This window comes from Amblyomma americanum, chromosome 5 (assembly GCF_052857255.1).
Source record: "Amblyomma americanum isolate KBUSLIRL-KWMA chromosome 5, ASM5285725v1, whole genome shotgun sequence".
Classification (NCBI taxonomy): domain Eukaryota; kingdom Metazoa; phylum Arthropoda; class Arachnida; order Ixodida; family Ixodidae; genus Amblyomma; species Amblyomma americanum.
The window spans coordinates 51,699,579-51,761,648 of record NC_135501.1 but is presented as its reverse complement, the minus strand read 5'-3'; the positions used below and the strand labels follow the sequence as shown (position 1 = coordinate 51,761,648).

The 62,070-nt window shown below is 46.0% G+C and overlaps 1 protein-coding gene across 1 annotated transcript; it reads left to right on the top strand.

Annotated features, from left to right (window-relative positions):
* The first annotated feature begins 8,967 nt into the window (after positions 1 to 8,967).
* LOC144133872 (neprilysin-1-like) lies at positions 8,968 to 46,947 on the top strand. Its single transcript, XM_077666940.1, has 6 exons — positions 8,968 to 9,045; positions 19,538 to 20,493; positions 22,365 to 22,876; positions 25,742 to 25,813; positions 27,099 to 27,381; positions 46,363 to 46,947. Exons 1-6 carry the CDS (start codon positions 9,009 to 9,011, stop codon positions 46,945 to 46,947), a joined length of 2,445 nt encoding a protein of 814 aa, XP_077523066.1. The 5' UTR covers positions 8,968 to 9,008.
* The last annotated feature ends 15,123 nt before the right edge of the window (positions 46,948 to 62,070 follow it).

Here is a 62,070-nt window from a genome sequence, read left to right as displayed (position 1 = left end):
AAGTCACCCGTTAAAAAAGGTAAGCATCAAACTGGACGGAACTTCATCAGTCCGTACCATTTCCGCAGCGTAGCTCGCTACCAGCCGCCATCTTTAATATTTAGGCGATATCAGGTTTCAGATTAAGAGGCCTCAGGAAGCTTCCTGATCAAAGCTATGCAAGATTGCCGCATACCTTTTTAAACAGCTTATATTAAGGTACCTAAAACCGCGAAGCATTTTCGATATCTATCCGTGTTACGGCGCTATACAGTTTGAAAGTATGGAAACATGGCAAAATTTGGCCCCCTCCCGTTGGTAGCATAATAAAATATTCAAACGCGCTGGGAAGCTCATGAATTAATAGCACAAAACTGAAACTTCGGCACATTCCTCAGCTAAGTGCATATTATACAAATCCTGGCAGCACTTTTGTAGGTGCCTTTGTTCACGTTTTACGATTTTTTTGTACCCCAGCCCATTCAGTTACGCGCCCTGGCGCCGCCACTGCCGGTAGATGGCGCAAGTAGTTGGTGTCCCGGAAAGCTGGTCATGGGAGGAGCGTCGAGTAATCTGCAGCCATTCTGAGGAAGGGCAGGATAGTTCAGAGGAGCGTCGCGCAGCCTGCAGCCTTCTGACGAAGGTCGGGATAGTTCGGAGGAGCGTCGCGTAACCTGCAGCCATTCTGAGGAAGGGCGAGATAGTTCAGAGGAGCGTTGCGCAGCCTGCAGCCTTTCAGACGAAGGTCGGGATAGTTCGGAGGAGCGTTGCGCTAACTGCAGCGATTCTGAGGAAGGTCGAAGTAGTTCGGATGAGCGTCGCGCAAGCTGCAGCTATTCTGAGGAAGTTCGGCATAGTTCGGAGGAGCGTCGCGCAACCTGCAGCGATTCTGAGGAAGGTCGGGATAGTTCGAAGGAACTTCGCGCAACCTGCAGCCATTCTGAGGAAGGTCGGGATAGTTTGCAGTAGTGTCGCGCAACCTGCAGCCATTTTGACGAAGGTCGGGACAGTTCGGAGGAGAGTTGCGTTACCTTCAGGCATTTTTTGGAAGGTCGGGATAGTTCGGAGGAGCTTCGCGCAAGCTGCAGCCATTCTGAGGAAAGTCGGGATAGTTCGGAGGAGCATCGCGCTAGCCGCAGCCATTCAGAGGATTGCCGGGATAGTTCGGAGGAGCGTCGCGCATGCTGCACACATTCTGAGGACGGTCGGGATAGTTCGAAGGAGCGTCGCGCAAGCTGCAGCCATTCTGATGAAGGTCGGGATAGTTCGAAGGAGCGTCGTGCAATCTGCAGCCATTCTGAGGAAGGTTGGGATAGTTCGGAGGAGCTTCGCTCAAGCTGCAGCCATTCTGAGGAAAGTCTAGATAGTTCGGAGGAGCGTCGCGCTAGCTGCAGCCATTCTGATGATGGTCGCGATAGTTCGGAGAAGCGTCGCGCAATCTGCAGCCATTCTTAGGAAGGTCGGGATAGCTTGGAGGAGCGTCGCACAAGCTGCAGCCATTCTGAGGAATGTCGGTATATTTCGGAGGAGCGTCGCGCAAGCTGCAGCCATTCTGAAGAAATTCGGGAAAGTTCGGAGGAGCGTCGCGCTACCTGCAGTCATTCGAGGAAGGTCGGGAAAGTTCGGAGGAGCGTCGCGCTACCTGCAGCCATTCTAGGAAGGTCGGGATAGTTTGGAGGAGCGTCGCGCAAAGTGCAGCCATTATGACGAAGGCCGGGATAGTTCGGAGGTGCGTCGCGCCAGCTGTAGCCAATAGAGGAGGGCATCGCGCCACCTGCAGCCAAGTGGAGAGCGGGTGTGACGATGAAGAGCGAGAAACACGGCTGCGTGCACATGCAGATGCCAGAAAGAAGATGCGAAGAAGGAACACATGCTTTTGCACGTCCACTTGGTTTAACTATGCAAAAGCCTGCCATTTCTTTGTCATCTCCATTGGCTTGCATCCACCATTTAAACAAAGCATGCACGGCAGGAGTTCACGCCCAAGTACTTACATTTAACTTGACCAGCGGCTTCGCCGGACAGTTCCACTAGTGTAATAACTCAGACTTTGGAGCGTGTACAGTAGTGCACACATTTGACTATAGCGTTCAAGCCGCGAACTCTTTTCTGCATTTATGATAATCACCGCTGCATGTTTGTCCCGATACTGCTTTTAAAGACATCAGGAGTTAAAACAGTCTAATGGAATGCGCATTCGTGATAATTTCAGGCTTCAAGCTTGAGGCCCTTCTTAGATGACAAAAGCGTTCCCCGCGGTGGGCCGTTCGAGCGCTCCAGATAGTGATTATGATGACTGTGAATTTGTAAGGCGCATGGATATCAGTGGCCAAAGAGCGCCATGACACAAGATGTTTTCGACTTCTACATGTGGGTTCGAAGACCCATTTGCCAAGAATTGTTTCCTAAAGAAGCCATCTCCACACCAGGGTACTGCTTGTACCCATTGTTTCACCAGTGGGTACCGGGCGACCCTAGGGATTGAACCTCGCACCTCCCGCATGGGAGGCAGATGCTCAAACCGCTAAGCCACCGCTGGGGTCTCTAGACAGGGGTGTGGACGACTGTAGTAGTTTTGTGGTCCGTATGCGTGCGAAAGACTAAGGTTGGCTTCTTCATTGAAGCGTTTCGACAGCAGGCCATTCACGGAGGACTTGCTGCAATGCTCTTGTCAAGACAATTCTAATGCCTTCCAGGCAATGCGGGTGTTTTCACGCATTTTGAGTGACAGGGATCTCGTATCACGACTGAGATGCTAATAAAATCAAATGTGTCTATATATATCATGGAGCGTTTAGCCTAAATATTTGAGTGTGGTGGGGTCGTGCGGGGATTCAGGGGCCCTGGAGGCCCGAATTTCTCGCGACAATTCAGTTTTCTCTCTCGCTCTCTCTGTATATATTTCCATCTCTCTTCTGAGCACATCCGAACCCATCATGACTCTCTTTCTTCTCTTAACATTCCCCTGTGCAGAGTAGGAGGCCAAACATTTACCTTTCCGGTCGACCTCTTTCCTGTTCCAGTCAATCGTTTATTTACATCGGGCAGGAGATTTCAGCCACTGGTATTATCAGAGAATTGCGCAAGTCACACGGAATGGTAGGCGATTTCAACCAGCGCTGCAGGGTAGCAAGTAACTGAAAATGTCAATGGCGTGAGCTAGTTGAGTTGGTCACCACAAAGCACTCACGAATCCTTAGTTAACATTCTAACGCATTTCTCACGCACCAATCACATTGATCGCTGTGAAGTTTTTCTGAAAGTTTATTTCATTTCGTTCCATTTATTGCTTCCTTAAAGGCCCGAAGCCATTAATTAAGTGGGCATATTAGTTTGCAACGGCGAAAGTGACGTGAGCATCCACACCAGAAAATCAAACGTACAAACAAACATAACAAGGGCTGTAATCATGTCAGGGTTCAACATCAGGTGATACACCAGTCTTCAAAGACTTATTAAACAGTATTTGCTACAAAGTGCTCAGAAGAAATCAAAAACTATACGAGATCAATTTTTAATTTCTCGCGGGTTGTTTTGTGATCAGTGCATGAAGCGATGTCGTTATGCAGTGAATTCCAGAGTGCTATTGCGCTGGGAAAGAATCGGTAGTTGTAAGAAGACGTGTGGCCACTGATGTGTGCTATCTGGTTACCGTGACTGAGCCGTGAGGGTGCTCGTAGTGGGGCTGTTTATAAAGGGTGTCGTGATCATCTGTTATGATAAAATGAATGAGTAAGCATAGGAGGGAAGCGACACGGCTTGATTTGAGTGTTGAGATACGGAGGAACTGCTTCAAGGCGGTGACACTGGTTTCTATTGAGTAACATGAAGTGATGAACCGAGCTGCACGATTTTGGGTCGATTCCATTTCACTGGTGAGATACGATTGCCACGGGTACCAGATGGATGATGCATACTCTAATGTTGGGCGTACAAATGCTTCGTACACGAGACGTTTTATGTTAGGGGATGCAACTTTCAGATTACTTCTCAGGTAACAAAGTGTGCGTGAAGCGTCGGATGGTGTGGTGATGGTGTGAGATGTACACCCAGATATTTACAGGATTTTGCAACAGCGATAGGGATTGATGAATTGCTGTAACTGTGATGCGTCAAGGCGCTGTTTTTGAGTTAAATACAACGATTTGCACTTAGTAAGACTAAAGGGCATCTAAAATTTTTCACACCATGAAGAAGTAACGTCGTCTTCTTCCAAGACAAGCTTTTCAGTTGGGCTATTTATTGCATTATAAATATCACAATCATCCGCAAAGTGTTGTAATTGGTAATGAATTTGATTTGATTTTAATGCTAGAGAGCAGGTCGTTAATGTATAATAAGAAAAATATTGATGATAGGCCCCCCTCTTGAGAGCCACCCGATGTTACATCTGCTAAGGGTGACCGGATGTTATTGGCGGATGTGAACTGGAAGAGCCTTTTTATAAAATGTTTGAGCCAGCATATTATATTAGTAGGAATACCGAGGCAAGAAAGTTTCCCAAGCAGATGATTATGAGATACGCGATCGAATGCTTTTTTGAAAAGCATTCAGGCGGTAGTTGAGGGCTGGTAATCCGCGGATGGGCACGCACTGGAAGACAGCCAGCACGTCAGCGTCTGGAACAGGAGGATGGCCGTAAACATGGTGCGGCGAATGGCGTCGCCCCCCCCCCCCTTCTGGAATGTATAGGCCAAGTGGGCAAATGCCCCCAATTTCGCCTTTCCTCTCTCCCAATGAAATCATTGGCCCTCCCTCACCCCCATTTTGTTAAATTCCCCGGCTTTCCCTCGCCCTCACCTTCATTTCGTGAAATTATCTGGCTCACCCTCACAACCTCCTCATTGCGTCAACCGTCCCTCACCCTCGCCCTCACAATCAGGACTGCTAACATTTGAGCTATTTCTCCTTATTACAGGTATATGCCGATGTTACTGCGTCGCACTAGGAGCAAATCATAGTTAACCGCCTCCACTTTCCACTGTGTCGAGGCGCGTGGATCTTGCTTAGCACTTCGCAGTCCTTAGTAGCCGAGAAAGGCCGAAACAAATAGCTAAAGGACTGTGGTCATGTCGTAGCCGATCACTGGTAAGGGCCGAGTCAGTGGGGTACTTCTGGCAACGCCTAAAATGAACTCTGACGGTTGAATCGGTTCCATGAAAAGCGCAATAAAGGTAACAACACCATATGTATCAAATTAGAGGAGAGTGCTGGCCGAATTTAAGCCAGGAAATTCTCCCGGTTGTAGGAGAACAGACAGTGCCAGAATTAAAAGGGGCGACCTGTCCTCCGCTTCACACTCACTAAGTTTTTTAGGGGCGTAGCGACAAACTATCGCGCCACACTTCCGTAAGAAGAGAGCTTTCGACTGGTGGCAAGAGTAACGCCTCATTAGCCGCTGACGGGATGCCGGGGACACACGGAAGATTGAACAACAAAAAAACAAATTGCAACAAAAACCATCACGCACAGAGCTTAACAGTAACAACGTGATTTCGAAATGTCAAGACAATGAAGCGTACACGACCAATGAATTACAGTCACATAGATAAGACAAAATGTAGGGCATGGTGTAATAAACGACTTTTTTTTTGCACGGCTTATACCGGCATAATGGCGAAAAAAGGATGATGCGTGAAGTGTTGAACGCGATTGAACGGTACTAAACGAAAGTGAATAACGAGATACGGAGACCGAACAACGCGGACAAAGAAAGGTTACGGGAGAGCTGGGGAGAGGGTGGGGAATGGTGGTTTATATGTTTTGTTTTTAGTGTGACAGTGTGCCTGCAGAGGCCCATCTTGCGAACTTGTGCACGAGGCATTGCATCTATGTGAGCCAGATCTAGGGCGCGAGTCCAGAACAGAAACAAAACGGGTTCTATTCCAAAAACTTCAAACAGGCTGCTCGCTAGACGACGAGCAATAATAAAGTAGAAGCAGTAACGTCCTCACCGTCGTGCACACCCTATGCTTCAGCGGCGGCCAAGAGCTTCTAGCAGGAACGCGGCTGCGCAATGTCGCCTTCACTCCGTATACCCGATGGCGGTTCCAATGGTGCGGCTACACTTTCTACATTGTTCCCTGGAATATTCAAGACAAACGCCCTTGAATATCTGGAGAAGGGGAAATCATCGCACCTGAAGTTGTACTCCGTTGCCACTCCGGCGACGTTAGCAATAACAATTTAATGGCTTCAGATCTTGTCACCAAAAGTAGATGACCGAAACTAATGTACAACCTTTGTGTAAAGTTTAGATCGTCGGGGGTTCTCTTATAAGCCATGTAGTGGGGCTTCTGTAGCGCTCATGAAACTTCTACCGTTCGGATGGGGCAGGACCAAAAATATTCTTACCTTCAGGAGATTTGGAATGCTGAAGATCCCTTGCGAGCCACACGGTGAGGCTCGGAAGCAAACCTCGTGGGTACTAAACTTTTGACAAAGGGTGTGCATCGGCTTTGCTTCTTTCCTGTCAGTAAAAGCACGGACGGTCTAGAGAAGAGCTCGCGCTCTTTCGTACGGCCTACGCACTAGCACGCGGACGATAAGGGCTCGTGAATGCGAGTCGCGCTCTCCGTCGCAGCTAGGCGCGCGGAGACACTACCGTTCGCGGGTCGCTCGCATCTGTGGCAGCTGCGGGTGCGCGCCCAGTTTCGCACTGCCGGGCGCTGATTAACGACAATCGGCGTCTCGAAAAAACAAGCCGAGGGAAACACGTGCATTTACGTTATGGATTTACAATTGTAGAGGTTAGTTGTTCAAAAAGCGTAGGGTGTTAAAATATACTGTCAATTAACCCTCTCATTTCAGGAATCAAAACGATTACAGGGCAGGTATTGCGGGGATCAGTGCACGATTTATACAGTGATCCATTTCGTTCTCGGGGTAATCACTTGTCGCGCATACTCAGTAGTAGCTGACCACAAGTGATGGTTCGAGCCAAAGTAAACAAGCTTTGGAAGTACGCACGCAATATAGGTGGTTGTTCACTCAGATTGGTACAAATCATGGGCTCTTAGTGAATTGTATATGTATATCATCTTTTCAAAACAGTACGTAGCGTCGATATCTTCAAATACTACCGGCGGATGCCTAAGCAAAGTAAATTCGCTGCAAAACGTACCTATTTGGTGTAGCAGATCGGCCAGTAAATAATTTCTTAAAGCGGGCGTGTTCCATAGGCTGAAAATGTCAGGTCAGTGATGTCACATTCACGTTTCAGAAAAGAAAGCGAGTACAGTGCAAATATTGCATGGATAAATTGGTTAAACCCACGATTCGCACGCTGGTAAATTATTTTTGCACTGCGATCACATGCAGATGGTTCATGTAGATGGTTCATAACGGAGCGGTAGCAAGGACGCGATAATTGGGCGATGGAAACTCATCATGGAGAAATTGGTTTCCTCTCCAGGTGAATCACGTGTACGACCTTTCACAAAATCTATGCGGCGGCGGAAACAAGCTATAAAACGAAAGAGGTAGAAAGCAATGAATTCAACTTGCATATGTGGCGAAGGTGAGGCTGGCGCGTGATATGTATGTAGATAAATGCTACAAACAACCAAGGATTTAAGCGAACTTGAACTTTCGTCCTCTTCTTCGTGTGTACATTCAGTCTGCAGTCCATTTTCAACCTATTCGGTTAAATCGGCGATTACCTAAACGCGATACTGATTGTTTACAGCTTTTTATGCAAGTTTCCTGTTGACACTATACAACAGCAGTCTATATATCCGTACTTTTTCGTAATTTCTTGAGCAGCGCCTTCGATATTTCCTCGCCTTCAATATTGACATAATATAGTACCTTACCATTTTCCAATATTCAAAATTTTTTTTCGAGAATGTTGGACATAGATATTCGTACATAATGTTAACCGGCACAATTTCATATTCAAGGAAGAAAAGACGGGTGTGGGCTGTGAAACTGGTTCCCCGTATATATGGCGTATTGTGTTTTTCTGTAACGCAAATAATTTATTGAAGTATGTTTTATATGATGTTCTCAAAACCAGATGGCAGTAGGTTCAGTAGGAGTGAAATAACACATGATAAATGGCTAGTTATAAGCTAAAATTGCCTATGACGAGGTCGCTCAAGTGCACGCGAAGCTACAACACTTGGGAATGCGTATTTGCATCATCCCAGAGTCTCTTCGCCAATATACGTGTATGATAAAAGAGCTTCTTGTTTGAGTCGTGTCCACGGCTGCATCTCACTCTGGCAGCTAGCTTCAATTAGCAGTCGAACGTACAGGTACACCCTTTGTGACGTGATCTGTTGCGACCGTAAAAAGGGGTATAGTTGAGATACGTGGCAGAATATTACTATACGGTACAAATTCACATCACCTTTGGTCATAAACAATATGAAACTCAAACTCATCAATGCACAAGGCATATGCAAGCCTGCGGATTGAGTATATGCTAGCCTGAATATATTGCAAAGTCTTGGTCAGCGAGCGAAAGTGCCAACGTGCCGCCGCACTTCACATGCGAGCGGCCAGTCCGCCGGCTGAGGAGCGGTACGGTCGCAGCGCCACGATCGCGCAGCGGAGGCAGACAGAAAGCAACCCCGCTGAGCAGGCCGTAAAAACGCTCTTCCAGCCCGGCCGGGGTAAAAGGAAGAACTAGAAGTATTAGCCGAACATAAGACAAAATAATCAATTAGAAGGCGATAAAGGCATTCACGATGCAAAAGCTAGGATGGCGATGCATTTATCGTTGTTTTCATTAATCGTTGTGTGGCCTTTGTCTTCTTCTCGAAACTAGTGATCACGAGCGCAACACGAAGCAGATGACGCCGATGCAAGAGGAAATATTCTTCTCTCATTTTTTATTGATACATTTTCACGCTCGGTGCTAAAATATTGTCGTAATCTCCTATGGAAATTTTTTTGTTTATGCCACTACGCCTTGGCCCCCATGTGGGTATGTGCTATGTTTTAAGAGGTAGAAGAAGAGGAAGAAGAAGGAAGAAGCTGCGCCTTCTGACAACAACAACTACAGCTGTCGCAAGGTGCCGAGAATGAAACCAGAAGACCGCTTGAGAGCCCTTCACGCAGGTAAGCAAACGCATCCTACGCTATGGGTCGAATCCTTCGCTTCCGTTCGCCCAACTGTGCCGTCATCACGGCAAACCCTATTGTTTTGGGCGCTTTCCGGATGCTGATAGAGACCGGCCAAACGGTCCCAAGGTGATCGAAACTGCTATAGCTTATTGAATGTGCTCTACAAGAGCAGCTGGGGAGGCGAATGCTGCCAACGTTGCGGAACTTACAAGCGGCGATGGCATCGGTTTTAATGCGAAACAGTTATATTGCTCATTGGCAACGAAATCAGGCGTTGTTGTACAGGAGAAACTGTCCACAACTCCAATGAAGCCACCATGGCCACGCATGACGTCAGCAGTAGAGCGTAAGATAGTAGCGGATGATCACAGGTAACGGAGCAAAGAAAAACGAGAGTATAGTAATTAATAATAGTGAGATAGTAACAGTTAGTGATAATGGTAGTTTTGCAATTATAAAGAACGTTACTAAATATTGATGCCTGTTATTAGTGACAAGGGCAACGACAAATGCCTTTAGGTCAAAGGAAGCTTTCGCATGCACAACATATAGGAATCTTAAGAGTCCACCGCCACTTTTTTGGGAAGGTTAGAATTTTTATACGCTCACTCTCCTTTCAACTGGGCGCGGTTCCGCACAGACTGAGCGCAGCTGCGGTCTGAACATGGCTCGAAAATCTTCCGCAGCGTGCGTTTGTTTCCTGCGGAGAACAGCAGAGCGCTGGCCCGCCCCTGGGGCGAAAAAGATGCGGAGAGAGCTGCACCACAACTCATATCCTCCCCACATCCCACTTGTATCGCGTGACCTAAGGTGGCACTCATTCCAGAGCGGCAGTCTCCGGCCTCCCTTCACTTTACGGCTCCAAGTCCGCCTGGGGATCTTCGTCATGAGGCATCGAATCAAATATGCAGTTTTCCGTCACCACATTCCATGAAGCTGACGCTAGTACCGCTTAAGGGTAAGAAAGTCTCTCGTACGGTGGTGGTCTTAAACTGACGTCTTGAGGAAAACTCTCAGAACGCTTCGTTTTTAGCTACCCGGAACGCCTGTATACGAAGGTCGACATTGTCTCCTGAAAATATTCACGCTTTCACGACGCTGCTGTCAAACCTTCTATTCCTGTGACCGATCAGGAATAGCATGCTCACTGGTGCTGCATTGGCGCACTTCAGTTGTGACATTTGTGAGACTCGCAAAGCGTTCCATAGAGCTCATCATCACCTAGAAATTTTGTTTCTACTCCCTGTCACTGACGGTACGGGTTGCTTTTTTATCACCCGCTATAAGTGGAAGAATCGAGACAGACAGCATTCTTGAAATGCTTTCAGTATTTGCTAATGTAATGTGAAACGTATCAGTATCAGCCTAACAGCAGAAATACTGAAAAGTAAATATTTAGACAGAATTACATGTCTGGTTGGGCTTGATAACTTATAGAAAACTTTGAGAAATCTCCAACTAAAACTTTGTAATTTAGAAATTTTCACCTTTCGGAGCCAGCTCGCATCATTCATCAAGTCTGACAGGATATCGGTGGCTTGATGCTTTTAGTACATAGTTGGGATGAAAGAAGGGCTGCGGCCTTGTGACTGGTTCGAAAGCGATGGGAAGTAAGTGAACGGGGTCGGCGTCGACTTGGCGTATGCTGCTGTCAATCACGTTACCGGGCTGTGTGCGTACGGGTGCTGGCGCATTTCTTTCGTTTGTGAACTGCGGAGCGAAATCTCTGCGCATACGCAGGGGGGAGGTTGCCCCGCGTGCAGTAGACATTGTTTAGAGACGTTTGGATGTGCCAAGATATGAGTGAGAGTCTTTTTCGGTAAATAGTTTCGGCTCTGAGGACAGTGGTTTCTTGGTAGCTGTCTTTATTTACCTGCATGCTCGGAATACTCGGGTGCAGGTATTTAGAACTGCTTCATTCATCTCCTCTTTCCGTAAAACTTCTTCCTTTCGTGACTGCTTAGTGGACACTCATCGAAACACGAAGGCTGAAGACAGCCCGACGGTAATGACACTGCAGTGCAGGAGGCTGAAGCTGCGAAACGCGATTAGGAAGTGGACACGGCGGTTGGGCCAGCGTGCAGTAATCGTCGCCGCAACTGCAGACGCCGTCCGCGTTGAGGCAATCGTATTATTATTTCCGCTGATCATATCGCGAGCCAAAGTGTGGGAAAAAATACTAAGAACTGAACATTTCGACAGAATTGCTTCTGCTCCTGGTTGACATCTCTCCGGTTCGAATCAAGTTCTCCTCCGGCTGAAACCGGTTTATACCGTTTTTAAAGAAAAAAAACTTATGTGGGCTAAGCTGTTGTTAAACGCGAACAATTAAGCGGAAACTCTTCCTGCGGCGGCTTTCCCGCTGCTTTTCAACTTCGCAAGCACGGTGTACAAGTATTTATTACACAGCAATCTTTATTACAAACTCTGTTCTAGTCCTAATGCCTCAGGACAACACCCAGCCATGCAAATGCACTTCATAGAGGGCCTGCGGAGTAGCGGAGCCACGCAAGGGATGGGAAGACAATACGCGTGGCCGGTTGAGCGATGTGCGATCGCGGGCTGCACGACCGACGTAAATGTTAATTGGCGTGACACAGTTCGGAAGAGGTTCCCGTCTGGAGGGCGTAGGCGGCCCATGGATTTTTTTTTTCGCGTTGCCTCCAGTAATGTCGGGAAAGGACGAAAAATAGAGGGACGCTTAAGCTCCGCCTTAATGGTATGACTAGACAGCGTCAATAGTTATTTGCTATCTTTCATATATAGTACTTTCAGTTACACGCAGTAATCAGCACACATCAGTAGGCATACTTGATCACGTGATACCGCAAAAGACACGCAAGTTCTCTCTTTTGCCAAGTATAACGAAGGTGTCTCAGTGGTCTAGAGATAGCGTGTCTGAGTCGCAACTCAAGGTTCCTGGGTTAGAACTGATGCTTGGGCGAGTTGTTATGCCATTTCAAAATGGAACAGCACGACTGTTGACAGGGACGAAACGTAGGACACACGAGGATAGGCGCTCGTCTTCGATTTCCAACAAATTACTACAATTTCTTTTTCTACGAAATGGACTTACTTTCCATCCCGTATGTCATATTCATATTTGCATCATGCTATGACCTCGTAGCCAAAATTTAACTCGGTTTTTAATCATTTCCATTCCACAGCTTAAAGTCTGACTTCACAATGCTCTCGAACAATTCTGAATTAGGGGGACAACGCACACGTCTTTTTTCTCCGTCCGCCCGCTCTAACGCTGTCGCGTCAAAATCGTGCCATATCAGGCCCTCCCGCCCGTAGAGCGTCACTGCTGCAGGGGCTAGACAAAGAACCCCGTTCCGACTGTGACTCAGAAGACACACGATGCACAGAAGCACCGACCCCGACCGGGCAGGCGAAGGGCACCTGCCATTTTTCTATTGGGAGCATTGCTCACAATGCGACACTGAATACCGTCGTGATCAATTTCCATAATCTATTTGAAATGGCCGCTTCTATTCGCAGCCAATTTGTTAAACGCAGCGTGCGGCTAGTACCGAAGCTCATCGTCGACGTGAAAATCCGCTGCCTTGTGACTTGTGTGATTGGCTACTGACTGCATTCGTCCGATGCTGCCGTCATGCTGACGTCAATTCAAAAGAAATTATAACTGTATCATTAGAGAGAACCCGCCGCGATGGCTGAGTGGTTATGGCGCTCGGCTGCTGGCCTGAAAGACGCGGGTTCGATTCCGACAGCGGTGGTCGAATTTCGATGGAGGAGAAATACTAGAGGCCCGTGTACTGTGCGATGTCAAAGCACGTTAAAGAACCCCAGGTGGTCGAAATTTCCGGAGCCGTTCGCTACGGCGTCCCCATAGCCTGAGTCACTTTGCGACGTTTAACCCCCATAAACCAGAAACCGTACCTTGAAAATTAGAAGAGCAGCTAGGGTCTGCAAAGTAGCCACACAGGATAGATGAAGCCACAACTGATGGATCAGTTGTCGGTCAGGGCGTGTCAGTGTCATCTTCTTCTTGTCCGTGTTTTTGCGCAGTTTTCACCTTTTAAGATATGCATCAACTATCCCAAGACAAAGATTCATTACAGTTCATTACTGAGTCAAGAAATTGATATCTTTCCTGTGCGCACAGCGTGTCAAATTTCTTTTGTTTTCTCCGGCCAGCATCTTTGGCAGCCGCCTTGCACCGAACTTGTTTAACCCTAATTCTTCACCGAAGGCTTCGTGGTTCATGGTCTTCGACAGTCTGGGAGTAACTTCATACAATTCCTTTTTCGCCACACGCCTAATCTTAAGAATGTAATTGTCTATTTTGTGAAGATCATAAGCGACAACAGACAGCCTCCCGCGCCTTTTCTGTCAAGAACATCCGTTCTGCTCTGCGAATATTCAAGATTCACGTTCGCCCCATAATGCCAATTCATGGAATTACCATAAACAACAGAAACCTGTCTGAGAATGTTCGCTGGTGGCCCTAATCTTGCATGCAGAAAACGTATTGTAAAGAAGAAGGCGGACATGCATGCGAGCCGCAGGGCCATGGCCTAGTGCACGCTCCCGGCAGGGCTGGCTGGTCTCGGACTGCTGTTGGCCCTGCTCCCGTTCCGAAGCTTCTACAAGTAAACCTCACCTTTCAGTTGGCGGAGTTGCCGGGGTAACACGTAACAGGGGATAGCCGCACGCTATCCCCTCCCGCGATGCCTGCGGACGCCAACCACCAAGCCATACAAGTGGGCTCGGCAGTCGTTTGTACAGGTTCTCTCCGCCAGCGAGACCCCGCCATCTTCAGCGGCACCGGTGGCCATGATGCTCAGGATTGGCACACATCCTATGAGCGGGAGAGCGCATACAACAAATGAGACGCTGAAAGCACACTGAACTGATTTTCAACCTGATGGGCGTAGCGAATGTGTAGTACCCGAAGCACGAGGCGGGCATTAAATGATAGTCCGTTTTCAAAACAAGCTTCCCGGAAGTCTTCGGCCATTCGGCGGCCAGAAGACTACGCGCCGAACAGCGCTTGCGTGCGCGGCCTCACCAGGTCGGCGCGTACTTTACAAGTTACATCGAGGATGTCGTCGACCTGTGCAAGGGAGTGAACGCACAGATGTCAGAAGCCGACACGATCAAGGACATTCTAAAAGGCGTAAATGACGACGCATTTCAGATGTTGTTAGTGCGAGACCTGTGCAGCGTCAAAGATTTCGTCACTCTATGTCGGAGGTTCGAGGAACTATGCAAGCAGGGGGCTCTGACTCGCGAACACACCACGCACGTCGAGTCGTTTGCTGGTCTGACAGATACAGGCTACCAATCATCGCTCTTACCGCACATCAAGAGCTTCATCTGTGAAGAAGTTTCTCGACAGCTCTAACTTATTTGATGACAACAAAAGGCATCGCCAAACATGCCTCCGAATCAGCGCCAGTTTATTCAAGAACAGTTCGGTGAGGCTCTTCCGCAAGCCCCTCAGCCCACACCTTTCGAGGCGCCGCTGACGATCGCGATAGCCGCAGGGTCATCGTCTAGAGCACGCTCTTGGTCGGGCTGGCTGATCTCGGACTGCTGTTGGCCCTGCTTTCGTTCCGATGTTTCTCCAAATAAACTCCGACCTTACAATATTAGGACCGTACCTAGCATTTGACGGGAGCCTGCACCATGGCGGACATTTCTAAAGCATGTTACTCGGCCAATCAGTGACGGAGCACTGCAGACCGGAGGAGAGAGGAAAGTACAGGTCGACTAGCCTGCCACAAACAAGGCTTCCGAGAATTCAAGTCAGTCTAAGTCTTTAGTTACTTTCCATGGATGGAGGTAGCGGAGGCAATAGGTTGGCTTGCCTGACGAAGGCCTCTGCACCCATGCAGAGTCCGCAGGGCGTTATCAAAAAATGAATAAAAGAATCACATTTTTACATATCAGATTAATCAAAATACATGTTAAGGAATGATAGGACGTATATGTACTTTAAAACACAATGACGCACCTTAATGTGCGTCACTTCTCTACATATTCACTTCTCTACATATAGTCCACAGAGCATACAACACAGTGAAGATGTAACCAGAATACACAATCAACAAACAAAGCAGCAAGATTCCTAGAACACGCACAGAAATTGTAAGGAAATCGCAAGTGAAATGTTATAGAAATTAAATGTTACTCCTTTTGGAGCATTGCTAAATGTTTTCATTGCACCCCTTGTGGAAGAACTGAAGTGAATAGGGAGACGTAAATTATTTATGGCTCTCAAAAATTGGTAGCCTAGTGTCTCGTTGAAATCTAAGGTTTGACAAAATCTCGTCTGGTCGGGCTAATACACGTGCGAACATACAAAAGCGCCGACCAAAAAAGGTGTAGTCAAGGTGCTGTAGTCAAGACGTTTCGACTTCCACACGAAAGCCTTTTTCACTGAAGGCTTGGCTTGCCTTGGCTGCTTTCACGAACCATTTGAACAGCTTGGAAGATTCCATTCAGTTCACCATCGAGGAAGAAATTTCTGGCCGTCTTCCTTTTCTGGGCGTCATGGTGGAGCGACATGATGACCGCCATCATTCAAGGTGTGCAGAAAGCAGAGGCACAAAGGCCGGTACCTTCATTGTAATTCGGTCCATCCTACGTGCCACAATAAGCGCTGCGTCGTTTCTACCCTCATCCGACGCGCGGAAAGAAATATGCTCGGAACCCGAAGACGAAGCCTCTGACCTACACCAAGTGCGCCGCGAGCTCCACAAATGTGGCTACCCGAAGCACTTCGTGGACGCTGTAATACGACCGACAGCGAGACCACCTCAGCCCGTTGGCTTACCCTCCCGTGCCTGAACTGCAATACTTATGCGCCAGGCGTGAGGGAGTCATTGACCCGCGTTTTAAACACCAGCGATGTGCGTATATCTCAAGTTCCTGTGTACAAGCTCCGTCACGAGGTGGTGGCCGTAAAAGACAAGCTGAAAAGAGAAAAATTTCCCGGCGTAATTTATAAAATCCTCTGCTCAGACTGCGATCACTCCTACATAGAGGAAAGCGGAAACCTTGAAAGACGGCTGAAAGAGCACAAGAATGATGCCAGAAACAAGAAGGAAGCTTCTAACGCACTTGCTGAACACGTTGAAAACGCGAAGCACGATATCACTTGGGAGGAAGCGGCAGTTATCGGCCGTGACAAAAAATGAATGTCAAGCCAATATCTGGATTCCTTGATTATCCAGACCACCGATCACACGCTCAACCGTAACATCGGCAATCTACCTCCCTTGTGTGGTAGATGCCTGCGACGATTAGTGCAACGTACTTAAGCTTCGTGTGCGAAATATTTCCTTCAGTGAACGAGGATTCCGTGTGGAAGTTGAAACGTCTCTGTCATCTTGACCACACCTTTCTTGGTCGTCGCTTCTTTTTTCCTCACTAGTGTCTCGTTTACTGTGATCATTCCGGATTTTAAGTACCTGTTTTCTTTGCGTTCTGAAGTGCTACGTAATTGTATAATTGTCAGGAATAGAATATTGTAGCTGTTTTTTGTGAATATGTTGAAATATTCGAAACAAATATATCTGATCTGCCTTCAGGATACTGTGTTTGATGCAAACAATACAAACAAGCAGACAACCAAATAAACAAATAAAGGCTAAATGCTGGGAATTGCCATTATAAGCGCTAATGCACTTTATGAGAAAGACGAGGAATGAAGGCAAAGAAATTTTTCTGTCACTAACATAAAATCCCCTTACAAGCAGACAGCGAGTGTAAGTGGCAGTGGCGGGGTTTCATCTCTAGTGCTGCCAGGTGCCCGCCCGGTTTCCAAAGGTTAGAAGCTTTTCCCTGCCTTGATGGTGATCGGCTTTTCTGGGGTGAAATGCTTCAAGGATGGGTCTTTCGCACCACCTTGTTAGAAGAATGCGACCTTGTGCCATGGCACTTATTGGCCAAAGATGCCCTCGCGCCATAAAGTTCATCATCAGCATTATGATCCCCACAAGCATTAAGTGAAAAAGGAAAAGCGAATTAAAAGGTAGAGTACTAAAAGTAAAGATTGGTTTGTTTATGGGGGTTTAACGTCCCAAAGCGACTCAGGCTATGAGTGACGCCGTAGTGAAGGGTTTGGGAAATTTCGACCACCTGGGCTTCCTTAACGTGCACTGACAGCGTACAGTACACGGGCCTCTAGAATTTCGCCTCCATCGAAATGCAGCCACCGCGATCGCACCCGCGTCTTTCAGGTCAGGAGACGAGCGCCATAACCACTGAGCCACCGCGGCGGCTGTAAAGGTAACGGAGGAAATAAACAGGCCGTATGAGAAGATAATTGCCGTGTTTCCGGAAGAATATCTACAGAGTACGTGCCAGCTGTGGTGCTGTGACAGTAATGGCCCGGGCCGGGCCAGTGCCGGCGAGTGAGCGCCAGGCAGCGTACCTCCGCGGTCAAGTTAGCCAAGTGGACTCGGAATCACTCTCGTAGAAATGGTCGTACCGATACTTCTGTAATCTATATTGCTCAGTGGCAGGAGACACATGTCGTTTTTTTCAAAGCAGGTTAATCTAGTTCTGCGTGGAACATTATTGCGGCCCTTCGTTTTCAGGTATTATTTTTCCAATATTTTGAGGACAAAGTTGGGAGGACAAAACTGGTGCTCTACCTGGCTCATGAAGTTGAATGTGGCTAAATGTAAGTTTGTGCACGTGTCCCGGAAACGATCTAACTTGCTCTTCTCATATTATCTAAACTCGACCGTACTATCGCAAGTTGAATCTTACAGGTATCTTGGCATCGAAATAACGAGTAATCTGAACTGGTAAAAGCACATCAAGTCACTTGCTGCACGCGTTTCCAAATCACTAGGCTTCGTTAGACGATCTCTCACATTTTCTCCGCCCATGGTTAGACTAATCGCATAGAAATCATTTATCCGTACCAAAGTTGAATATGCATCGACTATTTGGAACCCCCATCAAGAATAAGCTAATCCAGGCGTTAGAAGCAGTCCAAAACCGAGCTGCTCGTTTCATAACATCCAAATATGATTCTCGGCTGAGCGTTACTAATATCAAATCTTGCATTGGTCTAACCCCCCTGTCATCACGACGTAAGATAGCATGACTTTGCCTTTTTCACAAACTTAATATAATTTCCCGCAATTACGTGAGAGCCTTATTCTGCCCCCCTTGAGATCCTCCCGACGTTTGTTTAATTGCAACAGTGTTCAGCGTATTCATGGTACCACTAAAGCTTTCAATAATTCATTTTTGCCAACTGTTATATCCGAGTGGAATGTACTCCCTGACGATGTAGTCAATGGAACCAACTCAGTAAAACTTAAACACTTATTGACTGCTTATTTTTCTCCTCAATTCCTGTAGAATGCCTTTTATTTACCTATTTATTGTCTTGGTAATTTCAATGCGTTTACTGTGTTTATTTGTGCTTGCCATTTATATTTGTGTTCTATCTTTGTGGCCCGTTATTACCATTTGTTTCCCCCCCCCCTTATGTAATGCCCCATTGGGGCCTTTAAGGGAAAATAAATGATGATGATGATGATGATGGTGATGATGATGATGATATAATGTGACTGATATTGAGAAACAAATCAGGTTATTTAGCAAATTGTTCAATATTTCAGTTTTTAGCCGGCAATATTTTGCAGGAGCAGGCGATACGCTACAGCCTATAAGCGCTAGTTTTTGTGAGGGGCGTAAAATGATATATTTTTGTGCACATATATTTATCAACAATATGGCAATAGGAGGTTGGATTGAATAGCGTCTATAAAATCAGACATTTCTTTGTTATCATCTATTTTATTTATTTCGTGGCATACATTATGGGCTGCCGTAGCGCTGCTTAGTCCTTGAAACAGCTTTCTTCCTTTGTAAACTGCGAGGACATTGATACAACGTCAATGGGATTATCTTAAACGCAGACAAGCCTTGCAGCAGGAAATCGCTAGCTTGGGTAGCGCTTGATACAACGATGCCAGTGATACGTCTGGTCAGTGCGCGTGCGTTTATTTCTTGCTTTCGAAATGCACTGTTCAAATTTGGCCTCAGATTAAGCTCTGTCATAATTAAAAAGCGCATTAGAATAAATTTAAAATGATCAGTTGACTGAAAACATCCCTTTGGATGTCCGCTCAAGATGCCCGCTAATTTTTTTGAAGTATCTTCTGCTTTGAAGTAACACGGTGGTTTGGGCTAGTTGGTTGCAGTTCATAATGGAGACAAGTTTCGCAACATGAATAAAACGCACACAGAAGACAAGGAACAAACAAGACAGGACTGTGCTCCATTATGAATCTCCTGCTTCGTCCGCAGGGAAAGAAAGCTTCCAAAAAAACTTATTTTGGGTTAGAAATCTTGTTTGACCTGATCCTTAAGAAACCTGCTTGGGTGCAAGAATCGGGTAAAGTCGGATAAAAACGAAGAGCGCTAAACATAATCAAATCTGGGCGTTCTGAAACTTAGAAACGCGACCACTGCCTTTCCTGCGCAGGCGAATCCAGAATGTCAATGAACTGCATCGTGGAGCAAACTCGAAGCGACGACTGCAAGCAGTACCCCGCGTGCTTTGCCGTAGTGGCGGCGATAGTAGCCCTTACGGCTGCGCTCAGCGTCTTCTGGGTACTGCTGCTGCACAGAGATTGGCAGGGTGGCCTCGCCTCGACCTTGCCTCCGGGACCCGTTTGCCAGAACAGCCAGTGCGCCAGCGCTGCGAAGGTGCTCAAGGCCGTCATGAAGCCAGAGGCGGACCCGTGCGGTGACTTCTACACCTACGTGTGCGGCAACTACAAGCACCCACTTGGCCTTTTTATTGGACAGCTGGATTATGAGATGTACCGGGCGCTAGCCCGAACACTAGACGCTGCCTCGTCACTTCCATCGGGGGGACAAACTGCTTCGCAGAAGGCCGTCGCCCTGTACAAGAACTGCGCAGAAGGTCGCGTGGACGAAACCGAGGAACTACGGAAATTCGTAGAGTCTGTAGGCCTCGGTTTGAGCACCTATGCGGATGCAGATGTCCTTGACAAGATCATCATGCTCTTCTTCAAGTACAACATCGCCATCCTACTGGAACTGTCCTTAGACGACGCCAAGCTCTCTCGCCACAAACGCCTCCTGGTGCTAGCGGTGAGCAGCTCTCAGCTGCGCTGGATGAGTGAGCGCAGCAAAACCGCGCCGCTGGACCTGTTTTACCTTAGTCACATGGCCGCCTTTGGGCTGCACGTTTTATCTGATGAGGCGCTCCACACTGCACAGAACATCATCCGCGCCGAAACCACAGCCATGGGCGTCTACCACTTCGACCGGTCTGTGAACGCGGCCCACATCACTAGATTTTTACTCGTGATACACTTAAATGCCCTGACACGCAACATACTGCCGGGCCGTTGGGCGTCCCTAATCTCCACCCACTCTGGTGGTGTTTATGGAGCTCAAGACGAAGTTCAGGTGAGAACGCGTGGCCACATCAGCCAACAAACTCTTGCAGGAGCAAGTTTATGGCTGGGTCCAATTTTTATGCATGTAGAATATCGCCAAATGCCGTATTAGAGGGAAAGCGATGAAAAATTGGAGTTGGCTTGTGTCGGTAGGATACCCTATTGTAATCACGAAGAGACCACTTTCACCGAGAACGGAGCTTTTATAAGGTAGAAAAAAATAAAAAAGAAACAAATTCAGTTGTCGCCATGAGCGACCGATTTTGGAAGTGAAATGCGTGCATCGACACTGATTTTTGTCGCCGATCCCAGAGGCTACGCTACACCGCCATTCACTTACCGCTCTTTTTGCTAATGACGTAACTACTTTGAATCAACTGGAGGGAAGAGCTTTTAAGCCTATATTACCGGGGACGCAATTAGTTTTTGCTGTCTAACAAACGTCAAGACAGACACATAGGCCCACAGAATATATTTTTATTAAAAAGAATATATGGATCGAGTTCTTCTTCTATCAATTTAACTCAAAGAAAACAAGACACGAATAGGCACGGACGCAAGGAAGTAGCCAACAGGACGAGACGACCGCACGAGTGAGAATTCCTTCCTTATAGCGAGCGCTTGGCTTGTATAATATATTCCATTTTGATCATATTATATATTTTTGTGGCTCTTTTGCAAGGGCACGCCGTAGGTTCGCTTTTGGTGAATGGATCTGACCCAGTAATGACAGGCATATGACGTCGCTTCAGGCAAACAAAAATATAAGTATGGAAGGAATTGAGACGGAGTCGCGAGATCATGTGCGCGCAGACGGTAAAGAGTTGTGCTGACCTTTGGTGTATACCCCTCTTTCATTGGCTGGCTAGAAAGTCGCAATAAAAATTGATTCCAACTTGCTCATCGTGGGTAACCGAATTCAACGGAAACTCCTACAACAGATTGGCGCTGTTTTTTGATGCCCTATCAAAGTTGTTTCTATCAAATCTTTCCTTTGAATGCGGTGATTCTGGATGTGAAAATGAGAGGAAATGGCGCAAAAGGCTCTAGATGGAGAACTTCAAGCCTCTATTTCCTCAAGTTTGTTCAGCTCTTAATGTTTTGCGCTGCTTTGTGGAATTTTAAGCGAATTTGTTTCGAAGACAGGTAGCGGCAGCAGCGAACTTGAATACAGAAATTCTCTAATTGACGGCAATGGACACCGGCTGTTCATTTATCAAGGTTATTCCCCTGTCGCACCCACGCTAGTCCTGCTAGTTGAATTTCTTTAAGAAATGGACCAGCTGTTTGCTACAGTACTTGAACAAAGTTTTTTTCTGGAACACTTTGGCTAGAACTGTCAACCCACTGATATGTCCCAAGCAGGAGGCTCATTGCCGTATTTGCCTTTTTATGTGCGTGCGAACGTGGGCACGCGAGGCCGGGGTCGAGACATATAACAATAAAGACGAGCCTCGACCTACAAAAAATATAATTGTTTTGTTGAAAGGCAAGTTTCGTCAATCCCAGTGAAAAACTTCCCCACTAAATTCATACAATTTAGTCACTTTCCGAGATATTATAATCAGATTCTGAATACGGCATTCTTCAGTGGCTATGGCAAGTCACCGTCGTTTACATTCATGCATATGGTGTAGTCCGTGGACAAAGGTTAGCGGTGACTCTAACCGTCGAGAAGCGTCTTGTTCACGGGACTGCGCTCTCGAACCACGCAATGCGTTATTGCACCTAGCTACCAGTCATGCAGTATGCTGTGTGCGCTATATCTTAAATGAAGCTGAGAATAACTTATCGTAGCATTCGGGCGAAGTTTGATTTGACTTTGACGTCTTCGGTCCATGGTTAAGCGAGATAACTTTTTCAACCTTGCATCTGGTGCAGGTGACGTTGTCCGCTCTGACTTACATCGACGCACTGCAGGCCTACTTGGGGCGACAACTAAACCTCCTCGCAGCATGGGAGCTGATTCGCAATCTAATGCCGCTCGCTTCTCGCAAATTGGCCGCCTCCATTTACCCGACAAAATTCAAATTTTATTGCCTGGATGCAGTCACGAGAGCCATGGAGGTTCCCCTCCTCTCTTGGTACCTCTTTAAACAGGTGCCACAGAGCACGGTGACAGCGGCGCGAGACATGGCGGATCACATTCGGAAGTCCGTATTGGAGGAGATCGACCGTGCCACTTGGCTGGACAACGCCACGAAGGTGACTGCGATGTACAAGGTCCATGCTATGGAACTGCACGTTGGTTACCCAACTTATTTCACCTCGGAGGAAGAACTGAACACCGCGTACCACTCGTACCCGGACGTCGGCAACAACTTTTTTGCGCCATGGCTGAAAGCCATGGGCAAGACAGTTGCCTGGCGAATCACCAACCATTCTAGTTTTTAGTGAGTACTGAAAATGGTAACGACTAATCCTGCAATACAGACGCGGTGCGAGCCGTCAACCTTTATGAGATGATTTTAAACTTAGCAGGGCGAAAGACAAAGGCATGAAGTAGAGACGGCAAGCGCTGATTCGGAACTGAGATTTATGAAAGTAAACAGGGATATGCAGCCACGCCAAGAAACACCCCAAAATGCGCAATCACCTGAAGGCATACAGTAAATCAAAATTCATGAACGGCCGTGAAAACCTCTCTGATCGAGATAGCCTAACTCACTACTCGTTAACGCAACGGACGGTTCACTCCCGCATTCGTTACTAGTCTCAGTATATGTCTAGCCTCGATTACCTCCCCGTTCGCCTGCAAACGATGAACTGCCAAAATGTTCGCAGCAGGAAAATATTTGTGGCAATCTTCATAGGATTTACAAAGCACAACCAAGTTTGAAACCCTGCCTGTTTCTGATGACCCATCAGGCTGCCGTAATCGTACAGTAATATTTCTGCAGTTTGGGCCACGTGCACCCTTTCGAAAAGTATCGGCGTTCGATAAAGCAGAAACATTTTGGCAGGTACGTGCACTATCCCACGTTTCACCTGACCCATGTTTATTTCTGGAACCATATTTGCTCCATATTTTTCTTAACAATGTTACAGATTGTTGACAACTTACTAGTGAGACGAGAAGTCATACCTTTTGGCCACACTTTTCAAATTACACCACAAACTATGGGCATAAGTTAACACTGCAGGTCTTCCGACACTTCGCTGTCGAGCCCCTCAAATCCCCACACAACGGTTTCACCTTTTCGTTTGCAAGACATGCGCTTTTAATATTGGCAAGGACCGAGTTAGACAACACGAACGAAATTATCGGACGCTCTTGCAAATAACGTGGCTGGGAAATCCTACTTTCGCCAGACTAGGAACCTGTTCCTGGAAACTGATCGCCATGCTGTGAGAACATTACTTCATCATGACTGAACTCAGGCCGGACACTGCAGCGCCATGTTTAACAAGCTTCGATTGGTTAGATTAGTAATCGAGTACCGCATTAGCAATCCTAGGTGAATGTCTCGAACACATGTGGTGAGTCATTCAACATTAATCCGGTAACTGAGCTCATAGTCTCTAAATGTCTGAAGGTTGCACTGTCGGTCAGAGAGGGTGTTTTGTCTTTCTTCTGAAGGATTCGACAATCACAAAGCGTTAGAGGCTCTGGACAAGATTTTTAGGCGAGTGACTAATTATACCAGGAAGGTCAAGCGGGAGGCTGTACGTCTGCTATGTGAAATGAACCCAGCTAAGCAGGTGAATGTTGTAAAAGATAGCGCAGGCGTTTTGACATTTTTTCGATGGAATCGCACAATTGAGCCATTTAGAGCGATCATCTCAGAGGAGGACTCGTGGAAAAAAAGCACTCTCGAGTTACCTGCGAAAGCATCTGTCTACTTGGCACCTGGAAGATCTTTATCTTGTACCGAGTTCTGAAAGCGTTGTTGGGTATCTAATAGCTGGTAATCCAGGTGATTGTTTTAGCGGTTAGTGTCTACCTGGAGGATTTATTTTATTCTTTTCCGCAAGAAGATCTCATGACAAATCTAGCAGAACAAAAGCACAAATCGAGCAGTAGAACAAATCTAGCTGAACTATAGCAGAACAAAATGACGAGCGTGCTTTTAGAAACTGTGGAATTCCAACAGAGTAAATTTTAGGATTATCGTCCTTTTATTTCAAGAGGTTGTTTGTGAAGCATGACGGTGTGCCCAAAAACATGCTCAAAAATATGGTGCATGTGGTGTTGAGTGATAATTTCCTAAGCTCGAGTAGACAGAATGGTTTGGTTTGGTTTTATGAGGGTTTAACGTCCCAAAGAAATGAGGGACGCTGCAGTGAAGGGCTCCGGAAATTTCGACCACCTGGGGTTTTTTAACGTGCAGTCTAAAATTTCGCCTCTATGGAAGTTCGACCACCGCAGCCGGGATCGTACCCGCGTCTTTAGTGTCAGTAGCCGAGTGCTATAGCCACTGAGCCACCGCGGTGGCTGAGTGGGCAGAATGATTGTCAAGAACTTACATGGGCGGGGGGGAAATCTTAAGGTACGTCCATGATTTTTTGGTTTTCTACAAAGGTTGTGAGCGCTTAGGAGCGGTCAATATGCTCAAGTTGGTTAAGAAACAATGCTTTGGTCTTAGGCTTACAATGTGTCAAATATCGCAAGAAAGAGAGCTGCGGTTTCTGGACCTCAAAATGATGTACCGCAAGCGCCATGTATGCTGGCGATATTGATCTATTCATCTGGGGGTGTTAGGCCGCTGCTTGATTACAGGCCTAACCATTCCAAACTTGTTAAAGATGGCATTGCGGTATACATCCTGGTGTTAGTCGTTAAGATGTCATGCTGACACATCATAAGAATGAGCTTCCAAGAGCTGGTTTCTAGGCTGACGAACTCAGGATTTCTCAGCGACGTCATTTCAAGAGCCTGCGCTCAGTTGGTGAAAAATGTGAAAACGTCGTGTGGTGATTTAGGGAAACAGGCTGGGGCTGTAGAGCGAAGTGCCAAAAGACCAGTAGTTCTTCCTAATGTACATTTCTTGTCGCGTAAATTGAAAAATGTGGGAGAAGCTATGACGCTCGAGTGATATTTAGGCGCGCGGGTTGCACACTGCCACCTGAGCGGCGTTCCCCTGCGCATTCAACAGTACATTTCTCTCTCTAATCCCCGAATGAGCACCTTTAATTACCTGAACCGTTATCATTTTCGGTTATTCTCTCTTTTACTAGTATGGGGGCGCTTTTGGGTGATTAATCCGGTGCGGCTGGTGAGGTTCCGTCGCCCGCCCATTTCATTTGTGCTGGTGCAGTTGTGGGGTGCAGGACTTGCCTCGTTTTGGGAGGGACCGTGGAAACCAACGTAAGGGCGACGGCGCGGGAAGGTGAGGCTTACCACAACTGGCTTTTCCGTCCGTCCATGCAGTCTTACGCTCTCGCCATTCGCCATGTGCATGAGAACCGCTGCCACGCGCGGACGATGCGAATACAGTGACGTTGGGTGTCAGGGGCTTCGTCGGCGGTCGGAGTCAGTGATTTTGTCCGTCATATGTATCGGCCTTATCACGTTATCAAGAATACGTAAAATTGCACAGATAAAGCAGGAGATATGGTTCCAAAAGAAACACGTATCGGTTGAGACATGAGAATATTATGTATACCTAGCAAAATTAATATGGTTTACAGAATACCGTTATCTTGCGAAAGGGTATACGTGGGCCGTACTGGCATATGTATTAATGTACGAGTACTGGAGCCCAAGGGCTCCTTAGAAAACGGTAGGGGCTCAAAGTTGCTCGTGCACTGTAAGGCGTTCGAAGTTTTCTACCCATATCTTCCGGCCGCGGATATTTTGGCTGTTCATTCTTTGCAGATTAACCATCACTGAGGCAAGACAGATCTTGCAACTAGGTAACGAATGTGTCAGCGAGCCGTCCCTTGCGTTAACCACCAACGACTTCGGCTGTCTTGATCGAAAGCGGTGTTCAGGGCCGCCCAAGAATTTTCGTTTTCTGTTTGCTTTTTGGTGATTGCGTGCTTTGGGTGCTGCTTGGAGTGGATATATAATCTCTGTTTGCTTCAGTAAACTTCAGGCGTGAGTGAGCGCTTGCCGTGTTTGCTTTATGTCCTTGTATTTGGCTCATGGAAATTTTAATTCGCACCCTACCAACTTGTCCAGATGTTTACTCTACTTTCTTGTGTGTTTCACCCCGCTTAATTATGTGTGCGAGTGGTTGTGACCTTCTACGCACAATTTAAATTGGTAATGCTCTTCCTGGGTCTCGAAGCTCTGAATGCGTATATCTTCTAAGCAGGACGAAGCCACCAATCGTGCTTAGGATAGACTTCCTTGCACTTTGCTTCATTGTGTCTTTGAGATGTCTAAAAACATGTGCCGTGTGTACGTAGCTTGCAGCCGAGTAAGTAGGCGTTCCAGCGTTGTCTCCCCTCAGCTCATTCTCCGCTCCGTACTGCAAGTAGCAGCAGTGGATGATATTCAAAATCATAATATGCCCATGTCGTCAGACAGCCTCCTTTCATGCCAGTTGATCAATAAGTGTTTGCTTCTTAGCTTCCTCCATCGCTTACTCTCATTGCAAATGAGGAAAGCAACGAGTGCTACGCAGACCAACCTATTCGAGTGAATGTGCTTCTGCTTGCATGCTGCAGCTTTTCGGTGTCTTGGACGAACGCGTTCTACGCTCTGTTCCGGAACAAGATGGTTCTTCCGGCGCCGATTCTGCGACCGCCTCTATTCTCGCCCGCATTGCCCAAGGCGATCAACTACGCCGCCCTGGGAGGAATCATCGGCCACGAGATCACGCACGCCTTCGATCTGCAAGGCCGCCTCATTGATGCAAAAGGACGCTTGGTCAACTGGTGGTCTAACTCATCCCGGAAACAGTACAGGGACCGTGTGGACTGCCTGCGTCGGTCGCACGGAGCCATGGATGTGAGTGTACGCTCGCGAAAACGAAAAACGCCAAAGTGGATAACTTCGGGAATGGAACGCATTATGACGTCCTCAGTTATTTATTGTAGGCCTCGCGGCTCAGATCAATGCTCGGATATATTCCAACCAACCAGGATTCCCAAGCTCGCGAGTAGATGTTAGGGACAAGCGTTCTTGATTTTTATCTCCGGCGGAATGCGACCTCCCCAGACGCTACTGAATATGTGATGCTCGCGACCAGAGCGCAGTAGCCTCTGATGTGCGCCAGAGGAGACTCCACCATGCTCCCAGGGCAACACAATACTGGAAGGAATGTCTTCAAAACAATATATGAGCAAATGAAACTGGGCCCGCCCTTGTAGTAAAGAGTTCCAGGCTACCTCCGTGTGTGCTTTCCGGAGTGAGAGAATGCATATGCGTTGAGGAGGGTTGACCGGAGTTCTCCAGATATAATAGCATTTGCCGTCTGTAGGGAAGCGGAACATGATTGTCGCACTTGCTTTAAGTGGCGGCAAAACGGTGCACCCTCATGCCATATTTTTGCGTGCTGCATACTACCGAAATAACAAACAAACCTTTCAGAAATTTATGTTTTGCTTATTGGCCTGCTTGGTTTTTGTGCGTTTTTATAAGCGCAGCGGTACAAATCCACGAAGCCAATTTGACGAAAAAGAAGTGCGAAACTCGTGCAGCTTTTGAGCCTTTTCTACCGGACAACTGCCTCTTAATACTTGTTCAAGCATTATTTATAATATAATGGAAATTGTCTAATAGGTTCCTCAGAAGGTGCGTATATGTATCACATTTGAGGTTTTTTCTTTGCTCACTCATTGGTAACTATGTGTACTCTTTTTTTCTTCTGAACCAATGGCCAAATGGGTTCAAAGGGATGTCATTTAATTCCTTTGGTCAGTCTGAGTGAAATTCTACCATTTGCATGCATGTCAGATATGCTTGCAGCCTATGACTTATATAGGGTTAATTCCCGCAGGTGGGGGGGGGGGGGCGTCTGCAGCTTGCAGGCGTTAGTGAGTGGCGACACCACGGGTTACCGATCATCCACAGGGACATCCCCGCAGGGGGTTAATGGTGAATAGTGCATCAGCACGGACCTCAGCACCCGCGCCTAGCCGTGCTTGGCATCGCCGTGTCCGGGGAAAAGGGGATCCTGGTGGTTGAGCCGATGCCGAGCGTTTGGACCATTAAGGCTCCTCGGCGGAGGCAAACACCACTTTGGCCCCAGCTTCCTGTAGACGACACCTCCGGCCTGACCCGACCGGGGGAAATCGGCAGTCGCCTTTTCCTATCCTCCCCTCCATCTTTCACTTTCCTATCTCTTCCTCACAACTCTCCTATCTCCTACTCACTTCTTGGTTTTTCTTTTTTCCTGGCGGCGAGGGTTAACCTTGTGTGACCAAATACTCTGAGTTGCGACATATTTGGTTATACTGAGGTGTACAGCTGGCGTGGGCAGGACTTGCTATCAAGTTCCTGTCCCGTCCCCTTGTTGGACTCCGGGTGGGTGGCTGGCACCGTGACCAAAAAACAAATTTTTTTTTGACTCCTCTATTTTCAAAACATGATCGCTGTCTCAAAAGAGGGCGGAACGAGGCAGACAACTTCTTTCAAAAAAGAAAAGTAACTTTCCTCAAATATCACGTGATCCACAGTCAAGAACAGGATAAACAGGCAAGAATAATATCCGCCTTCCTTGTGTCAAAGTGCTTGACTGAAACCTTAGGCATTGGCTATAAGCTCTCAAAAATGGCCAGCGGCGACGTATTGCTCGATCTGTGTGAAAATTTCGAACACTCTAACTCTGCAACCTAACGTCTATAGGGGAAATCCCGGTCTCCGTGACTTCTCATTGCTCACCTAACACTGTCCGAGGCGTAATATCCGAAAATGATGTCGTTCCCATAACTGAAAAAGAAATGCTCGAAGGGCTCACCGACCAAGACGTCATATATGTCCACCGAATCAAAATCCAGAAGGACAATAAGGAAATAGACACAAGACACATGATCCTCACGTTCAACACCAGCACCTTGCCCGACAAGATCGACGTGGGATATCTGAAAGTCAATGTAAGACCATACATACCTAACCCTCGCAGATGTTTCAATTGTCAAAGGTTCGGCCACGGCTCACAGAGGTGCTGCGGTCGCAAAACTTGCGCAAAATGTGCTTCGAATGATCACCAGTCTGATGTGTGTGACGCAGCCCCGCGCTGTGCAAACTGTGAAGGAGACTATGCTGCATACTCCTGGGCGTGTTCGTCCTAGAAAAAAGAAAAAGATGTAATCACCATGAAGACGAAGGAAAACATTTCATTTAAAGAAGCGAGAGGGCGTTTCGCGCTTACGAACACATTCTCATTCACAACAAAACAAAACTTCGCTGATGTGGTGCGCAGGGGCGTAGCACCACACAGCACTCCGGCAGCTGCCAAGGCCGCTTTCACACAGCCTCTGGCAGGGCCATCCACGACCCAGGTAGGGCCAGCGAAAGCTGCCCTGTCATTGACAAAGCAGGGAGCACCGGTCCATGGGTCGGCATCCCGCAGGACTTTCCCCGATCGGGAGAGGCCTGAAACTAACACAACCGCTGCTGCGCGGTCCTCCAGCACCTATGCCGAGGTGATCGATATAACGCCCAGTCCGCCCGCTTTACAGCGGCGGAACAGCTCTCTTGAGCGAAAAAAAGAACAGGCCCCTCATAACGGGCCCACCACATAAGTAAATCCTCTTTAATTCCCTCTGAAAAGCATAAACATGGCTTTTTAATTCACTGTAATTGTAGAGGACTTATGCGGAATTACACTGACATAGCACATATTTTAGGGTCAATGTTACCCATAGATTTATGTCTTCAGGAGGCCAATCTTGGTCCACAACATGTGCATATCCTGAAAAATTATAAAACGTTTAGACGCGATTGAGAGCAGGTGAATCGAGTCTCGGGAGGCGTCGCAATTGTCGTTCAAAGCGGCGTCTCTGCTCAAGAAATCTTCACTTCACTTCACTTTATTACCTTAAAGACCCCACTTTGGGGGTGTTACATAAGGGGTGGGAATACAAATATAGGTTGAATATGATTGCTTACATGATATTTATGAGATGCATATTTAAATGGTTCACCAAAGCTCAGTAGAAAACTTGAGGCGGTTGCAGTCAGCATCGTCAGCTCTAAAACACTTACAACCTTTTCCGTATACATTTCTTCACATTCTATATTAACAGTCCATGATCTACAACAACTAATAGATCAACTTCCAAAGCCATATCTGGTAGTTGGGGATTTTAACGCTCACTCCCCTTTTTGGGGAAGCGAGCGCTGCGACTCTGGGGGGCAAACAATCAAAAATTTTGTTCTCAGAAACAATATATGTCTTTTAAACACGGAAAAGGCCACATACTGCTCTCCAACCTAGGGCAATATGAGCTGTTTAGATTTCTGTTTTAATTCACCATCTGATTTTAACGATTTTAAATGGGACGTTATCGACCACCCATATGCCAGCGATCACCTTCCTGTATTAATAAGTTCTACATCTGCACCAGAAATCATCCCAACTAAACCGCGACGTTAGAAGCTGCATTTAGCAGACTGGGAAATATTTAGCGCAAAAGCCAATTTAGATGATATAGTTTTAGAAAACCTCAGCATCGATGAGATAAACGAAATGGTCACGAATTACTGCCGCACAATTAGCCATTCCTCAGTCTGCAGGAGTGGTGCGGCAAAAACACAAGGTGTGGTGGACAAAGGAGTGCAAGGAAGCAAAAAAAAACCCAACAAAATAGAGCTTGGGGCAAATTTTGCTGTTACCCTGCACATGAGAACCTCATACGTTTTAAAAAGGCAAGAGCGAAAGCTCGGTACGTCCGTCGCAGTGTCGAGAAAACTTCATGGCAGAGCTACATTTCATCTCTAAGCTGTCAAATAAAATCAAAGAAAATGTGAGAACAGGTTCGGCAATTAAATGTCAACTTCTCACTGTTCACGATTCCTATTTTGACAACACCTGGCGTACAAACAAGCACAGGGGAACACGCAGACATTTTGGGGGAACATTTCGCTGCAGTTTCTAGTTCATCCCACTATACGCAGTCATTCCTGAATTACAAAAGTTTTGCCAAACAAACAAAGACTTTCAACAAGCGGAGGTGCAAGCCAACATTACATAAATTTAATCACTCTCCAAGAAATCAATACTGTACTGTCTGCAGGGAAAAAACTGCTCCTGAGCCCGACCAGATACACTGTCAAATGCCTGCCCATCTTTCCCAGCCTGCCATAGAGGCACTCTTGAATTTCATTTAGAAAATATTCACAGAAGAAAAAATACCTAAAGGGTGGAAGAAATTCATAATAGTGCCATTGCTGAATCCTGGAAAACCACCAAAACACCGCAGATAACCCTCACTACCTGCCTCGCGAAATCTTTCCTTAAGTAAGATTAAGATGTAAGATTAACAATTGTCCTTGAATACCGCGAAGTTCTTGATGTCCATCAATGCGGTTATAAAAAGGGATGCTCAACAACAGACCATTTAGTTCGCCTCGAAAACACATTAAGAGAAGCTTTTATACACAAACACCACTGTCTTGCCGTTTTAATCGTTATGGAGAAAGCTTATGATACAACCTCGAGATTTGGGATCCTCCGCAACCTGGGAACCTAGGTATCCGCGGTAGGATGTTAAACTGCCTGACTGACTTCCTTTCCACCACACATTTCAAGTACGTCTTTGATCAACCCTGTCCAGGAGCTTCGTTCAAGAGAACGGGGTTCATCAGGGTGTATTTTAAGCACGACATTGTTTATTATAAAAATGCATTACATAAGTAAAATAATCCCAATGTCCATCCTGTATTCAGTGTACGTTGATGACCTTCAAATAGCCTGCACATGCTCAAATGTAGCAACATGCGAAAGACAAATATAGTTGACAATGAATAAACTAGTGACATAGGCAGATTAGAAAGGTCTCTAGTTTTCCACACAGGAAAGAGTAGCCATCTTTTTTTCGCTGAAACGAGGCATACAGGCCGACCCACTCGTACACTAGAACGGAACACAGATACCCGTCAAAATAGAGCACAAATTTCTAGAGATAACTTTTCACAAAAAAACTCAATTTTTTGCATCATATAAACGCACTGAGAAAGAAAGCCTCCAGATCCCGAAATATACTCAAAGTACTGTCACGTAAACGTTCGGGTGCTGACAGCACATGTCCTTTACAAATTCATCGCTCAGCGGTACGCTTCACTTAAGACTACGGATGTATAGTTTATGGGTAAGCGAGACCTTCGTACCTGAAACGAATAGATCCAATGCACAATTTAGGTTTTCCTCTTTCCTTTGGTGCTTACAGGACGTCGCCCATAAATAGCCTTTATGTAGGAATCAACGAACCGTCATTTACAGACAGAAGAACCTTGCTCAGATGCTGATACATTTTAAAAATCCGTTCACTGCCCAAACACGTATGTTACCCAATAGTCTCAAAGTGCCTAACTAGAACATTGTCTAACAATAAACCGCTCGCTATCAGGCCACTCCTCCTGCGTTTTGAAGACAAGTGCCAAAACCTCGGCGTACTAGATATATTACCTGACATTGCTCGGAGACGAAATCCACTACCTCCTTGGTACAATGTTCCCAAAATCTGTGATCTCACTCTTACTCAGTTCCATAAAAAACATACTGCGCAGACACATATACTGCAAGAAATTCTACCACTCGAAGAAAAATACAGTAGCTTTACGCAGTTTAATACAGATGGTTCAAAAACGAACGTTTACGTAGGAAGCGCAGAGGTCCGAGGGAAGTCAGAGAAAACTGTACGACTTCCACAGTGCTCATCCATCTGCACTGCAGAATGTTACGCAGTCTGTGTGGGCTTAGGAAAAATAGAAACCCACAGTATTATTTACACAAATTTCCTCAGTATACTTACAGCTCTGCACTCTAGAAATGCACTCACTCCGATTGTTGGCGACATCATACACCAGATAATAACAGCGACAACTTGAGGACAAAACAAAATTCTTATGAATTTCCAGTCATGTCGGAATAAGAGGCAACGAGAGGGCAGATTTCTGCGCTGCTAAAGCTCGTGGCGAGGAAATAATAAAGTAAATATACCTTTTAAGGATTCCATAAACTTAGAACAGCGTAAACTAAGAGAAAAATGGCAGTCCGCATGGAACGGCGAACTGAACAAAAAACTACACTTCGTAAAACCGGTTTTAGGTGAATTTAAATCATGTGTTCACCAGGAACGTTTTAAGGAAGTGATTTTATGCCGTCTTCGGATGGGCCTTACGCGCCTCACGCAAACTTTCCTGCTAACAAAACAAGAAAAACTTATTTGCGAGTACGGAGATGATCTTACTGTTAATCACATTTTATTTTCATGTGTGAAACACGAAACAATAAGAAACAAGTATTTTACTCAATTTTATAATGAATGCATTCCTTTTCATCCAGCACTGCTCTTAGATGATTAATGTCATTGGTAACATACCTTCCGTTTTTAGCTTTTTAAAAGAAGCAGGGGTACTTGAAAAACTAAATTCTGAACAACTGGTTGGTTTTATTGCATGGTAAACCTCAGCCAATTTCTCGTTCCTGAGAAGAAGGCTGAGGTTCTTTATTTGATTCGTCGGTAGCCTCTCTTCCTTGCCCAGCCAAGGATAGCCGCTGAAGCTACCTTGCCTTCTCTGGGGCTTTTACCATTAGCTATTTCCTCATTTCCTCTTCTCTGTTTTTTACCAGACACTTCATTATTTTTAGGCCATCTACACCATCGACGATTTTTCATATTCCTAAACATTTTACGGAAAACCATTTCTCTACCTTGAGCTTGGCGCATGATGGCCTTAGCTGCCTATATGCCATAAAACCCAACACAACACAACACACACACACCTGACACACAACTACTTACTTAAAAAAGAAGACAAACCTTTTTGTGAAAGATGCGGAGACCAGCGCACACTAACCATATCTTATTCACATGTTCAAACCCAGAAAAACTAAGGGAAAAGTATTTTAGTCTTTATAATCAATGTATTCCATTTCACCCAGCGCTATTGTTGAGTGATAATGTAATTGTTGACATTTCTGATGTTTTTAACATTTACGAGAGGCTGGTTGTCTTAATGACCCGTGAATGCCTCACTTTTATGTGATACACCTTAGCCACTTTCTCATTCCTGAGAAGAATGCTGAGGTGTGTATATCATTGGTTGGGGACCTCGACATCCTTCCTCTGCAAAGGATGGCCGCTGAGGATCCCTGACCTTTTTTAAAGCTTTTACCATTAGCCATTTCGAAAAATTCTGCCTTTTACCTTCACTAGAAGTATGAAATAACATTATAGGCCCTTAACACCACCGTTTCATTTTTGTCATATAAAATCAGGCAGAAGACAATTTTCTATGCCTTGCGTTTGGCACATGATGGCCTTAGCCGCCTATGTGCCATAAAACCGAACGCAACACACAAGGCTGAGGCTTTTTTATTGATTGGTTGGGAGCCTCGATATTCTTGCACAGCGAAGGAAAGCTACGGAGGTTACCCAGCCCTCTTTAAAGCATTTACTAGTAACCATTTCTAGAATTTGACTGTGTTCACAAGGCATTATTAACGTTTGAGGGCCACTATACCAGGGATGATTTTTACATTTCTATAATATTCAACAAAAGACTTTACCTATACCTTGTTCTTGGCGCATGAGTTGCCTATGTGCCATAAAACCCAACCCAACACAACATTTATATAGGGTTAAAGACAACTGCAGACAAAGCATCGATATCTCATCGTCAAGATCTCAAGCTAGAAATGCTGTAAACATCTGCTAGGTGTTGCATGTTTCAAAGCAGTCGATAGTTATTTGCAACGTTACATCAACTATTCATAGCGCATGCTGTTGTAAACCTGTAATAATTTTAGCGCTATATGTAATCAGGCGATTTTATATTGTGGGACCTCCATACGGTGTGCAACATAAATAGTCTTGAGAAAATTCAGAGGCGAGCAGTGCTTTTCACGTATTCCCAGCACGGTCGCACCGAATCGGTGCGACCGTGCTATAAGGAGCCAATGGAATCTATAGGAAGCCATTGGAATCTAATGGAACTGCAGCACAAGACTCGCAAGAACACAAACAGGCCAACACATAGGAAACAGCCTGAGTATCCGCTATGAGGGCCAAAGGAACGAGAAGACAGATAGACTGATAGAAATAATAAAAAGGTTAAAACCTTCGCAATTGCGAACAACTTGCATCCTGAATATCACAAGGATAGAAAACAAAGAGCTGAGGCCCTACAAAGCTCTATGGGGGTCGAAGGAATGTGTTCTACATCGACACCGCTGAGTATGAAGACTGCCGGTTTATGGTCACATTATTAGCAAATGAAAGACATGAGATCAAAGCTGGTTGCCCTGTCCGCACAAACTCTGCAGGAACGGCAGAAGAAACAGCCACAGCGCTTGCAATAATTGGAACTGAGGCTTTGATAAGCGACTGCAAATCCGAATTCAATAATTATGTCACAGGGAAAATTTAAAACGTAGCAAACATTATACTATATCTAAGAGATACGGAAAGAGATATTGAAATTATATAGTTACGGGCCCATTCCCTGCTGCAGGGAATTGAAGGGGCTCACGAGCTTGCCAGCCGTACAACCTTACGGCTGGGCCAAGGGTCCTCACGTGATAGCTGTTGTGACCGACTACTTAGACATTGGAGTCACACAACGCTGCAGACTAAGCCGAGCGGCGTACCCGCCTTCTGATCATTAAACAAAGAGCAAGAGAGTCCGCCCATCCATCCATCCAAGCCGCCGCGGTGGCTCTGGTTATGGCGCTCGGCTGCTGACCCGAAAGACGCGGATTCGATCCCGGCCGCGGCGGTCGAATTTCGATGGAGGCGAAATTCTAGAGGCCCGTGTGCGGTGCGATGTCTGCACGTTAGAGAACCCCAGGTGGTCTAAATTTCCTGAGCCCTTCACTACGGCGTCTCTCGTGGCCTGAATCGCTTTGTGACGTTAAACCCCCATAATCCAAACCAATCCAAACCAATCCATCCATCCATCCAACCAATGAATTTACAATTCCAATTTACCCAAATCTTCGCCGGTGGCCTGTGCTCCAGTGCCGCCTTTGATCAGCGTTGTTGTCAACGCCAAAGAATATTGCTTTTGTGCCCTGTTTCTGCCTCAACATTGTCCGCGCCAAAGCATGCAGCACACTTCTCTCTGTCACTGTTGCCACATAGCTGAAGGTGCGAAATTTAGTTTGATATTAGTATTAGTTGCAGAAGAAGACGAGGCGCCGTGCACAGCACGAGAGTGTTGCAGTGTAACACGAGGCGCAATCCGCTGCGGCTATAACCTAGTGCTCCGTGCAGTGGGCGACGAAGCTGATCTTTTCGCGCTACTGCGATTTTGAATCCCAGTCCGGGCAACGTTTATTCGTTTATTTAGTTTTATTTTTCTTTGGCTTGACGAAGGTTACCCTCAAGGTCAAGCCTCGCAGGAAATGGTGGTAAGCTCGATTAACCTCATGAAGCAGTGCTTTCTCAATAAAGTGGTAGCGAATTGTTACTGTTCGGCGATCGCTGTCTTTTATTGCGAAGCAATACTACTTTAGGTCGCACTTCAGCCCGTTTCGTGGCGAGGCGGTGGTAGGCACCATTGACCTTTAGCGTGACCTCGCTGCGTGACGTCACACCACGTGACCTAGAGTGACGTCACACCAGCTGTGTAAAAACGGGGCCCCATCTCACGCCGTCGCGAGGCGAGGCGGTAGCCACCAACGGCGGCCTAACTCCCGCTCCTCTCACCAGGGGCGCTACGGTCGGTGTCACGTCACGCCAGCTGTGTAAAAACGGGGCCCCATCTCACGCCGTCGCGAGGCGAGGCGGTAGCCACCAACGGCGGCCTGACTCCCACTCCTCTCACCAGGGGCGCTACGGTCAGAGTGATGTCACACCAGCTGTATAAAACAGCTCCGCTCCTCTCGCCAAGGCAGTCATACAGCCAGATGTTACGATGGTGCCTGCGAACAAGGCAGCTCGGCAGAATGCAAAGAGGAAGCATCAGCGAGCTACGGACACTATTGCTTCGCAATCACCAGGCTTAACCAAGCTAAGCCACGGCCGTTTTTTTCAACCATTAGAGAGAGTGCGTGTACTGCTAGGAATAGCGGTGTTTGCTATGATACACGAGGTCCTTGCAGTCCTGCTCGAGCTTGAAAGATGCAGAAACTGGAGATGTTTCAGACTGCGCTTAAGGTTCAGACCAAGCTTGCCCCGGCACGAATGTGGGGTTGACCAGTACCGCCTTACCGCAGGACGCGGCGATGTCCGAAAACATTGCTGACTTCTCCGGAACGGTGTCCGCTCACCAGGCTTTCTTGGGCCACGGCGACCGCACGACGCTTGGTGATCTCAAGTACGACGCCGAACAGCTATTCTTTGTCGCCTCATGCCTGAAATGGTGTAGCGAAGGGAGCGCCCTTCAGCCCAAGAAATACGCGTCCTGGGCGGACCGCTGCAATGTGCCTCTCAGGAACGTAGAGGCCTTCGCCGAAGCCTTCCAGTGCCCCGCTGGCGTTGAGATGCATCCAGAGTTGCGATGCACCTTCTGGTAGAATGCGCATGTAAACTAATAAAGCTCACTTATCACTACTTGCTTTCGTGCTTTATTCACACACGTACAGAACTCCAAAATGTTTAAAGAAAGCCGGAAGCGCGTTACCAAAGCCGCCATCACCACCGCGGGAAGGCCACCCGCGCGTTGCCGCCGAGCTTACGCTTATACTACGATCTAAACAGAAGGAAGTAAAAAGAGAGTAAGCGGTCCTCTACTGCACTCCCTTTTATAAAGGGGCAACTGCGAGAGTTCCAACGCTTTTGTTTTCTCCGAGTGTGGCATTTCACATAAGAGAAGATAGGAGGATCGGGAAATGTAAAGGAAGGGTGCCTGAAGGAATATAGTCCAGTTTTTAGGACCTAATCCGAGAGTTTTAATGCGTTTAACATATCAACAGGCTCAACTATTTGCCTTTATCGCCGAGAGGTACTGCTATAAAATTAGAGTTACATCCTTGTCTGCCGTTCATGGGCACCTGAGTTCGCGGCCAATGGGCTACGGCAGAATAGTACGGACTGAATTTAGGTCTCACAAAAGCAGACAATTGCGCAAATTTTTAACCAAATTCATAATTGATTAGCTGAAGACAACACGCACGACTCGTAATAGTGACACAAGAAGAGCTTGCAGAACTACCCCACGAGGCAAGTTTAAACTTTTCTTGAGCAGAGAACGAGCCAGATACCGGCTGTGCATAAGTGGCAGGAATGCTGTAAGTGTCGCTGCACTTTTCCGGAGAAATTAGGGCCACCTTTTTGAAACACATAGAGGACAGCCATTTTCGTCACTACAATCTAAAGCTACGCAGACCAAATGAAACAATCACCAGCCAGCCAGCCTAGCCAAGCCCACTCAAGCCAACACGACCAACCCGCCAACACAACAAAACACAACCCAACCCAACTAGACATGCTAATCGAACCCAACCTTACCAACCAACCAGCCAGACAGTCAGCCGACCGACCGACCGACCGATCGGCCAGCCAGCCCGGCCAGCCCGGCAAGCCCGGCAAGCCCGGCCAGCCCGGCCGGCCGGCTAGATTGGCTAAGTTTAGGAAGATGTCCGATTTTCCTTCTACTGCGCTCTTGTAAATACTTAAAAGGTTGTATTCAACGTGCATTCCACTTTTAGCATATTATTCTTCAGGAAAAGTTGCTCTGTATGCTACAGAAATGTAGCGTTTTGAATAATACGGATAGCCCTTTTTTGATCATGGTTAGCTTACTTATATTAGACTTGGTCATATAGCCTCTGACTAATACGCAGTACCGTAATTGCGAGTTGAAAAGTTCGTTATATATGAGTTTTCTTATGAAATGTGGGAGATAATGGCGGTTTATATTTAATAGTTCTACAAACTTGCTTACTTTATTTGATAAATTATTTACATGTCTTCCGTTTCAAGATATATATTCAGAAACTCATAGACAAAGAATTTTCACACATTTTTCTAATGCAAATGTGTACAGGCCGAGAGTGATGTTCGTAGGTATATAAGGTAAGGTGCCGGGTATACGAAACAAAATACATTTGATTTTAGATTCGTTTTGCATCATTTTTTTTATTCTCGACACCATTCTTACGGTATGTTACAAAATGCGCTAGCATAATTTAAAATTTTTTCAAAGTATTCCTTGTAATAAATACTGTTGAATCGTCGGCACGAATTACACATTTACAGTTTCTAAATCTGTAAAATGTCATTGGTGTACAAAAAAAAATAATGGGTCCTAAAATGCTTCCGTTTGGAAGACCTGATTGAAAATCTTGTAGGCGTGATTTATTTTAATTTACCTCAACATACTGACGCCGACCATTTAGATAAGATCGATGTAATTTTGCGTAATACCTCGGAAATCATGGTGCTCCATTTGTTCTCGAATTTTTCAAATTTTCCAATATTGAGTGATTCACACGGTCAAATACCTTCCTGAAATCAATGTATATTCATAGAGTCATAGGTTTTCTTCTCGAAATTGTCTAGTAGCATCTCCTTCTGTAGCATCTCCTTCTGGACTGAAAAGTGAATTTTCAATCTAGCAATTTTTTCGTTAACCAAACTGGTAATTTATTATTAGTTGTGTTTTCTTGAGGAACTGTCAATGCGACTGTTAATAATTTTCACTAGTGCCCTTGAACATACCGGAAGAATGGACACTGCTCTATATTTAATTAAGCTATTTTTATATCCACCCTTGTGGACTTAACTTGACTCTGTATATTTGCATTTTAGTAGGAAGAACTTCTGTAGATAGGACCAGATTAAATATACGTGCTAGTGCAGCTGCAATACCTTCACACTGGAAATTCCTTCATACCTTCAATACCTTCATACTGGGCTGGCGGGCAGAAGGTAGAACTGGCTGCTAGTACTGACGACATAGATAAGCTCGCCTAAAAGCGGGCAGGCTAAGGAAATGGCGTCCTACGTTTTGCCGCAGGACTGTCGGAAACATAGGAAAACTGTTTTTTCAATCATTAAAATGATTTAATCTGAACTTAAGATCAATAAAAAATAAGAAGCTGGTTATGAAACTACCTTTCAAGGACCTGAATGAGTCACTAGATTCTGTGATGTTAACCGAGACGTGGTCAAGTGACAACGACGGTTACCGAATCGCTGGGCATGAAACTTAATATTTAAATTGCTCCGCAGGATTGGGTTGAGGAGTGTGCATTATGGTCAAGAAAATTTTTGAATGTGAGCTGCTTGAAGAAATTTCTAGACTTACAGAAGATTATGAAGTTGTATTCGTTCGCGTGAAAAACGACTTGTTGGTCCTCTGTTACGGGCCACCATATGGAAAAATGGCACCTTTCGTGGATTATTCAGAAACACTGTTCTCGTTCGTTAACATCAATCGTCTTAATTTTATAATCGGTGGTGACATTAATATTATTATATATAATGCTTCTTTGCAAACCAACCTTGCTGTCTTGTAGAACACTCATGGTGCTCGGAACACAATCTATATTCCAACGAGAGTGACAGTATGTTCATCCTCCTTGATAGATGCGTTTCTTACCAATATGGATGCAAACAGGATTAATGCAGATGCGCTATCCTCAAATCTCAGCGATCATTTACCCATATTCTTATGTGCCAAAGGTCAGTTAAACTCAGAAAAACATGTCAAACATATTTTGTTCAACATATAACACAGCGAAAACTAATATCGTTCTACGACAAAATTGCGCAGACTTCGTGGGATCCCATCTTTTTCAGCAAAAATGTAGACACCGCATATGATATTTTTCTGAAAATACTCAAGCCAATTTATAAACAGAGTTTTCTTCTAGTCGCAGTCAGAAAGGGTAGAAAGATTCGAAAACCATAGGTTACTGCAGAGCTTTCCGCGAGAGTTAGAGGAAAGATAAGTTATATCACCAGTTTGTCCAGAGCAAAGGTAAAAAATACTGCTAGAGTTTTAAGCCTATCGTAATCGCTTAGATAACGATTCAAAGAAGGTTGGACGTGAATATTTAGACCGTATATTTTGCCCTGCAGCAGGTCGGATGACACAACTTGGCTCGGGCTGAACTCGATGCTAAACGATAAAATAGCACCTGATAAATTCTGTAAAATGAAAGTAAATGACACTGTGCCAACCGGAGAACCTCTTTCCGATGCTTTCAATACATATTTCGCAAAGTTCAACAGAACCGTGGTTTTTAATGAGCTTCCGAATTTTCCGCTCAATTGTAGCTCAATGTTTCTGATTTCAGGCAAAGAAACAGAGATTACAAACATTATTTTAAACCTAAGAAATAGTGGTGCGAACGACGTTGAGGGTATTCAAACAAAACCAACAAAAAACGTTGCCAATCTTCTTGCTCCATGTCTAGTGCCTATATTTAATGTAGGTTTTGAGGAGGCCATATTTGCGCATAGAATGAAGGGTAACAAGAAAGATATGGGAAATTACAGTCCCATATCAATACTTCCGACCTTTTCCAAACCTTTAGAAAACGCTATTTTAAAAGGAATGACAACTTTTTAAGGAAAACGAGCAGTTCGGTTTTCCCAAAGGATACAGCACAGAACTTGCACTTGTGACCCAAAAGGAACACATCTTAAGCAAGCTGGAAGAATTAAAGGTAGTTTTGGGCTTGTATGTCAACTTCTCTAAAGCTTTCGGCACTATCAATCATTCAGTGCTGATAAGGAATCTGGAAAATTATGGCTTTCGCGGAAAAGCCAGTGCCCTTATCGATCCCTACCTAAAACACTGTACCCAAATAGTAGCCATAGATTATTCCTTGTCCGACCCACTTCATGTTTCATACGGCGTACCACAAGGGAGTATCCTGGGCCCCTTTCTTTTCAACCTGCATGTGAACGATGTGTACAGCATAGCTTCGTCCGCTGTATTCATAAACTATGCAGATGACACAAGTATATTCTTTATAAGTAGAATCAAGCGATCAGATGATGGCTGCAACCATCAACGTATCTCTATTGAAGCTTGATGAATGGACAAAAAGTGGCTTGAAAATGAACGCTAATAAAACAAAAGTGGTTCTGTTTCTTAGTAGAAACAAAAATATCGATATACAAAATAAAATTTTACTACGCTAAACTATCATAGAGATTGTGCCCAGCTTTAAGACTTTGGGCGTCATCTTTCAAGACACAATGTCGTGAGATGTCCACGTCGATTCCACTGCAATAAAGTTGTCACAAATAGTCGGCATATTTTCTCGAAGTCGTCATGTATTCCCTCGCCCCATTTTGATGTTAATTTACAATAGCCTTTTTCCTCTAGACTGAACTATTGTCATCTAGTATGGGCAGCAACTACTAAATCCAACATTGAAAGGCTGCTTATTCTGCAAAAAAGATTCGAAGAGCTTTAGAAAATGTTCCAGTGCACTCTCATGCGCGTGCATTATTCCCAAAATACAACGTTATTCCAGCCACAAACTATTACGAATATCGGCTTTGAAAAGTCTTCAAACAAGATGCTAAGTATAATAATAGTTTTATTCAGGAAATAGCTAAACTACAAGGAAATGTAGACTCCTACAATACACGCCATTTCTAACCATGGAAGGTTAATCAAGCAGAACAACATACTTCCTTCAAATGTTGCAGAAAAAACTGCTAAGGATAATAAACAGTCTAGAAGCTCGAAATATACAAATTGAAAAAAAAATTACATTCAAGACATTGCGTAAGTTTTTCAAACTACAGTACACATCTTTGTTCTTTCTTTTGCATGTGAAATGTAGCTTCATGTCATGTCACTCTTATCATACATTCACCTCGTAATATTTTATGCACTGTACCCTCGATTTCTTTCGTTGTGACTTAAGTGCTGTTTATCTTCAGTGAGTACTGCCAATGCAGGGGGCCTGTGGCACTTTCAAGCTGGCTTCTTGCAGCTTTTTCTGCAGGCATTGTACATCTTGTACAGTGATGTGTATAAAGTTTTATTCTATTCTAATAAATATTAAAAAGAACGTGTTTTATAGGTCTATAGGAGTTTTTAAGCCCTCGAAAAAAAAATACCTCTGACACAATTCTGTGCTCAAAGAATAGGCTTTGAGACAATGTTTACACAGAAGACAATGCCTCTGGACAATAAGTAGTCTTCCCAATATCTATAAAAAATTTTAAAGTGATTCGCTAGCTCTGCTCTACCTACTTCTTTGTCATCGCTAACAATGTTCTTCTTCTTAATAAGTTTTTATTTATTTATTTGGGACGCTAAATGTGCCGCACGGATTAAAACGCAATGTCATTAAAGAACGTTATACCTGGTTACAAAAAGGCATGAAGTTCGGTTATGTATAAAAAGTCAAATATTCTTCGGGCTTAAATGTTTTCGCTAGCACCAAATGGAAATCGGAGTCGTTCGACGACAGGCCTGCCTCTTGAAGAACGCGAGCGCGCACCAGCGAAGTTCCTGGGTCATCTCCACAATGACTTAATGTTGAGAATGGCCTCGTGGAGAATGTTGTCGTAGGCCTTCCTGATATGTGTTGCTAGGACTGTGCGAACGAGACGGCTCTAAGGTGAGCGACGTTTCACGTCGTTGGCAAAGTGGTCAAGACCATCTTCAGCTCCGTAACCTGGTCGGACACCAATTTCGGAGGGCGAATATTTCTGATGACGGTCGAGCCACCAGGAGAGTCGGGTGTCAAGCAGTTTTTAATGCAGGTTACAAATCGTTGGGGTAAGATAATTCGGTCGTAGGGCACCAATAGTTGTGAGTGATTTTCCGGGCTTAGGTATTGGAACTACTACTGAATGTTTCCAGTCGGGTGCCATTTCACTGGATGTCCAGAATTCATTAAAAATTCTGAGAAGTGAAGTCAATGCTTCACCGTCTCGATTCCGGAATAAGGCATGTTCTTAGCTATGTTTCTTAATTATGTTCTTAATTACAATGTTCTTAATTATGTTTTCCTGCCTATTTCTGTTCAGCAGCTTATTAGCATTTTTCCATATTGTGTCACTGTTTTTTATGCAGTCGCTATCAAATGAGTGAGCATAGCATTCATGTTTAGATTTTTTAAAAGCTTTAATTTATTGCGGAATGAGTTGAATTAACCCTCCCAGTTTCCCTCTGTGACGATACAATTTGTGCTTTTTTGTTATAAGCCTGGCTAAGTGGCGGGCTTTCTATGGCTTGCAGCACTTCTTAGGTGTGCTATGTGTTTTTAGTGGGAAGCATTCAAAATATTGTTGCCTAAATAATTCTAAAATCTTGTTATAAAATGCATTGGTGTCTTTAATTGTAAAGACTTTGCGCCAGTTTGTGTGTGTAATTGTTCGCCGGAAGTGTTCTAAGGTATGCGGTGTTATTTTCCGGTACATAACTTGCTTCACAGTGCGTTTTAATTCATTTTCGTACTTCATTATTAGTCATATGGGCATGTGATCTCTAATGTCTGAACTTAGGACGCCTGATTTGAAATCTTCAGCTGATGAATTGGTAACAAACAAATCTAAAGTTGACGATGTAAAAGGGGTAACCCTACTTGGGTGGAAATTACGTTTTGAAAACCATTTCATTGTAAAAGAAGTAAGAAATATGTGACGTGCTCTCTGTTAATCAACGCATCAATGTTAAAATCACCCTCTATTGTGAGCAAGAAGTCACTATAGAAACTTGCATAAGAGAGTAAAGCATCAAATAAATTCAGGAACACGGAAATATTTCGATTCGGTGGTCTGTAAATGACAGAAACTCTATTTTTGCCCTTCTTAATACACAAAACCTCATAGTCGGCAGTAATGGCGCTATATTTGACCACAATTTCAAAACCTGGTAGATTAGTTTGAATGGGCAAGCCGCCTCCTCTGTTTTTCCCGGTTGAGAAAATAATGCCTCACCCCTCTCAGCACAAAATGATTCCAGACGTCAGTGTACCATGTCTCAGTCAACATCAGCGCGTCGAACGGTATTTCACAACTCTTTCCTTAAGCTCCTCGTATGACATTACCCTTCCGTCGGACTCGCTAGCCACAAATGCCCTCATTTTCTCAGTTAGAAATGCAAAAGAATAGCCCCCCAACTTTCTTTTTGCGCAAGCATGAAGATCCCGTATTTAAATGAAACTGTTTTAACCATTCGTTTACTTTTGTACTACATAAAATATTAGCAATAGCTTCGGGGCTACTATCTGCGGCCATCGTTCGAAATGAAGGCTAAGTTGCTGAAAAAGACTACGCACGCATCCCGCTCAACTGCCTTCACAACTCTCCACTAGATCGCTTTCCTTATTAATCTGCACCACTGAGGATGACTCTGTACAGGGCGCGAAAATAATGTCATTTCTTGTCCACACAAACCGCCAGCCAAATCACGCTTGCAAGCGAAGGCACGGGAGCAAAAGCATGCGAATATTTACCTTTTAGCTTCAGAATTTGTTAAAGAAAGCATTTTTTTAGCAGATTACCCAAGATTTTACTAACAGAACTGAAATCAATAAATATTGCTTAACATTGCTCTGTGCCTGACACACCCATGCAAATAGCATTGGTGTGAGATTTTGCATACGCCATAACATGTGACAAAAAACACTCTCGATCTTATGTGATCTATGATTAGACGGCAATATTACGTCATCATATCGTATTCACAGAGTGCATTCCGCATGTTCGCCTAGCGCTGATCTGAAGCAAGCGCCGCCTCAAAAAGAGGATGTGGAGGTGACAGTGATCTGGAGCTGTGGTCAAGACGTTCGTCGATGTCCGCCGCGGTATTTTGCGATCTGTGATCTCTCTCATTCACGCGTGCCATCTTGGTGGAGGTGCTGGGTGGCCCACCACATGCACCGGACTCCTCCAGGGAGCAGGGACTGCAGCCCGCCTGAATCCTTTAAAGTCGAGTTTATGCCCACCCATCAAGGTAGCCGGTGGCTCAACGACTGCAACCAAAGTTCGGGCCTCTGCAGTCTCGTCCGAGCGTGAGCACACTGACCTCCGATTCAGCGCGACCGTCAGTGTCACGCAAACCCCTGTCAACATGCCGGATGCCGTCCCTTCGCTGTCCGTCGTGCTGCAGCAGCCACGCGAGTCACCCACCTTTCAAGTTTTTCCAGGCGGGGACCCGGAGGACTGGCTCGAGAAATTCAAGCGCGTAGCCCCGTACAACAGGTGGCCCGCCGACCCCAAGCAGCATGTGTTCTGTTCGCTGGAGGGTGCAGCTCGTACTTGGTTTGAAAACAGAGAGGCCACAATAACACCGTTGGGGTCTTTCAAGACTCAGTGCTTACAGGCTTTTACTACTGTCCTCTGGAAATATTGTTCCGAGCTGTTCCTCCAGGAGCGCGTCCAACTACCAAACAAGACCATCCTCGTTTACTTCGAGGACCTGGCGAAGCTCTTCCGCCCGGCTGATCCCAACATGTCTGAAGAGAATAAGCTGCGTTAACTTATGGGGGCATCAAGGAGGAGATTTTCACTGGGTTAGTTTGAAGGCCACCCAGAACAGTCGTTGAATATGTTTTCGAAGCCACTACGATGGAGTCGATGCTCGACACGCAATCCAGTCAGTACGAGCGTCCACCGTCGATGATGGCGGCCAGCAGTACCGAAGCTTCTACCCACGACGTCCTTCAGAAGACAATCCGGACCGTCTTACGAAAAGAGTTTCAAGAGCTCTTTAAAGCACCACCGTCACCGCAGGTTTCTTATATTTCGGACAATATTTGTGAAGAGGTCCAACAGGCGCTCACGCCGCCAGACCCTCATCAACCGAACACAACACCCCAGAGGATGACATACGCCACCGCCTTCACCGTCCACCGCCACCTGTAAGTCGCCCGATACACTTGTGTACAATCGGCGCGATCCCTTCCTTCCTAACCCTTATGGGTGCCTCCTCGGTAGAGCGACGTCTGGCTTACTTGCGAACATCGCCCTCAAAACTCAATGAGCACAAAACCTTCTTCACTTGCAGTTCTAATAATCAGTGCCATTTAATATTGCAAATGTTCCAGGCAGCATTCATTCTTATAGCCAGACACAAGGCTTCATTTTGAAAGCAGCGCCCAACATTTAGAGGGATGTGAACCATCCGTATACTAACTGGCAAGTGACACTAACCACAGCGCTTTGTCACCCCGAACACAATTCTCATGCAAACCTTCACTCGGCACAGTCAACTCCAAGCACAATCATTCAGTAGCCCCACTGCAGATGCGAGGAAATTAACAATTAATTACGATGGTGGTGGTAAAAACTATTCAACAAGAGGATCCAAGGCTAATGGGAACATGCGTTTTCGTCGAACCTCCCAAGCAAACATTCGAATGTCACTTGAGGCACCTCCCAGACACGTTACAACACAGTTTTCTGGCTGTTATATGCACTCAGTGGCAGCTGCATGTAATCACGCTCAAGCTACCAAAGCGACTCTAACACCATAGAGTTGCCAAGCGATGCCAGCGGAGCAGTCCTCGCTTTTCATTGCATTAAAAACCAGCTCTAAAAACACACACACAGAGGACGAGACGAGACACACGGAAGGCGCTGAACTTACAACTGAATTTTATTCATAGTAACAAGTCAATTTATACAATACACACACACGTCTAAGGCTGTCCCTTCAAATACAGATGTACTGTAACCACCCACATGCGATAATCCCCTAAAAACATATTAAACAAATATCCCAGACACGTGCGCTATCGTCAAACCCGCTACCCACAATGAAGCAAGCTCATTTCACTGCTTGACAAGCTAATCGAAGTTTTGCACACACATCCATCGCCCTTTCTGAGAATGTGGAATGCCTCAGCGATCTCTCTTGTGTATTGGTGATCATGTACGAACAGTACGGTCGTATCAACAAAAATCGGAGTACAATTCCACGCAATGCAGTGTTGGGATACATTTCTATTTTCTTTCCTGCTTACGGAATTGGCATGCTCTGTGAGGCGAAAATTGATTCGCCGCCCGGTCTGGCCGATTTATATACGCCGGCAAGACAAAGGGGTAAGCTATACCACGCCTTGCTTACAGGTAACAAATTTCTTCCTATGCTTGATTTTGCATTGTTTCCTACTAATCTTCCCATCACATTTCCTCGGTACTGCAGTCCCTACTTTTTCCAGTTTATTGGGAGCAGAAAAAACCAAGCTTACACCGTATCGGGCTCCTACTCTTATAAGCCGGTGATACAGGGCGTGGATTTACGGCATAACCGCCAATTTCCTTACTTTTGGTTCATAGCTGAGTTCCGAGGGGAGCCCAAATGTCTTCAGCGTTGTAGACACTTTTTCCGCACAGGACACGATAAGAGCATCCGGGTAACCTGCATACCTGCACCTGCTGACCTCTGCGTCGAGGCTGGATCCCATTCTATGGGGGCAAGATTTCTTGCAATACCGATGCGGTTCTTAACAATACCAGTTTTTACAAGTTTAGAATGGAAAGAACTGTAGTTGAGCAAAATTTTCTCGCTCCGAGAGGAGTACTCTCAACAGACATGCTCAGGATCAATGGTTAATTTCGAATCCAGAAACTGTAAGGATCTTTGATGAGGAACTTTATGCGTAAACTCCAGTCCTGACCCATTGTGGGAAAAACATCCAGAACGTGTGATATTTCCAGGAATGGAGACCTGCCTAGTATAAAAAATTCGTCGACATAGCGGAAAATGCGAGTGTTACTTCCGGCCAGCTGTCACAAAATTCGGCGCATATTGAAAAAAAAGCGCTGCGCGTAAGCAATCGCGCCCACGCGCGGGTAAACGAAAGAAGAAAAAAAACTGGGTGGAATGACCCCCGTAAAGCGCGTAAACCTTGCGTGGGCTTTTCACTCAGCTCGCCGGCGCGGCGGCAAAGTAAACACAGCCACGCGCGGCGTCGATTTCTCTAGAATGTCGGAGAACTTTCTGCTAGTTGTCGACTTAAAGGTGCTAACCTTGTCTGCGCTAAAGTGATACCCTCTCCCCTTCGCTCCTTCGCCAATGACTCCGCGTGGCAAGAATGACCTAGATTTTTCTGGAAAGTGATTTCCGCGCTCGACCAATGGGGTCGAGCCCCCGGCACGAGAAGCAGGAGCTTGTGCTGTTGATACTGCGTGTATGTGCGCGCCTGCCTTGGCGCGAAGTACAAACAGAAGTGGGCTGTGCCTATAAATGAGGGGCTGAAACCTCTGTCTGTAAACCCGAGCCGCCGTTCAGGTTTCCGAGAAGCGCGACCGCTCGACTCCCGGGAGAACACCACTCGACCAGCCACGGACCAGTTAGGCAACGTGCGCCAGTGTGCGGAACGGCCCCGTCGTGCTCCTCAGGTAGTCGGACTGTCCCAGTGCCCGGTGCACAAAATGTGTTTTTTTGCTTGTCTCTCTCTGCATTAGTGCACTTTAGGTGCAAATATTCTGTTGAATTGAATCTCTCTCTAGTCTTACTTTGCACTAGTTGCATTGTATTTTTAAATCACTTTGTGTGTGCTCGTACGAGTTATTGTGAAATCCTCTGTATCGTCTCTTTGCTGTATAAACTTTGTTTTGTTTTGTGAACCTCTGGCTCCGACCCATTCTATGGCTTGCGACCGGCGAAAGCTGGACACCAAACGACCAACCCCCTTGTCGCTTGGTAGCTGGTCTGCGGCTGAGCTTGCCACGCTGAGTCGAAGGCATATTCTTTGTGACCGAGACCACTACCCACACACTCTAAAGGTGTCGGGGAGCGCACGCTAAAGTGCGCGAAGTGGTGACACCCGCTCTTTCTCAACTAATCTGTCAACCCTGCCTAGAAAAATGTTACTAAGAATGCGGGCTACTCTGGAACCTATGCAGACCCCAGATTTTTGCAAACAAACCTTACCGTCCAACTCTATATACGTGTTGTTGAGGCAAAAAACCAACACTTCCGTGTGGGATACAGTGCTAACGCTACAACTGTTTTGAAAACCGTATCCATCATTGTCATCCGTGATGCACTCCTGAACATACTGCATAAGTTGAAGGTGTGGAAGCGAATACAACAAATTAACAACATCAATACTAAAGCTCAGACACGTGGCAGGATTCTCCTTCAGCAGGAGGTTTGCAAGGCGAGTTGTGGCGTTAGCACTGCATCCTTCATGGAACTGTTGATTTTTTACCTCAACAACACGTATGTAGAGTGGGACGGTAAGGTTTGTTTGCAAACATCTGGGGTCTGCATAGTTTCCAGATTAGCCCCCATTATTAGTAACATTTTTCTAGGCAGGGTTGAACGATTAGTTAAGCAGGAGCCGGCCGGAAGAAACGCTCGAATTTTCCGGTATGTCGACGATTTTTTGATACTAGGCAGGTCTCAATTCGCGAGGATTTCACACGTTCTGGATATTTTTTCCCGCAATGGGTCAGGACTGGAGTTTACGCACGAAGTTCCTCACCAAAGATTATTACAGTTTCTGGATTTGAAATTAACCTTTGACCCTGAGCCTGTCTGTTGGGAATACTCTCCCCTTGGAGCGAGAAACCTTTGCACAACTACAGTTCTTTCCGTTCTAAACTTGTGAAAACTCGTATTGCTAAGAACCGCATCGGTATGGCAAGAAATCTTGTCCCCATAGAATGGGATCCAGCCTCAACGCTCAGGTCAGCAGGTGCAGAGATGCAGGTTACCCGGATGCTCTTATCGTGTTCTGTGCGGAAAAAGTGTCTAAAACGCTGAAGACGTCCGGGCTCCCCTCGGAACTCAGCTCTGGACCAAAGGTAAGGAAGTTGGCGGTTATGCCGTACATCTACGCCCTGTCTCACCGGCTAAATAAGAGTAGGAGCCCGATACGGTGTAAGCTTGGTTTTTTCAGCTCCCAATAAACTGGGAAAAGTAGGGGCTGCAGTACAGAGGAAATGTGATGGGAAGATTAGTAGGAAACAGTGCAATATCAAGCATGGGAACCAATTTGTTACGTGTAAGGCGTGGTATAGCTTGCCCCCTTTGTCCTGCTGGCGTATATACATCGGCCAGACCGGGCGGCGTATCAATGTCCGCCTCACTGAGCATGCCAATTCCGTCAGCAGGAAAGAAAGTAGAAATGTATCACAACACAGCATTGCTTGGAATTGTGCGCCGTTTTTTGTTGATACGACCGTACTGTTCGTACATGATCACCAATACACAAGAGAGATCGGTGAGGAATTCCACATTCTCAGAAAGGGCGATGGATGTCTGAGCAAAACTTCGATTAGCTTGTCAAGCAAGGAAATGAGCTCTCTTCATTTTGGGTAGCGAGGTTGACGATAGCGCACGGGTCTTGGATATTTGTTTCATGTGTGTTTTTTTTTTTGGGGGGGGGGGGGGGGAGGTTATCGCATGTGGGTGATTACAGTACATCTGCATTTGAAGGAACAACCTTGCGCGTGTGTGTGTATTGTATAAATTGACTTCTTACTATGGAATAAAATTCAGCGCCTGCCCTGTGTCTCGTCTCGTCCTCTGTGTGTGTTTTTTAGCGCTTGTTTTTAATGCAATGGATCACCACCGACTCGCCAAATCTTTAGTTCTTCTACAGTCCTCAGTTTGGTGTCCGCCCATATATATGAGACATTTACAGCGCCATTTCTTTCCTCAAAGCCAATTTTCAGCAAAGGAAATGCGCATAACTTTCCCCCCTATGACAGTGGACAATTTAGTCACGCTGTGAGCTACGTGGCGGTATTGACAGATGTACACTGCATGTGTTCGCGTTCGCAAAGTTTCAGCGGAAGCGCGGCACTGAAGCTATACACAGTCCGCGTTCTTTGTGTTAATGGCGTTAGCGTCGAGAACGTTCTTGACTTCAATGATTTCGAGGAAAGGAAGGGCGCATAACTGGCTCCCTGGGGCAGTGGACGACTCAATCTCGCTTGGAGCTACATGGCGGTGGTGAGAGAGAGATGTGGACTTCATGCATCAGCGCTGGCAACGTTGTGGCAGACACGCGCAACTGCTGCAATAGGCTGCCGCGTTCATTGTGTGACCAACCTCTCGCGATCAACCATTAATTTAACCGCCGCCTGGCAGGGTGGCCGCGTTCTCTATCCAGTCTGCAGAACGCACTCAACGTTACAGAAGCCAAGCCGCGTCTACTTGCCCGATACACCGCAGCTTTCGCTCTCTAACCAGGTTCAGCAGTAATTGAACCGCAGCAAATTTTTTTCCAGGGCGCAGCAGAGTCAAAACCGTGCCACTGGAATGGTGGCTTCTGTTGCAAAAATTTTGGAGGGGCTTAGCTCGGCCATGAAAGGATACGCGTAGCGAGAGCTACGTTTCCCTGGCTGAGCTTGTGGTCACTATGTTCAGCAATGAGAGACATTGGCTATACACATCTTTTATTCATTTTGCTTGACAGAGACGAAGACTGCCCGATGATCTTTGAAGCAGCATGCAGCGGTCTGAATTTTGTCAATACAGTATTTAGATTTGGCAGAGCCTCTATGGTATACAAGGTCTAAAGTAGTTCCCCAGTGTGCAGTTTGGATATGGGGGTTCGAAGCTAAATTAAAGTCATATTTTTCTTTCATACACTGACTAAGAGAGTCCTGTTTCCTGTTGAAATCACCCAAAGTAGCCTCCATATCGGCGCAAATGCGCCGTCTATTACGCTCGGAAGTCTGGCATCTCTGTATGGAAAGGCGTTCGTCTCTCTGTTCTGGCATCTCCGCTACTCTCTCCGCCTTCTGACGCTCATTATGTCTTCGTTGAGTAGCCAACTGGCAGGCGACAACCTTAGGATCAGAAGAGTTGATCTTCGCTTGCCTATACCGCCGTCTAGCAGCGGCTGGACTCTCCTTCTCTGCATGCATGTCAAACGTTGTGATACAGACGGCCATTACATCTCCGCCTTTTATACGCAATGATGCGCATGCGACTTGCGGTTCGGGTGATAGAGCTGGCGCGCCGAGGCGGTGACGAAGAACGCGGCGCAGCTGTGAGGACTCTCTGGTTACCATGGGACCGGCGCATGCGCACAATTGCTCATTCGCGTGACGTCACGCTCGGCTCCGAGGGTCGAGGGGGCGCGCGGCCGCGGCAATGGAGGGTGCGTTCCAATTCGCTAGACGTCCGACAAGACCTCTAGTGAGACGTCTAGAAAGCCGTCTGCATGTCCATATATTAGAACTTGTCTACTATTCACGCCGCCTCGCGGCACATAAATGTAACTAAAGCTTATGAACGGGCCGCAGCGGTTGCTGAGTGGTTATGGCACTCAGCTGCTGACCCGAAAGGCGCTTGGTTCGATCCCGGCCGCGGCGGTCGAATTTCGATGGAGGCGAAATTCTAGAGGCCCGAGTACTGTGCGATGTCAGTGCACGTTAAAGAACCCCAGGGGGTCGAAATTTCCGGAGCACTTCACTACGGCGTCCCTCGTAGCCTGAGTATATTTCGTAAGTTAAACCCCCGTGAACCATGAACCATAAAGCTTATGAACAGTTGTACTATAATTTTTCTCGAACGACACAATAAGGATCATTAAAAACCTGTTTTCAACATGTTTGCACAATTTTTCTGCAATAACTTTGCGCGTAAATCGGACTGGTGGATGCGCCTATCGGTCAGTCTACTTGTAGCAGACGGGGCCGCTCTCCGAAGACGACGCTAAAGACATATGCAATTATTCTTTTATAATTGATGATGAACTGTACATGCTCCTCGAACGTGCTCGTCCAGATGGTCCTGTAAACATAAAGAATACGAAAGACTGTAATCAATGTACGCGAAATGCGATACGGCTAATATACACTGCAGCAGGAAAACACATGCGTGTCATTAAACCTGCTGTCTGCCGTACGTGGTACTCGGCGACGGCGAGAAACCTAAAGACAGCAGCGAGCTTTAACCCTGCAAAGACTAAAATCAATTCGCAACTTGCCGGTGTGTTTGCTCTGAGACTGTAGATATAACAAATAATGTACGCGAAAGAGTTAGTTGATGCAACTAATACAGCCACAGAAATACTCATTTGTTAACCGTCACGCCAGCCATTCTAGTATTAATCCCTAAAATAAATGTCCTAATTAAGGTCCGGCATTGTCAGATGCCGGTTCACGTAAACAGACTTACAGCGTCCACTGCTGTAGCAAAGCTCTCAACCGCACGATTTTCTCCTGCATGATTCACTGCTAGGAATCTCACATCCACGAACATTAATTAGCCACTAGTTTGCGTACCAAATAACATAAAGATTTGACTCACATTTTTCCTTTTCTATACTGCGGGTACAGTCTGACGCCCGCAAGAGCACGAGTCGTTCATCCGCGTACATCAGCTCCGCCATCTTTAGACAGCAAGTTCGCCTGAATCGATGTAGACTTCGGTGAAGCATTCATGTTAGATGGCTTCGTGAGAAATAGAACGCGCCCCAAGATGGCGGCTGTCCGGCTAGACGTCTAAGAAGCCGTCTACTCCGAGGTAATGGAACGCACCCGGAGAAGCGCACGCCGTACCTTGCTTCTTTCCGGTTGCCATGGTAACGGTGCATGGGCACAACTGGCCTCTCCCAGGTACCGCGAAATGCTAGACTGGTAGCGCCAGTGTAGCTCTCGCTACAAGAAAACAAGCACGCTCCTTTAGCCGACGAGAACATAGCACGTGGACAAAAAGTAACTAAACTCTTAAGAAGTCACCAGATGATTTGTTTGGCTTGGTTTATTGTGTTTTAACGTCTCAAAGCGACTCAGGCTATGCGGGATGCCGTAGTGAAGGATTCGGGAAATGCAGACCACCTGGGGATCTTCAACGTGCACTGACATCGCACAGCACACGGCCCTCTAGCATTTCGCCTCCATCGACCAGATGGATGGATATACGCCGGTCATAGGCGGCGTGTATCGTCATTTCGTGTGGCCGACAACTAGCAGTAAGTAGGTGCCTTACGGTACGCTTACGGCAAACAAGCCGCAGAATAGTCAAGGTACATGGCATAAGAGACGCTGCTCCTGTTTTTATTTTGGCGCGCCTGGAATATAGGCTTCCAGTCTCGAAAAAAACACGTTGTCTTCTTGAGTGTTTGAATCCAGCTGCACCCGTAGAAAAAAAAAATCTGTGGTTTAACTACTGCTAAACCTGGTTACAGAGCGTAAGCTGTAGTGCATCGAGTCTTGGAGCGTCGTGCCATCTGTAACGTTCCGCACACTGGATAGGCAGCGCGTTCACCTTGCGACCCTGGCAGTTAAATTAATTGTTAATCGCGAGAGGTTGGTCACGCGGCGGCCTATTGCTGCAGTGCAGCGTGTCTGCCACAACGTTGTAAGCGCTAATGCATGCAACCCACATTTTCTATCATATACAGCCATCCCAAAAGATAAAGGTACAGCTATTCCGGGCATCCTAGGCTCCTTTCGCTCCTCAAAGCTCCTTGTGATGGGTGATTTTAATGTATGCCACACGCACTTGGGATACATGTCGGGTACCACCAAGGTAAACTGGTTTTTGTTCATTTATTTCTACAAAACATCCCTAAGGACCCTTCGTTCGACGGTATTACCTCAGATGGGCGGGGGGTGTACAGGCATGTAATCTAAAGTAAGCAAATAAACCACAATTTGAAGAAACTCCAACAAAAAAGATAAAAGCATATGAGCCTTTGCAAGAAAAATATAAAAAACAAAATTAAACGTTGAAGTGTAAAGGAGAAAAATAAAACATGAACAGAGCAGCAGACAGTAACGTTAATAGAAGTTGTACAATATCTCACAAACATCGAGATATAATCTTGAAGAGTGCGGTGAGGGGCTAGTTTGTACGACATTATCGAAACAAGGAATAACAGCGCAAAAAGGACGGGACAAGAGAGAAGAAACACAGAAACACACGACACAATCGCAGACTAACAACTGGTTTATTGCACCAACGCCTCCTTCCTTCGACAACAAAGCGCATGCGCACCAACAGCAAAGACAAAACCCATAATCATCACGCCAAACCAAGAAACTCTAACTCCTTGTGGTACAGGTGTATGGAAACCTCGCTAACATATTTGTCAGGCCCTAATCTCACGATTTCCAAGGCTTCGATAACTTCACATTCTTTCTTATCCCTCGCGCGCCCGATAATCTTAGTGCTCCCGAAAAGTGGAGTGCAATCTTCATCGTCATGTTTGCAGATCTTGCAATGGCTAGGCAGATGCTGTCCTCCAGAATCAGCTAAGCAATTGGCATGCTCTAATAATATAATGTTGATGCATCGGCCAGTTTGCCCTACGTACACCTTACCACAGCTCAGCGTAATCTGATAGATTACATTCCCTCCGCAATGCACAAACTTGTTCCTGTGGTTGGTGCTACACTTTATCTTCTTTTGCCTATCCGGTGTAACCAAATTGCACAAACGCGACAGCTTGCAAGGTGCCGAAAAAAGGACCTCTACGCTGAATTTACCGGCGACCCTGTTCAGGCCGTGCGAGACCCTGTGAACAAAGGGAATTCATACTTACGCCTCTCCTGGGCATCCGCCCCACGAGGCTTTGAGTTCGGGCGGAAGGACTTCAACAGGGACTCGGCAACACCCCGAAGGAGGGCCAGCGGAAAACCGGCAGACCGAAGGCGATCCACCTGTACATCAAAGCTAGCCTTAACCTTGTGACAGCAGGACTTGGTTAACGAAGCCCTGAGGCAAGTTGACGAAATACCCCTCTCAAGATCAAAATAAAACGAGAATCATCAATTACCGAAATACAAGCCGGAAACCTAATGCATTAGTAAGTTAACTATGTGCCCAAAAAAGTTTAAGCACACGTAGTGGCAGCCAATAGATTATAAAATTTCTCCGCATCAGTGACGTTAGCAACATGTGAAGGCAGAGCGTTCTAGTCAGTTATAGTACGTGGTATGAATGAATGCACTTAGTTAGATGTACGACATGACAAGCGCTTAACTTCAAACGGATGGTCGCGGCGGTAAAAGACGGAAGAAGGCAAAGAAAAAAATCCATTATGAAATGTTGAGCGATGACACCGTTTATTTGAAAGTGTTAAACGTGCAACTTTATTACGGAGACATAGATCCTGAAGGTAAGCGCGTTTCATCAAGGCTGTGATGCTGGTATGACGCGAATAACCAGAGAAGATAAAACGAACTGCACGCTTCTGCAAAGACTCAGTTGTATTTATTAAGTGTGCTTCATGAAAGTCCTAAAAAGGCGAAGCATATTCAATCTTAGGTCGAATAAGAGTTGTATAAGCACGTAACTGGAGGTGGGAGGGAGCATGCTTTAAGTTATGTGTTAAGAGACTTAAAGACCGATTAGCGAATGCAAGAATATGGTCAATATGGTGGTTCCATGTTACGTCTGGAAGAACGTGGCGATCGAAGTATTTATACGTGGTTGCCAAATCAACTGGAGTGTTAAAGAATACGCTGTTTGAAATATAAATATCCGGTTAGTAAAATACGTAAATTTTGTTTTAGAAAGGTTAAGTGGCATGAGCTAGGTACAGCACCATGCTGTTATTGTGTCGAGGTCAGATTGAAGGGCAGGGAGATCTTCGTTAGTATAAATTTCGCGATAAATCACACAATCGTCAGCGAGAAGCCTGACTCGGGAAGAAACTGAGTTAGGTATTTCATTAATAAAGATAAACAAAAGCAAGGGGCCAAGCACGCTTCCTTGTGAAACGCCGGAATGAACTTGGCTGGGAGACGAATTAGGGTTATCAACAGTGTTAAACTGAAGCCTGGAACAAAGAAAACCTTTTATCCATGCAATAACAAAAGGGTAAATATTAAAAAGCGTTAATTTGGTTAATAACCGGTTCTGAGGTACCCTGTCAAACGCTTTCGAAAAATAAAGAAATACGGAGTCCACGTGAACGCCAACATCAACAGATGAATCAAGATCTTGAATGAAACCAGCTAATTGCGTTTCGCACGAGTATCTTAACGAAGCCATGTTGGTATTTAAAGATGATGTTGTGCTGTTCTAAAAAAATAAATACGTGCTAATGATTGACATGTTCAGGGAGTTTACAAATCGCGCATGTTAATAAAATTGGTTAATAATTTAGTGCTACAGAATGATCACCGGACTTCAAAATGGGAGCAACCTTAGCTAGTCACGCCAGTCACGTGGAACCAAACCATATGAGACTGCCAAAAAATAGTCGACTAGATGCCAAAGATAGTAAATGGTTTTTTAAAAAAACAGTAATAAAAAGGAAGGAAAAGATTTTTGCTAGCCCCGGCATTTGCCATCAATACTGAAGCACCTGAGTTTGGGCAGCGGGATTAAAAGATAGCATTTAGAATTGAGAAATGAAATGAAAGAGGTGAGGGGACAGGAAGAGAGGATAAGGGGAGAGTATACGTTAAGATGAATTCTTGAGTACTGTGTTGTGAAAGCCAGGGTGATCCGACTTAGATGTCGTTTTAGGTTTCTTTAGTAAAAATAGGATTCCGGTTTCACTAATAAATATTTCAGACATTGAGGTAGTGGTATTATTCGTAGTATCAGGACCTAAATAAAACTCTTCTTGGGTAAAGACTGATGTTAATGCGTCGTTGAGAGTCTGTGCGCCTTCAGCCACAGGAACGCTGCCTCCCTCGGGATTGGTTAGTTATATCAGGATGACTCGAAGGGTTAATTGTCTGCCAGAACTTACGAGGGTTATTCTTTAACATTGATGGTAAATTATGGGTGAAGAAATGGAGACGAGCAGATTTAAGCGCCGTCTGATATTCCTTATCGCATACTTTGTAGCGTTGCCAAGAAGAAGAGAGCCTGTTTTTGTCGGCCTGTCTGTAAAGACGCTTCTTACTGTTCCGGCAACTTAGGTTGCTATTAAACCAATGCGCGGTGTTAGTGTGCGGTAGAGTGATAATAGGCATAAATTGGTCGATAAGCGCAGCAAGTTTGTTTTTGAAAAGGTTCCAGTTGTCCTCAACTGAACGTGTTGCAAAATCTAGCAAAGTGCTCAGCAAAAACTGACATGGATGATTACCGCAATGGATTAGCACAACCTTGGCCGGATCACGAACCCCACCGTATCTACTCGCATTGGCACAGGTTTCACCCGCGATACCACACCCGGTCTCACATGGGCGACACCGAACATAATCGTTAAATCCCATACGCTGCTCCAAGACAGTCTTGGGAATGGCCACTTTCCAGTCTCCACTACTATCGCCATCCAGGCGAACAACAAGCGCATTAAAAGTAACACTGTGGCACCGCAGGTTGATCCGCATCTCGCTCCCGACCCGACAGGGACTTCTGAAGCGGTGGTGTCAACAGTGAAACAATCGTAAATTGAGACTACGCATAGCCGCTCTCACTCGTGAGGCAGAAGTATAAGCGAACGCGCCAGCCCGCGCAAACACGGGAACCTTTCCTAATGACCTGAAGGATATATTAACTATTAAACGCACGTGGGCCCCCTCTTACGCGCTCTCTTATATCCAAAAACCACTAAATCTCAGGCAGAAGTAACCACACAACGTCTCATGCAACTAGAGCTCCAAAAGGGCATCAAAGTAATTGGCCAACTGCGGCACACCTATATACCCACAACCCTTCAGTTAGAAGATCCCCCTATCGACCTCCACCTAACCCAGAACTCAGTGTCGACATCACCTTAAATGAATCCACCTAGCACTCTTTAGTATTCGCCGCTCTATGGCGCCGGGGCCGGACTGCACAACGTACGAGGGACTACTAAATCTGGGCGAAGTCTGCCTCCAGGAACTCACAGAGCTTTTTAATAACCACTGGCACGCTGGGACTGGACCCATGCCAGCATGCGGTTTGTACCGAAACCGGGCAAACCACTCAGCCTTTAAAGTTTGCGCCAATATTCTTAACGAGCTCTATCAGCAAGCTCTTCGAGCATGTCATTCTCAGTCGCCTGTAGCCGTTCTTAAAAACAAGGACTTCTGTCCCACGTTCAGTTTGGCTCCTGTCTAAAAATTTAGGCGCAAGACTTACTTGTCACCCTCAGAGTATCGCTTTTACACTATGCGCCATACAGCAGCTGCGCGAGCCATACTAGCCGTGGATATTCATAAGGTTTTGGACACAATAAGCCGTGACGATATACTGACGACATTAGGCACCATGGTCTCTGGCACCCGCATACGGCAATATGTTCGGGCCTTCCTTCAGGGACGCACGGCGGAACTCCACCTTGGGGATATAGCCTCCCAGCCTTTCCTCCTGCCTAACTTTGAAACTCCACAAGAGGCGATGATATCACCGTTGCTTTTTAACATTCATTGCCCGTAGAGCTACTGGAAAACTCCATTGCAGCTACACCAGGGCTGCAAACACCCATATGGGCAAATGATATAACCCTGTGTACAACGGGCGGATCACTCGGAACAGCTCAGAATATCCTGCAATATGCCATAAACATCACCTCTAACCATTTAGCAAGCACAGACCTCCGTCGCTGTCCAACTTAATGAGAACAATTGCAGCTGAAACCCCTTCCAAGTGACCCCCCCCCCCCTTTGAACTACACATGCACGGGAATCCAGTGCCCATTGTGTCTCAGGTGAAGATTCTCAACCTTCTCTAACAACACAATCGATGCAAACGCTACCCTTCTGCTCTTACAAGGGCAGACCAAAAAGGTCGCTGCACTAATAAGGCGCGTGGCAGCACGCGATCATGTGTTGTCCGAACGCGAGACCCTCAATATTTCAATATGACGAATGCATTATTCATTACCCGCATTACGTACCACCTCCCATGCCACATACTCTATCAGCGTCAAACACAACAGCCGGATATCCGATTGCGCACGGCTGTAACCTCTGCTCTACGTCTTCCACGGACGGTTAGCATGGAACGTCTTCTGGCCTCTGGTACCCACAATACCGTTAACGAAATAATAGAGGCTCAACGCACCTACCAATTAGTCCGCCTGAGTACCTACTTCGACAGCTCCGTCTCAATCCGCCCATTCCCACCCCAAGAAGTTCTACACCTTTCATGATTTCTCTCCGCAGCCAGGATCACATGTACCAAAAGCCACTACCGCGCAAATGTGAGCGCTAGCCTCCACCAAGGTAGGCAGCTGGCTCGAGCGAGCTAATACACCAAAACACACAGCAACCGCTTCGATATCCTTCATGTCGCCGCGGCAGAAAAGTCCGAAGAAAGATATTTCATGGCAGTCGCATCCTATGAAGAGGACACAGTGGGCAAGGAGCCGTCATCGTCAGGCGGAAGGAGCACTCATCGCACTTGCACTGGCCCACACCACCATTGACAAATAAAATGAAATTTGCACAAATTCCTAGGCCGCAAACTGCCACCACCTAAAGGGCGTGGCGACGCCGTCCACACATATTCTTGCTAAGGACACCTCTCTCGACCGAACGGTTACTGTTTATGGTCATTGCACGGTTCGCTGGCAACACAGGGCGAATTCGCTTTTGCGTTTGCTTCTAAAGAATATTGCTTACGACCTGTCCATTGGTAATGACATTGATATTTTTAGAAGACTAAAGCTTCCAAGTTTTAACTCTTTATTAACAGAAACTATTGTGCTAAAACACTTCTGGTACAGTCAGTTCACCGTTCCATATGTTCCTGCTCGGGATTTAAGACCAAAATACCGCTATTGCATTCCTCGCT

Coding starts and splice junctions, on each gene's coding strand:
- LOC144133872 (XM_077666940.1), top strand. CDS start 9,009: ATGAAACCAGAAGACCGCTTGAGAGCCCTTCACGCAG. Junction 9,046..19,537: donor CTTGAGAGCCCTTCACGCAG/GTAAGCAAACGC, acceptor TTTCCTGCGCAG/GCGAATCCAGAATGTCAATG. Junction 27,382..46,362: donor GGTCGCACGGAGCCATGGAT/GTGAGTGTACGC, acceptor GGACTCCTCCAG/GGAGCAGGGACTGCAGCCCG.